Source organism: Callorhinus ursinus, unplaced genomic scaffold (assembly GCF_003265705.2).
Source record: "Callorhinus ursinus isolate GAN/ISIS: 27379988/994484 unplaced genomic scaffold, GSC_fseal_2.0 scaffold26, whole genome shotgun sequence".
Classification (NCBI taxonomy): domain Eukaryota; kingdom Metazoa; phylum Chordata; class Mammalia; order Carnivora; family Otariidae; genus Callorhinus; species Callorhinus ursinus.
In genome coordinates this window covers 16,853,485-16,925,341 of record NW_027397088.1, presented here as the reverse complement: position 1 = coordinate 16,925,341, position 71,857 = coordinate 16,853,485, and the positions used below count along the sequence as shown (strand labels likewise).

General features: G+C 43.7%; 1 protein-coding gene, 1 long non-coding RNA gene and 1 other non-coding gene across 13 annotated transcripts in view; 2 read left to right on the top strand and 1 right to left on the bottom strand.

Annotated features, from left to right (window-relative positions):
• Positions 1 to 22,754: 22,754 nt before the first annotated feature.
• Positions 22,755 to 41,840, bottom strand: LOC141370134 (uncharacterized). Of its 2 annotated transcripts, none has more exons than XR_012373899.1 (3): positions 41,544 to 41,840; positions 30,659 to 30,781; positions 22,755 to 23,111 (listed from the first exon to the last, which is right to left on the bottom strand). It is a non-coding gene; the product is annotated as an uncharacterized lncRNA (long non-coding RNA). The 2 variants fall into 2 exon arrangements; XR_012373898.1 differs by lacking the exon at positions 41,544 to 41,840 and adding an exon at positions 33,148 to 33,210.
• Positions 35,154 to 35,260, top strand: LOC112838429 (U6 spliceosomal RNA). Its single transcript, XR_003211987.1, has one exon. It is a non-coding gene; the product is annotated as a U6 spliceosomal RNA (small nuclear RNA).
• Positions 41,841 to 54,129: 12,289 nt separating the features above from the next.
• The window catches only part of ATXN1 (ataxin 1), a 397,308-nt gene continuing 379,580 nt past the window's right edge, over positions 54,130 to 71,857 (top strand). For 5 of the 10 annotated variants that reach the window (XM_073877605.1, XM_025890945.2, XM_025890941.2 and 2 more), the window contains exons 1-2: positions 54,130 to 54,862; positions 62,855 to 62,969. The gene's annotated coding sequence lies outside the window, so the exon portion shown is untranslated. Of the gene's footprint in view, positions 54,863 to 55,604; positions 56,107 to 62,022; positions 62,161 to 62,854; positions 62,970 to 63,171; positions 63,309 to 71,857 lie in introns of those variants that run through there. The other 5 variants (XM_025890938.2, XM_073877604.1, XM_073877602.1 and 2 more) reach the window with 5 other exon arrangements.

Sequence of the window (71,857 nt, the reverse complement as noted above, 5' to 3'; positions counted from 1 at the left end):
TGATTTTTGTGGTCCTGGTATTACATTTTGAGAATCCCAGGAAAGGCCTTCATGTTTTCCAAAAAGCTTGTTGTGAGAGGGACAACGATATTCTGGGGGCGGGGAGGAGGAAATCAGGGGATGTCACAAGAAAAGGAAGAGCATAGGGTCGCCTGGGTGGCTCAGTCGTTAAGCATCTGCCTTCGGCTCAGGTCATGATCCCGGGGTCCTCGGATCGAGCCCCGCATCGGGCTCCCTGCTCCGCAGGAACTCCCTCTCCCACTCCCCCTGCTTGTGTTACCTCTCTTGCCGCCTTCTCTCTCGCTGTCAAATAAGTAAATAAAATGTTAAAAAAAAAAAAAAGAAAAGAAAAAAGAGCATAGCGGGGAGGGTCTTGGGAATGCCGGAGAAAGCGATAGAGCAATAAACTCGAAAGGGGCTCCTTGCTCCTTGCTATTTCTTCTTTCTGACGAAATGAATCAATGCCTCTATTTTTTTTTTCCCACTGAATTTCAAAGCATCCCCCACGGATCAGCATTAGCAGAGGCACTAGACACATCCACATCTGAGAAGCACCTTAATTACAGTGAAGCTCGGCGCGCGGTGCAGCAATTTCATCCGCCTCCAATCAGAGTGTGTCTGAGTACAGAAAGCCAGGGAAAGACTCATCCTCGCTCGTCTGAGGATTGTAGTCAGGGCTAAAAATAGGTCCAGCACACACCAGGTCAGTTCGGCTTGGCCATTTCCGGGGGGGGGTGCAGATCGCCTCCTCTCCAACCTGCTTGGGCACCGCCCCACACCCCCCCCACCTCTTCCAAAGCAGAACAACCCGGAGAGTGTGCGCTCCCAGCACCGCTCCCTCCAGCTCCGAACTCTGGCCAGGTTACTTAACCAGCTTGCATCTTTCTTATAATTGTGTTTTTCTCAGCGTTGCTGAGTCCTCCACTGATGACCGTGCTTTTAAATAGGAAGCAAACTGCCTACTCCTAATGGATGCCCAGTTTGAGGATAAACGCATGTGTTCATCCAAAAGAGAAATGTCCGGGCTTGGAAAAGAAATGTTACCCTAGGACAGGGGCAGGCATACTTTTTCCAGAAGGGGCCAGATCGTCAATATTTCAGACTTTACAGGCCATTCTGTCTCTGTTGCAACAGCTCAGGTCTGCTGTTTTGGTGCAAATGTGGCCACAGGCAATATATGAATGGATCAGTGTGGCTGTGTTCCAATAAAACTTTATTTATAAAAACAGGCAGCCGTTGGCCGGCAGCTAGAGTTCACCAACCCCCGTCCAGGGCTATAAATTCCAAGAGAGAGGGACCAAACCCGTGATGTTCACCTCTATGTCCTACTGCTCAGCATTGTGCCTAGCACACACTTGCTGCTCACATTCTGATTATTTCTGAGTGAATGAATAAAAACTCCAGAGGGACGCGTTTTTCATTTTTTTAAACGTTGGACTTCGACACACCTATTCTGACTGTGAAATGCACACTTCTAACAGATATGACAAACGAGTTTCTGGGAATAAGACACCATATCCATCCAAGGGGTTCAGGCTCTCTGCAAATAAGTGTTATGTCCAAAAACAAAAACAAAAAACCCACAAAAAAACCAAAAAAAAACAGAAGTGACGATAATGACCCAGACTCCAACAATCCCCCGAACTGACATTCTTAAAGCTTTATCTGATTGTCCATTATGGACTCAGATGTGGCACAAATGGTCGGCATCTCCTATTGCTGGGCAACCCCAAACCCAAGGAGTGTGACACCTGAAATTTCCACCACTTTGTTCCTGGTCCCCTGCCCAGGTTCTCCGGAACAGGCAGCTCAGTCATGTGTCCCCTCTGGAGTCAGACAAGCTCATGGACCCTGTGAGCTTAAGCAAGTGACTTCCTCTCTCTATGCTTTGAGCCCCACACCTGCAGAAAGGGGACAGTGAGGTGCCTGTCTTCCATGGTTAAGGTGAAGATGATACAAGATGATGCTCAGCATGTTGCCTCATTATCAAGCCCTCAACAAAAATTAGCTTTACTGTTTCTGGACCAGCACCTCGCTCCTGTTGAAGTCATTGCTAAGGGCAGCCTTGCCGTGGTTTTGAATGGACAGTCACTGCCTAGGAAAGAAGGAGCCTGAGCGGGGGTACTTCTTGCCGTCCTCCCATCTTTATCCAACTTCCCTCCTGCTCTTCCCTTCTCCCACCTGCTGGTTCGCACATCTGCAGGAGGGGACAGTGCTCTGAACACTCTGGGAACCAGGACATCCCCTGGAAGCTGGAGGACATACTCCCAAGTGTTCGAACAAGAGAGAAGAGGCACGCTCTGACGCACACTCGGACAAGGAGCTGAGACTGGGGGAATGTGTCCTGCACTTTGCACACTCAGCTGAGCTATGAAAGACAAGAGTTCTACTCCTAGCTTACCAGGAGCAGGTTCTGAGGCCTGAAGCCCATCAGAGCTCCCTGTGCCTCGGTCTCCCCATTTGAGGACAGGAAATAATAATTTTAGGACAATCTAGGGAATCATGAAAATGCAGATTAAAACACTTTGCAAAACTAAAACGTGATTGTCTTAGGGCGGCATCACTTAATAGTCGTGTTTACCTGGATAGCAGGATAGCGATATAAACCACCATAGGTCTAAAATAGTTTTAGAGCAGCTCTGTCTGGAGGCTGAATGACCTCAAAGCACCTTCTAACTGATTCTCTAGGACTACAATACACCCTCACCCATGTCAGAATAATGCAGCAGGGGTGGGGGAGCGAAGCCCATCTGAATTACTGAAGAAATAGACTTTATTGCAACGGGTCCATCAAATCCAGCCCTTTTTAGAAATAAAAAATGGATGTAGAATAACCAAATGTTCCTATGAGATGTTTGCTTAGTAACAGATAAAAATTATTTATAGTTGCTTGTACCTGAGGAGGTGTTTACAGAGAGTTGCTGGGGACTTGAAAACTGTTTATTCTCTTAATGTAAATTTTTGTCTGCAGTCTTTGGCCCTGATCCTGGGGGTGGTGTTGTTTTACTTTCAGTTAGGTGTAAAAAAGAAGCTAGGAACTCCTTTCATTTGCTTAACAAGCCGTGTCTTCAGAGATATTGCAAATCTAAATCTAAATATTGCCTATCTAAATCACACAATTGCAAATGTATGGGATCTGCATCCCTAACAGCTTGGGCCCCCAGATTGCCATGCAAATTCACAGGAGTGCCGAGGGCTCAGCTCAGGGCCTTTCGGGGAACAAGTGCTGGTAAGCATGGAGGGACCTCTCGCTTGCCACCCCACCCTGACCCACAGTGCGTTTGATAGCCGGGCTACGTCGGAAAACTCGCAACCTCTGACCAGCTGGGAGATAAAACAAATAAAGATAAATGACCTACTAGCCTGTGTATGGATCCAGGCCCACGAGAACTTTAGTCAAGGTCCAGAACTTTCGGTGGGAGGTTGACAGCCAAGGGGCTGTGAGCAAGTTCACGTAGTTTATCGCTCCAGTTGGGGTTGCCCCTCAGTGACCTCTGTATTGACAGGACTGAGGTTTAAGCAAGGGCAAGTTCAGAGCAGAGGTGCGAGAATTCCACGGGGCAACTCCCACTGCCCCAGGGTTGTGTGCTGGGGGAGAAGCCAGGAATGGAGGGGGCTGGCCGGGGCATGCTGAAAAGAAGTTCAGCCAAGGATCAAGATAGGAGAGGTGCCTGGCCGATGACAGTAGGGACCATCCAGGCTCCACCAGTCTGTCTGTCTGTCTGTCTGTCTGTCACAATCCTGTGACCCTAGATCCAAGCCCAGAGCCCCTTGCATAGTAAGCCCTCAATAAAATGAATGAACGAATGAATAAATATTAGTTGCTTGGTTGAATGAATAGACGTTTTCAGGCCACACAAAGTTATGTGTGGGGAAGTCTGGGGCAAAGCCCATTTACAAGGGTAGCGGCAGAGACGACTCGACAGTATGCATCCTTTCTGAAATTGCTTGCCTCCAGGCCCCAGGTTCCAAATGTCCAGTATCCACCCCTCATTCAAAGGAGAGCCCGCCATGTTGGCTCTTCTGAGACGCGACCCTGTGATCTTTTTTAGGGTCTCTCCTCTTGCAAGTGGAAATTATCATTTTTTTTTAAGTTGGTGATACACCAGGGGCAGGCAGGTTTGCAGAAAGTCATCCACTTTTTAGGATCAGCCAAATATTAGCTTGCGCCCAGTAGATGGCACTTGGATAACGAAAGGCCCCCAACTCCTTGTGGAATTTGATAATGGCTTCTTAAATTCATTCAAACTTTTAAAATATGACGAATCCAGCCACAATCCATAATTGTGGTTATGGATGGTCAGTATTTGGATATAAACAACACCATCACTCTAAAGGCTCCTGATTTCAGTCTGGGATTCAGGAAGAGGAGAAATTTTCTGCGAGAATCTAAGGCAGGCAAAATTATTCTGAGTCCTGAAGAATCCTGAAAGAAATAAGGTCACAGGGCCTTCCCTGGTGCTATGATGTTTATGTTCAGTGATTTCGTTCTCTCCTATTAAATGTACCATCTGGAAGCAAGCTTACCATCTGGAAGGATGCGAAGTGGATTCCAGATGGATCTCCCTTTGATCCAATCGATATAGGCAGGAGAACGCGGAGAACACACTCTAGTCTATATTCCGAGTTGGCTGCTACATTTCAGAGCGTGGGCTAACAAACCAAGCCCCCTATGGACGCATAGGGCACAGGCTCTGCAAGAACAAAGGGTGAGCCCCGAGAAACAGAAATGGCGGCAGAGAAGGGCCAGGAGAGACCGGTCAGAGTTTGAGGACACCCAAAGTCCTTGCAACGCAACAGATCACACTGCCTCAGAGGACCGTGGCATCATTTCAGGCTTTGCTTTGTTTTAACCAAAAAGGTCACGGTCTATTTTCACTTGTCTGGCACATTTGAGAAGAGAGGAAGACAAAAAGTGAAAGATTAGCTCAACCTTCTCTCCCTGCGGCTGCACCAAGCTGCTACATGCACCGTGCTACAGAGGACAGGAGATACGGTCAAGTGCAAGGTGCCTAGTGTTTCTTCTGAGCAACCCAGCCAGCAACCCCAGAGCCGAAACTGGAGAACTGAGATGCAATCACCTGGGGGAGAAGCAGGCAGAGAAAGGCTCGGGAAATGTGAGCAGCTACTCTGTCCTGACGTGTGAATATGAATCTTTACCTCATGGGGTTGTTGGAAGGAACAAAAGCATGCAAAGCACCTAGTAAAACGCCGAGCATGAAGTAGATGCTCAATCAACTGTAGGATTGGTTTCCTTTCTTCTTCTTTTTTTTAAAGTTAAACAATGCCTTCCAGCCATGGTTTACAAAATACTTTTATAACACTCATCCATTTGAGTGTCATGAAACCTTTGTGAGAGTGGAGGAACTCTTGTCTCCATACAGTTTTGCTCACAAAGAAGAGAGTTTTAATGAATGGCCCAGAGTCACACGTCTGGTAAAGGGAGATTTTGGACTTGGAACCAGGGACGTGATCGGATTCTCGCTTCAAATGGCCTTTCCCTGTATTAAGTGCATCTTCCTCTTTAGGACTTCAATGCTTTTCCTTCCTTTTCCCGTGGATTTACTACAGTTCTGCATCTATGATCTTAGAAAGGTGGTCCAAATATGGAGACTCTGTAATATTTTTTTCAGAGGTGCCTCATTTCCGGTTGTTCTCAATGGCCATATATGACATCGACCTCTCAATGGTCATATATGGTCATATATGGCCCTTCTGATTGTTTGGAGACACAATGAGCTGTGTGTGAGTGTCTGTGTTTCTACTCTGGGCTAAAATACAGGCACTTAGCCCTGATATTATTCAGAAAGTTAGTAACCACTGCTGTAATTCTATGCTACCCATAAAATTTAGGGTACTCTACATTTGGTAAATTGCACATAAAACAAAATACTTATGGTATTTAGTGTAGATGGATGATGGTGATACATAATCCAAGTTAGGGAAAGATAAAAGGAAATACCCTAAAGAGGAAAGAAAAAAGGTATCTTTTTCATGTCTTGTGATTATCCAATGTTGGGTTATATGGTTCTAATTTGTTCCTATAATTTTACTAAAGACTTCTGGGTATTCTCCTCATAAAGCTCTATTTATGGAGAGCTTAAAACAAATTAAAAAGCAAACCCTTTTCAAGGGAGAATTTCCGATATGGTTGGTCATAGTCTAATTTTTTCCCAAAAGATGGCTTTTTCCCAGGCCTATTTAGCTATTGGAACAAACCTGGGTGCCTTAGCCACAGAAATTTATTTTGTCTCATTAAAACATTGTGGAATTTGCATAACATATTTCCATACACAGGAGATGTTCATTTATTTATTTGTGTGTTTATTTATTTATCCAATCCTATTTCTGAAAGACATAATAAAAAACAGCAGATAGCACCAGAGAGGTGCATGTTGAAATCGTCCTGTCTCGGGGTCCTTGGCGCGTGCGCCGAGGAATGAATGTGCCCAGTCTTTCTTGGCATGCGATACACCACAGGCTCTTTTCACAAAGTTGAGAGACCCAGAGATTGGTGGCTTCTGGTGGGAAAAAAAACACAGTTTGGCACCCACAGCTTTTCCTTCCCCGGAAGTAGTGGTTTAATTAATGATGTTGGAAGAGTAAGCTAAACACAGACACTGTTGCAGTAGGAATCGGCCGCATAAAGCCTCAACCTAGGGATCTGGGCCTTAAGCCAACAGGAATTTAAGAGAAAAATGGCTGCCACCTGCCCAGCTCCTTTGGGGATTGCTGTGGCCAGGCGACTTACTGTGTGACGTTGGTGCTTGCCCTTCTCTCGTGAGTGAATATTGGTTACAAGTGCTTCTTGTTCTCTTGTCACCTCACAACACATTGCAAACAATATTTGAATGAGGACACTGGAGAGTATGAATGCAGTCCCAAGAGCAGAGGTGCTGGTTCAAAGAGCTCAGTCCTTCCTCTTCTCCCCATTCACAAGGGCTAAGGAGACCAGTTTTCTTTTTCTTTTTCTTTCTTTCTTTCTTTCTTTCTTTCTTTCTTTCTTTCTTTCTTTCTTTCTTTCTTTCTTTCTTTCTTCTTTCTTTCTTTCTTTCTTTCTTTCTTCTTTTTCTTTCTTCTTTCTTCTTTTATTTCTTTAACTCCAGTGCAACTAGCATGCAGGGTTATATTGCTTTTAGGTGTGCAATATAATGATTCAACAGTTCTCACCATGACTCAGTGCTCATCTCGACAAATGGACCCTTGATCCCCTTCACCTGTTGTCCCTCTCCCCCCACCAGACTCCCCTCTGGTCGCCACCAGTTTGTTCTCTAGAGTTAAGAGTCTGTTTTTTTTGTTTGCTCGTGTGTCTTTTATTATTGCTGCTCGTTTCGTTTCTTAAATTCCACATTTGAGTGAAATCATGTAGTATTTGTCTTTCTCTGATCGACTTATTTACAACGAGGAGACTGATTTTCCTGGTGGTCCTGTAACCCACTCCTGGTACACTGGGTGGGGGGGGGTGGGCAACTGCAAATTTGGGCTCCGGGGAGGAAGGAAGAGAGGACAAACATATAAATGTCTAACTACAGTGCAAGTTAGTATTGGAAATACTATCAATAATCCCTGTCATTATCATGTTTTAATGATTCCTTTCAATTTAAAATAGATACTAATCTTGGGTAAAATATAGTAAAATATATACAAATCAAGTGAGAGAGAGGAGACACAAAACTGCCTCTAGCTACCCAATCAGTGATAGTTTCTTAGAGTACTCAAGACATTCCAAAGTCTTCTCTTCAGCTCTGCAGATCTGGACATTTCATTTTTTTCAGCATATCCAGATGCGGGAGGTCTGGTTCACATTAACCAACCTCATGAGAGACTGACGCATAAACCATAACATCAATTTAAAAGTTTTTCGTGGAAGTTATTTTATCTTATGGCTTAAAATTTAAAGTTTATCATCTAGATCACCTGCTTCTCAATGTCAGAAAGGTCCATTTGTTTTTTTACTGTTTTTGTTTTTGTTTTTGTTTCAGGAGCACTGAATCAGAACAAAAAGAGATGGCTGGATTGCCTTTAGAGGTATTTTATCTAGGCCATGGATGGACTATCCTTGCCTTACCATGGAGCATCCCTCTGTGGTCATCATGATGCTCATTACTCCCAGATCCAGTGTCTCAGTCCTTGGATAATACTGAATAAACACAATTTTTACCCTCTAACTTCTACTTTTAAAAAATCTAAGCAGGCCATATTCTATGGTACAATATAACTGATCAGCTTAGTAAAATCACACTCTAATCATGTCCCTGAAATGATAACCACGTCACTTTAAATGGTATCGATGGTTTTTCAGACCTTTTATCTTTCTTTCTTTTCTTTTTTTTTTTAAAGTTTCTATTTATTTATTTGACAAAGGGGGGGTGGCAAGGGCACAAGCAGGGAGAATGGCAGAGGGAAGGGGAGAAGCAGACTCCTTGCTGAGCAGGGAGCCCAATGCGGGACTCGATCCCAGGACCCTGAGATCATGACCTGAGCCGAAGGCAGGTGATTAACTGACTGAGCCACCCAGGCGTCCCCAGACCTTCCTTCTTAAGTGATTCCTACAGTTGACCCTATCAGTTCTCTACAGATTCTGAGTGCTGTCAAGCCCGATATTTTCAAGTTCAAGGGGACACCTTCCTTCACTTTGCTTCACCAACATCCTCCGATGATAGGTGATGAGAAAGGATAATAAGATCCATGTTCACCTGAACATATGTGGGTCAGTATTTTCTAATAAAAATTACAGAAGTTAAAAAAAACTCAGCTATAACTATAGCTCCTTATTTCAGCTTACTTGGGGAAAAGACTAACTTCAATTAGCAAAAGTCTTAATCACAGCTTTTGTTTTTTTTAAGCTCTGATTTAATGAAAAGGAGTCTGAATTAGAATGAGTTCTCTATTCTATCTCCCTCCTCCATTCACTTTGGCCAAGACCACTAACCTCTCCAGGTCTGTTTGCTCATCTGTTTTAAAAGGAGACTACGGAGCCAACATGCCTCCAGGGACCCTCCCAGTGTTTACTTTCTTTAATGTGTGTATCTGCAGCTTTCAAGAAAAGAACTGCTGTTTTCAGGCCAGTAAGAGTATCTTGTACTAAGTCGATGATCCTGCCCCAGTGAAACACAATTTTTCATCCCTGAAACTCTCAGAAGTTTAATGATGACAAAAACAACAGACATTAAACTTTAAAATCAGTTCTATGTTTTCCTTTAAGAACATAGTACATCTCTGGGGCAGCTGGGTGGCTCAGTCGGTTAAGTGTCTGACTCTTGGTTTCAGCTCAGGTCATGATCTCAGGGTCCTGGGACAGAGTCCTGCACTGGGCTCCCCACTCCGTGGGGCTTCTGCTTGTGGATTCTTTCCTCCCTCTGCTCCTACCCCTGCTCACGCTCTCTCTCTGTCCTCCCTCTAAAAATAAATTAATTAATTTTTAAAAAAAGAATATACAGCATCTCAAGTTGGGCTTGAATGAATGCCAATTGTTCAAAACCCTTTATTGACCCCATTTTATTTCCTTGGGTTTGGGAGGTGAAGGGGGATCACAAAGGGGAAGACAGTGTGGTCCCTGCCCTCAGAGCTCAGACTCAGCAGGGTACACTGCACATGCACAGGCACAGCTACTCTGTAAGTTGGTACCAGGTGGGCCAATTTATGATGAAGCCCCCTGACAAAGTACCCAAAGGATGAAGCAATTAACTCTGCCCAAAAAGGAAAAGGGAAAAGAAATCTTCCCGGAGAAAGCGACATGGAGCCAGGCTTTGGAGGACCGAGTAGAGGAAAAGAGTAGGGTTGGAGCATGGGGCAGGCTAGCCTGGAGGGTGAGCTGGGAAGGGGAAGAACTGTCCAAAGATTTCGCTGGAAATGTGAACAGGAATATGAGTGAGCTTTGAATGATACACAAAAGCATTTGGACTTCATCTGTAACCAAGAGAGTTCCGTGATCAGGTTAGGACTTTGGGGCAGGCCAAAATGTTGTGGAGGGAGGTTCTGAAGAGGGAAAATCCGAAGGCGAGACTATCATAATAGGCCAGGTGGCAAGGAATGGGGGCTTGTGCTAAGATGGTAGCAAAGAGATGGATTTGGAAGACATCGCAGAGGAAGAAGAACCCACAAGAACTTGGCGGCTAATTGAATGTGGGAGGTCCGGGAAGAGGGGCATGAAAATAAGACTCAGTTTTTTTATTAGACTGGTGGGGCCCAATGGGCAGTGGTGTCCTATATGCTTACAGACACTGATATCCTGTGCCACACAGAGAAGCAGTGCTTACAAAAGATGAGGGAACTTCCGACTGGCTGCATTTGGATGATCTTAAAAGCTCTATAAATAAAACTCACAAACAAAAGGATTCTTCGTGTCTACAGACTTTGCATGACAGTGAGATTTTAACAACATAAGAAAATCAAAATGACCTGAAGAAATGTTGAGCTTCGGGGAAAATGTGGGTTTGAGAGCTTGAAGTTATATTTTGTTTAAGGTTATGTTCGCTTGCTTTGTGTGTGTCATTTAGTGTGTGTGTGTGCTTAGTGTTTTTCTGCACGCTTCTTTGTTTGACTAAGACATTGTTATTAACTTTAAAATGGAAAAGATGCAGTAATAACACAACAGAATATGACAGATGTAGGAGAAGCAAGCACTAATATGCCCTCTTGCCCCCAGGGAAAATTACTACAGGGCAAGTATACAGGAGCATGAGTTAGAATATTTTGCATTTTTATACCCAAACAAGATGCAAAATAGATTATTTTAAAATTAATGTTGCCATTGACATGTAATAAATGATCCCGTAAGTGACTGTTCTGATTGTTCTAACGATCTTTATTATCCTGCTGAATCTCACAACAGTGAGGATTATTGTTTCTATTTAACAGGTGAGAAAACTGGAGGCATAGAGAGCTTAGATAACTTACCCATGACCATGGAGCTCGTAAACAGAAGAGCTAGAGTTTGAGCCAGGCAATCCAATCCCAGCGTTTATGACCTTCACCTCTCCGCTATGTTACCTCCAATTAAATACGACTAAATATTTTGCAATATTTGCAATTAATAAACAAATGTAGAACATTTGCTGACATGGAGAAGTATACAACATAGAATTTTGTGAGTAAATAAAGTTGTGAAACTATGTATGGCACGGCGTCATTCTCTTAAAAATTACATTACATATATTAGACATGCATACACATTATAGACGTAGAAAAAATATACATCCATAGTTAAATAGTGAGTATCTTTGTGTGGTGGAATCATTGGTGATTTTTATTTTCTACTTAATAATTTTCTGCATTTTTCAGATTTTCTAAGATACACTTAAAAATTGTATTTGAATTTCCAGTTGCCAGTCCAACCTGTAAAGAGCTTGAAAGTTGGGGTGCCTGGGTGGCTCAGTCATGAAGCATCTGCCTTCGGCTCAGGTCATGATCCCGGGGTCCTGGGATCGAGCCCCGCATCGGGCTCCCTGCCCCACGGGAAGCCTGCTTCTCCCTCTCCCACTCCCCCTGCTTGTGTTCCCTCTCTCGCTGTCTTTCTCTCTCTGTCAAATAAATAAATCTTAAAAAAAAAAAAAGTTTGAAAGTTGTCACCCCTTGGTTTCAGACCCCAAGCGTACCATTCATTGCTCAGGACTATGGAGTCTTAAAGGCTGATGAAGGCATCTCGTTCAGGGGCCTCTTGATCATTGATGATAAAGGTATCCTTAGGCAGATCACGGTAAATGACCTTCCTGAAGGCCGCTCTGTGGATGAGACTCTGCGACTGGTTCAGTCCTTCCAGTTTCCTGACAAGCATGGGGAAGTGTGCCCAGCTGGCTGGAAGCCCGGCAGTGATACCATCAAGCCTGATGTCCAGAAGAGCAAAGAATATTTCTCTAAGCAAAAGTGAGCGCCGGGTCGTTTTAGGGCTGGGCTGCAGTGGGTAGACATGAAAACAAAATCTCTCTTGTATTATTGTCATGCTTAGAACATACAACTTTAGACTCTGTGCAGATGTGGCATGGGGACAGAACAGGCCTTTTCTGCAGCGGTTGGGGAGGCCAGCCTTTCTTCCTCTGGAGAGAAGGGCCTGAGCTGTTATGGGGCAGGCCAACTGCTATGTACAGTAACAGGGCATCACTTTTTGTCTTTTGTTTCTATTAAACTGGAACCGAGAAAAAAAAAAAAAAGAAATGGAAGAAGCTAAAATTCAGTGGCTCTTCTGAGATCCACCAGAGAATTGAGGTCACAGAGCAAACTGCAGCCCCCCAAACTGGACAGACAAACAGGCAGATACCAAGTATCACAGCTTACAGGGAACAAAAGTCCACATGTGGAGGCAGTATCTGTAGGAACACTTGAAACTTGACACATTGACAAATAATTGACAAATTATTGGAGGCTCAGTGTATCCCAGTTTGGAGGTTAAGAACTTCTACCCGGCCTAATCCTAGAGGGGGTCCCCCCACCCCATTTTCCTGAGTTTTAAACTCCAGGAGCCCTACCAGGTCTGCACCCGGGAGGATGGGTGGAAAATCCCCTCAGCTTCTGGTTGGGGATTGGGGGTAGAGGAGTAAACACTTTGAAAGAAACCCAAAGCAGCCTGCCCTCAAGAGAAACTGTTTACCCAAATGTAGCCCACAGGGGTTTTACAGAACATAACCAACCCCAGGAAGGGAAATACCCAACTCCAGGCCCCTCTAACCTTTGACATGGGGGAAAGGAAATACCCAGCTCAGGCTCCCTGGAAGGCAGACCTCATAACAGGACTGCAAAACACTGTCCCTGCCCCCACACCTTGCCACCACATCAATTAGGGCTTGTTTAATAACGGGTGATTACAGCTAGAAGACCTGCAAGCCTCAGACCCTATTTGAGGAGTCTCTAGGAAAACCCAAAGACAACAGGGCAGACAAAATAAGACACCAGAGAAAGCTTAACCCTCTGACACGACAACTACAGCAAAGAGCAAACACAGCCTAATTGCTGGCCAGATGCACATAAACCCTCGTGTTAAAAGTCTAACGGCCCCCGTTTCTTTCCCCCCATAGATTATGTCCAGCTTTGAACAAAAAAATTACATGGCATAGTCTGAGGCAAAAACCAGGGTCTAAAGAGACCCAGGAAGCATCAGAATCAGACTCTGACGTGACAGAGACTTGAGAACGATCAGAATGGGAATTTTAAAATAACTGTGATTAATACGTGAAGGGCTCTCACAGGAAAAGGAGAAAATGTGAAAGAACATATGGACAATGTAAACAGAGAGATGAAAACTCGAAGAAAGAATCAAAAGTTAAGTGCTAAGGATCAAAAACACCATAACAAAAATGAAGAATGTCTTTGATGGGCTCATCAGGAAACTGGACATGGCTAAGGAAAGAATCTGTGAGCTTGAAGATATGTAAGTAAAAACTTCCAAAGCTGTAATGCAAAGAGAAAAAAAAAAATTAAAAAGACAGAATAGACTATCCAAGAACTGTGTAACAATTACAAAAGGTTTAAAATAAATGAAGAGGGAATGCCAGAAGGAGAAGAAAGAAAGTAACAGGAAAAAAAATTTTTAAGTAATAACGACTTGAGAATTTTCCAAAATTAATAATAGCCCCCAAATCACAGAAGCAGGTTGCTGAGAGAACACCAAGCAAGAGAAATACCAGAAAAATTGACACCTAATACATATCATATTCAAACTGCAGAAATCAAAAACAAAGAGGAAATCTTGAAAGAAGTCAGAGATTTTTTTTTTTAAACTTACCTATAGAGGAGCAAGGACAAAATTATGTCAGATTTCTTTTTCAAAAACCATGCAACAGGAGAGTGGGGTGAAATATTTCAAATGTTGAAGGAAAAAAATCCACCAACCTAGGATTCTCTATCCAGTGAAATGATCCTTCAAAAAGAAAGAAGTAATGACTTTCTTAGACCAATAAAAATTAAGGAAATTTGTCATAAGAAGACCTGCCATGCAAGAAATGTTATGAGACAGCCTTCTGAAAGGCTGAGAATGACCTGGGTCAGAAACTTAGATCGGCATATAGCGAGAAAGACCATCAGAGAAGGAATAGATGAAGTAAGCCAAGAGCCTATCCTCACACTGAAGATGCAGGGGCCCAGAGTCACCTACTGTGGCCACCACCACTGCCAAAGTCAGAGCTCTGTGACCACAGTTGCTAGAATTGCCTTGCCCCAATAGGCTCCCAGAAGCTTCTGGAAGCTTCATCAGAAGCAAGAAACAAACAAACAAACAAACAAACAAATGCCTTCTTCTCTCTTTAGTTAATCTCTCCCACCAGTCTTCCACAAATATCCAGAATGGTCTACTTTTTTGGCTATCAGGCACTGTCCTCACCATTCTACCATATAATAAGAATGGTAGCAACATCGTGTGTCTGCCTGGCCACATGCAACTATTTCTGTTACCATGAAGACACCCTCGCCCTCTCCCTAAAAAGAGAAAGCACAAAATCCTATCCGCTACCATAGCCACATCTGGGAGATATTAATTCTGCTTCTAGCTCAGCCACAATCCTGATCGTTATGTTCTATAACCGAGAGACTGAATTGTAAAGTTAACAACCACCAACAAAACTGACTGAACTGTAACTCGATTGATGAATACAGAAAAAAGAGAAGACTCAAAGAACGACCAACATTCTGTATATAAAATAGGAGAAAGAAAGGAGGAAAAATATTGGTTTTGTACACGTAAGTATGGTGGGTTGCACTGTGTCCCCCCAAAAGACGTGTTCAAGTCCTAGCCCCCAGTACCTACGAATGTGAGCTTACTTGGGTTATCAGGGCTTTGAACACGTAATCAAATTAAGATGGGGCGGTACTGCATGAGTATTGGTCTAGATGCACATGGAGGGAAGACGCCATGTGACATTGGAGAGATCTATGAATCGAAGAAGGCCGAGGATCACCAGCAACTACCAGTAGCCGGGAGAGATGAGGAAGGACCCTCCCCTGGAGTCTTCAAAGGGAGGATGGTCCTGCTGACACCTTGATTTCAGATTTCGGGCCCCTGAGACAGGAGCAGTTGGGACACAGTTGGGCATCTGGATCCTCTCCCCTGGTTGAGCCTCACTTGGAGCATGCTTTGTAAGAACCGAATTGTGCTTTTTTCCCCCCTAAGAATACACTATATCCTGACTCTATTCTTCAAATATGCATCTAATTCTCAGGTAAATGCTTAGCAACTGTGCTATTTAGAAATTTAGATGAAAATATTTAAATGGTTTTTAAGAGTATTTAATCCTCTCTATGCATTTATCTGAACCATGAATTGTTTTGTTGGTTCTTTTCCCCCCTCTAATTCTTACCTGTATTAGTGAGGGCCCCAGCAGGAAACAAGTGACTCCCTAACTCTGGGATAGTTTGAGGAGGTGTGTGCAGGGTGTGGGGAAAGAACAAGGGATAGATGGATAGAACCCTGGGACCCATTACAGCAGAGCCATCGCCACCTCTGGGACCAAAGGGACACATGACATTCAAATGGAAGAACATACCTTAGAACAAACGTTTGGATTCTACCGTGAGTAGAAGGCAGGGTGCCGGATGCAGGGATTAGAGTAATAATACATGCTCTCCTCCCTCCTCGTGGGACTTTCCAAGCAGGTGGAAGACAGAGACACTCAGCAAATGACGACACAAATTAGCATCACAGACAGTGGGTGAGTTCCATGCATGAAAAGAGGAAGAGGCGATGAGATACTTCAGCTGAGATGCAACCTGGTTCCCACCAGCAGGGAAGGCTTTTCTGAGAAAGTGATGTTCAAGCTGACATCTGCAGGATGCAGGGGAGTTTCCAGCTCCAGGAGTGGGCAAGGAGGGACATGTGTGAGAGGGTTGGAACAGTGCTGCGGAGGCTCTGACCTTGGAAAGGGTATGGAGCATTAGAGGCTCCAAGAGAAGCCCTGGAAAGTTGAAGCTCACGCTCACAAGCGTGAGGGGAGAGATGTGGAGCTGGAAAATGAGGAGGGACCAAATCACTCCGGGTCTCCAAGGTTGGGTTGGGGATTTGGAATCATATGAAGAGACCAAAAAAAAAAAGGGGGGGGGATTTTAATGGGGATGCCAGGATCTGTCTGCATTTCTAAAAGATTCTTAAAGACAAGGGCTGTATTTTGCTCATTTTCTAATCCTTTGTGGTAACCTTATACAGAATTGATGCTTAACATATTTATTGAACTGCATTTCAATTCTGTGAGAATGGTGTTTTGGAAATTGTGTTTAGTAGTAAAAACTAAGGGGAGGCAGTATGGAATTAAATTTGGGACAAAGCAATAGTTGCTTCTTTCCAGAAATCTATTTTCTCTGGTTACTGTATGTCAGGGTCACATAAAATGAAAAAAGATGCAATTGCTTAACACAACATAACATGAGCATGGAGAAAAAAGTTATGTCTCATGGATACCAGTTAAAACCATCAGCTATGAAATCAGACTGTTTGAATCTGAATCCCACTTCACTTGCTGTGGGTCCTTGAGCGAGTTACTTAGCCTCTCTGGGCTTCAGTTTTCTTATCTGTGGAAAGAGACCATAATAGTGCTTAGTTCATCTCTTTGTTGCGAGATTACATGAGAATACAGTAAAAGCTTGTCGAAGACTGCCGGGCACCGTTAAGTGTTCAATGAACGTCCCCTATTACTAATTGCATACAAATTTCATGGTGTGTATAAAAAGTTGCTTTCCTCAACTGTAAAATAATTTGCTCTTTAAGATGTTCCCATTCCTTGATTCTTAATGGTAGCTACTGTTTATGTGCTTGTAATAATTATGCAATGACAATAGGACTTTTACAGAAATGTTTAATGCATCGGGGTTTGGTTGGGCTTATTACACCAAGTAATAAGATCTCTCCCCTATAGTAAATTGTGTTCTGATACGTTCTGGATAATGCCCTTCGAGAAAAGCTTAATGCTAACAACACATAAGCCCCATAGCACGTCATTTTCCTTGATTTCCAGGTGATTAGAAGCATTACTAAACACGTCTGGAGTTCACATACAATCAGAGTCTTTATTTTTTTTTCCTCTTGCCCATACGTCAATTTGCAGAAAGCTGTGCATTTTAATATTTTTTTCTTCCCCATACTCCCCCCATATATGTATAAGTGAAAAATCCACACATCAGTGCATAAACACTCACACAAATTGATTATGGAGGCTCATGAAGGTTGAAAGTTATCCTTTAGCTCAGTAGACAAGATATTCATTCTCCTTCTCCCAGCTACAAAACAAGATTTCTGGTCTGTCAGTTTCATAAATCGTCCTCCAACTAGTCCCTGACAGATAAAGATCAAAGAACAGGTTAGCAATGAACTGGTTACAGATTAGAAATCAGGTGACGGCAGGCCCCACTGTTCCTTCTGTAATGTACCCCAGATGGGGACGCTCTTGTGCATGGGTGTGCATGCCCATTCTTGTTGATAGAATCATTTTTAGAAAGTAATGCTTTCCCATTTATAAAACCTGGAGAGAGGCAGCAGAATGTGTAGGCAGTAGTTCTCAACCCTGGCCCCAGACCAAAATTACCTGTGGAGCTCTTAAAAATTTGTAGATCCCATGACCTCACTCTCTTGACCAGTGGTTCTCAGCCTGGGAGGCACATGTGAATCGCCTGGGGAATTTTTGAAAAGTAGGATCGCTGCCAGGCGGCCCCACCCCAGACCAATTGCATTGGAATCTCTGGGGGTAGGGCCTAGAGAGGCATTCCTAAATCAGCTCTCCAGGTGATTTCTAATATATAGCCAGGCCTGAGAACCACTGTTCTAGATGGGTTGAATTCACTTATTCATTCAACAAACATGTAATGATGGCTACTCTAGGCAAGGCATTGCTGGCAACATAGCAGTTAAAGAAATAAATATTGCCTGCTCTCCTGGGATTAGAAATCTGAATCAAAATCTTCAGAGTTGGGGCCTAGGCAACATCAGAATTTCAGAACAAAGATTCTCAAATTTCTAGAAGCTAATTGGCCAAGATTGAGAATCAGGGAGTAGCAGAATGAGCATGGAGTCTGATAGCTGTGTTTGAATCTTGGCTCCTCTGCTTGGCTGTTTGATCTTGGATAAATTATGTAACTGTTCTAAGCCTCTGCTTCCTTATCTTTAAAATGGTGGAAGCCTTCTCTTCTAAGGCTGTTATGAGTTTTAAATAATAATTTTTGAAAATTGATAGAAACCTCAGTGCCGTAGTTGGCTCCTACTAGGCGTTCAATAAATGTTAGTTTTCTCCCTTTGTTCTTAAAGCAGTATGTGTGCTACGTACATACGATGCACAATTGAACTATGAGACACTGGCCCCAGCTTTCCAGGAGTTTATGGTGTGGTAAACAATTAGCCGCCACATCATACATAAGCTATTCCTAGGTGTGTGCTGTCGGCTTCTTTTATTGCTGCAGGGGTTCTGAATGGAGAGAAATAATCACCGAAAATCAAGAGGCAGAGATTTCCTAAAGAGGAAGAATTTGAGAGGGGACCTAGCAATGGGTAGATTTTGCCAGAAGAGGAGAGGAGGGGTATTGCAAGCTGAGGAAACAGCATAGCTAAGGAAACTTCTAGATGATACTTAAAGGCAGGTCATATTTAAAGAAGACGTTTACCTTTTCAACATTATTTCACACGCGTCCACGCATGTCATTGATCAGCAAAGTGAAGGTTACCGCTCTATCAATATCTGCGTGAATAACAGTGTATGGGTTCTATGTGTCGAAGAATCTGTATGGGGCTTATGTTTTTAATGACACATCCATTTGTTTTATATGCATATGCCTCAGTATGTTATTTAGGAAAATTTTGCCTGCATCTATTTATTTTTCCTTGCATTCTCCTTGGGGGTACCGGCGTGCCTTCTTAGAGATAACTCACTAGCCTAATAACTAACAATGAATTTTCACAACACGAAGAACAAAGAGCTGAATCAAGATGACATCATCCTTATCATAGTGAATTTTCATTCAGGCTAACATTTAAGTCTTGCTAGAGATTTGTCCAGGGGATTAGTCCCTGGCCAATTGTAAGCGGCCGAGAGTGGGTCTGTTTAGAAGTAAGCCTGTCTGGCGGCTGTTTGTTTGAGGAAGGCGAAAGAGCACCTCGGGGGAGCCGCCTCCTGCCAGGCGGATCCCCTTTACGTTCCAGCCTCCCCTGCACGGTCTGGATCTCCTCACAGGCTCTGTGGACGGCGGCTGCCTGCGTATCCCTCCTCTGCTGAGATGACTTGGAATGACCTACTTTGAAAATGGTGTGAACTCGGCAGAGCGCCAAGGAGTTGGGGTGCAAACAGGCCTGCCCGGAGGGCTTCCAGCAGCGGAGAGCAGGCTCTCTCGGGGCTCCTCCAGAAGCCTGGTGTACGGTTTTGGTTGGGGGCCGGGGGGGGGGGGGGGTTGCTCTTTTTTTTTTTTTTTTTTTTTTAATTCCCAGGGCCTGGGCTGTTGCAATTCATCTTTCTGCTCTTGGAGTGCAGGCTCCTGATTGGCCGAGCCTGGTGTTTATGTCAGAGAAAGGCAGCCAATCAGAGCAGGACTCTGCCTGTCTCCCTGCCGCAAACAGCTGAAGTAGTAATTACCGGCGCCGCGAAGGACCGCCCGAGCTCAGCTGCAGCCGGCCCTGGCCTTCCAGGGCAAAGCCAGGAGGAGCGTGAGGACTCGAGGCTGAGTCACCGATCGGGGGCCTCCTGAGGCCCGGTACCTTGGCCCCCACGTGGAGCGCTGGCTAAGCCTCCCTTCCCCCCAGGTTCATTTTTTTCTCTGAGTATCTGGCTTCTGAAACCAACATGGATGGCTCTGGGGCGTGGGAAAGGGAGAAACCAGGAGGCAGGGAACAGAAATGTTGGCGATTACCTTCCCTCCACCAGTTTTTAAGGGATGACTCTAGATAATCCCTCCCCCCCCCCCCATTTACAGCAAAAAACCAAAAAAAAAAAAAAAAAAAAAGAAGCCATCTCTGAATCTAGGGGAATTATCAGCACTTGTAAAACAGCTTAAAAATGACTTTTTCTTTTCCCAAGCAGCTGCCCTGAATTCAGAATAGGTAAATTCCAAGTGCTTAACCATCTGATAAGATTCTTCTTAAGATGAAGTATTTATTTATACACCTATGAAGAGAATGGGGTCTGGCTTATCAACTTTTCCCTTGGGATTATTAAAGCATGATAATTTGTGTTGAATCAGCTTGGGCTGTTATCAAATATGAAGGAAGAGAGAAATTCTACTTTTAACTCTTACATTTGAACTTAAAATGGGATATTCAGGATCTTTCTGAAACCCCTGTTTAATATTAAATATAGTTGACCTTTGAACAATGGGGAGGGGGCAGGGGCTGGGGCGCTGACCTCTGTGAAGTTGAAAATCCTCCTGTGACTTTTGACTCCCTAAAAGTTCACCAGAAGCCTTACCCATAACATGTACAGTGAATTAACATGTATTTCATGTGTTATATGTATTATACGTTGTATTCTTACAGTAAGGTAAGCTAGAGAAAAGAAGTCGTTATTAAGAGAATCATAAGAGGGGCACCTGGGTGGCTCAGTCAGTTAAGGGTCTGCCTTCTGCTCAGGTCATGATCCCAGGGTCCTGGGATCGAGCCCCGCACTGGGCTCCTTGCTCAGAGGGGCATCTGCTTCTCCCTCTGCTGCTCCCCCTGCTTGTGCTCTCTCTCTCTCTCTGACAAATAAATAAGTAAAATATTTAAAAAGAGAGAGAGAATCATAAGAGAATATACACTTACAATCCTGTACTATAGAAAATCCACATGTAAGTGGACCCACACAGTTCAAACCTGTGTTGTTCAAGGGTCGGCTGTACATAGAACGATTCTGACCTGCTTCTCAGAGTGCTTCTCTCCTTGTTTATTTGGAATTTTTCAAATATTTCTTCCCCCATGATTCTCCACTCCGAAGTCCTCTCAGTTACCAGGGACTCCTGTGAAACCTGCCACCTTCACTTTCAGCACAGCATTCCCATCTTTTTCAGACCTTGGTTTATGGAATACAATCCACCGAAGACTAGAGACACTTCCCTGAAAGAAAGACCTAGCAAAATGTTAAATATGGAATTATCACCCTGAAATGCTATGCATGATTCTTCACATAAATTCACAGTTGGTAGCACGTTGGTAAACGTTGGCCAAAAATGTGCCATAAGGGTTTTAAAACAGGAAAAGATGAACAAATTTTGTACCTATCTTGAAGTGTATCCTGAATCTCTTCCATGCGTTATAGATTCGGGTGTTGCAGGGACTAACACTCTCCCAAGTACTTGTTGGGCGGACAAATTGCATGAGGGGAAATGAGCAAGAGAGGGGAAGCAGTAGAATGCGATGGCTTTGACACACAACAGTTACTGGGTGTACTCACCAGATCCTCACGTTATCTTTGGCAACCTATTGTCTCCTTCTTCAATCTTAACTCCTTGGGGCCTTTTGGCTGACAGGTGTAAGAATAGAAGAAGCTAAAGCAGAGCTGACAATTTATATCAGCAGGAACACTCACACAAGCCTCACCCTGGCAGCAGGTTTTAATTTAAAACGCTGAATGTAGGTTGCTGTACCTAAGACTTGATGGTTGCCAGACAAAAAAGACCCACCTTCCTCTGATGGGGAGATAGGGATGTGCATTAGGGGTCCAAGCCCTGGGCTGAGAATGGCCTCCCGGATGCAGGAGGAGAGCCAAGGAGAGCAGAGGAGAGCCAAGTGCCGAGAAAGAGAGAAGGACCCACAAAGGGCGACAGAGCCAGGAGGCCACGTGTCTATTAGTTTCTGAGCCTGGAGAACAGTCATCATGATGGAGACAGGGCTCCATGGGCAGCTTAGCCATGTGGGATGGGCAAGCCTAATATGCTTGAGTTGACACGTCTGTATTTTTTCCCCTGAAAGAGTTGAAAGTGGCTCCCATTTTAATTTTACAGACCAAGGAAAATGTTGCAGGCTTTGTGAAGTTATCTCTCATCATTAGCTAACGTTCGTTCCTTATTAAACACCGGGATGCACGTGATGCTACGTGATGCATCACTCAAGAGCGGGGCAGCCCGAAAGGAATGGGGAGACCCAAACAAGAGACGAGAAAGTGTCTTCACGCCCTTCATTATAGTGCCACATCTTCTTCCTCCTCCCCACCCCCCCCACCCCCGCCCCGGGAAGTTTTGTAAATGTTTCCATTTAGAAGAGCTACTTAACTTTCCCTAGATCAGCCACAAGAAAAATGAATACAGAGAGGAAGGGAAGAAGGGGTACAGAAGGGGTGAAGGTTTGGATCCTTGGACAAGCCATAAGATGCTTGAGCATTTCATGTGGTGGGGCCATCCTCTGCCTGATGAAGAGACCACTTACCTACTGCTGAAAATTCCTGAGCTTCTATTGACCCCCCTGTTCCTGAGGTTTTTCAAATTTTCGAGGAGAGATCACAGAGGTCTCTGGAGAGACCATAGAGGTGATCTGGCCTATGCAGTGACTCTACTTCTTCTCTTTTCTTCCCCTACACTTCACCTATTTAAAGAACCACGTTGAATCCAGTGGTAGTAAAAGGAAATACATACTGTAAGACAGACATAGAAGAAGAAGAAGAAGAAAAAAAACACAACGTTGTCAGTAGATAGAGTAGAAATGGTAGTGTTGAGGCAAGAGCAGGACTTGGGAAGGAACATGCCATCAACTTTAGGGGGAAGGAAACACCGTGATGAGGAAGGAGAGGATTCTAATTTAATATCTGGGGTGAACATCTTTTGAAACCTTCCAAAGATAGAGGCGAACACACCTGAAGCGTGTTTGGGGACATAGCTGTGATTAGATTTTGCTTTATCATCTTCCATACAAGGAAGCTCATTAGTAGGCAGACAATAGAGTGTTGTCAGCTTTTCACTGGGGAATACAAGTATAGCATCTCCTGATATCCAGATCCCAGGAAGATGCACAAGGGAAGGTAGGAAGCTGTACCCAATGCATGGAAATAAGAAAAACGTAATGTTACGAGGTCTCATTCACAAAGAGAAGCAGGTATTGAGAGTACAAGTATCAATTAATGCTTAGTAGGGACTTCGTATTTGCTGGTGACAGAACTATGGTTGAGCAAGGAATTCTCTTGTCAGTGCGGGGAACTGGTCCTTGTGCTGGAAATGTCCATACGGCATCCTTGTGGAAAGGATGCTCATTTCATCTAGGAGATGGTAAAAAAAAATAAGCTAAAGTCGGTCACCAGGTATCAGAGCTGTGGGAAAGTGATTTTCTTCTTTAGATGCTCTGCTGAGTTCTGCCAGCACCTTGCATTAATATGAAATTAACAACACACTACTCACATGGAACTTAGCATCTAAAAAAAGCTCACATTGTGCTTTAAGCCTTTTATTACAAAATAATAGAAGTCATGGGGTTAAAGTTTGTTCCTGCAGTTTTCTCTGAAACATCTGTACAATTTTATGTGGGGGATGAATGTATATTCTATGTGGATCTTTGTCAACTGAAAATGTGGCTGAAGAGCTAGAGGTTCAATACTAAGGCTCACTCCCTCACCCCACCCCAATCCCATATATATGATTTCCTGCTTGCAAGCACTCCAGAAAAAAATTTTTTTAAATAAGAAATACCTTTTATGTTCACATCCATTGTCATTATTATTATTTGCTGTGTCTCAACAGTATGACTCATTCCAACTAAAAGCCCCCAGGAGAACAGAGGAGAAAGGCTAAAAAGCAAATTCCATTCAATAAATTACTATTGAGCTCTTACTATGTTTGGCACTAGGAGGCTAGAGTTCCTACAGAGTGAGCAGCCCAGTGAGTGGGCCACGTAAGGCGGGTATACAAATAACTATAAATCAGGGCAGAGTCGGCTAAGTGTCTTACCAAAATTGGTAAAAATGTGGAGTGGGGGGTAGATCGCCAATTGAAAAGGCTCAGTGAAGATTTCGTAGAAAAAGTGGTAAAAGGAAAAGGGTAAGTAAGCCCGAGGTCAGCTGCACCCCCCCACCCCCCCAACCCCCTGCGCTAAGATGAAGGTCAGACTGGCCTGCATCCCAACTCCATGCCCCTGTATCCGGACTCCAGACTCCAGATCCGGCCCTCCACACCGGCCTCCAGCCTCCACTCGGCCTCCTTCACTGTTCCTTTCTTCCCTCCGTTGAAACTACGCCTCTTTTCTTGATTTCCCTACAAACTGCTTACACCAAGCCTCCTTGAAATGCAGTTATTACTGAAGGTGTTGGAAAGACAGCGGCCACAGCCCAGTAATGTCTGTATACATCTTGAAACTGAACGTGAGTCATCCTTATTTTGAAAACTCCTTCATGCTCTGCCTTGTTCCCTCGTTCTCTTTTTTGCTGCTCCCCCCACCTCTTTTTTCTTTGGGGAGGGAGGCAAAAAAAAAAAAAAAATCCAAATTCCCTTCATTTGCTTCAGTGCAGTCATTCATCCTATGTTTTATTTTGCAGTCTTCTTTTAGACTAAGGGGTGGGACCTTTTTCCCAACAAAACGATCCATTTTACATAAAGATTTGTTTTTTACACGCCCCCCCCCAAGAAAAATTCTGGTTGATATAGTTTTATTTTCACCTTGCTACAATGCCCATTTTTGCAAGGCAGCCCTGGAAGATAAGGACATTCCTAGTGTCAGGAATGAGAAGACCTCGAAGAATTTTTACAGATTTTTCAAATACCTGTGTCTCATTTTACATAATAAGGAAACAGGCTCAGGCCTCCTCGGGGAGGTGTAGGTATTGAAGGCGAAAGAACTCCGCCAGTGCACTGCTTTTTCCCTGATGGTGAGGACATCATGATGAAGGTATAAAATCGGAGAACAAGGCATGAATCATAGCAGATGTAGTCAGGAATGGAGTAAGGCACCTAGAGGTGCTCCGGCTTCACTAAGACGGGCATATAGTAAAGGTAGCTTCTTTATTTCCTTCCAAGTGACCTCATAAGCTACCTGTCCCACTGCATGGGCCAATAGAAACAACCTAGACTTTTTACATCGCAATAGCTCAGTCTCTACCAGCTTGGTTTCCTTGAAGTTCAAGCACCGTCAAGTCACATTTCAACTCCCTATTAATGTGGGCTGAGTCAGACTCTGTAAGTAAACATTCAGTCATGTGGAGAATGTACAAGGTTCTAATGGCAGAAGGGAAGTGTCCTTTGGACTATGGCTAGAAGTCTTCTGGAACACAGCAGAACTGAGCCACTTCACACACTGGGGACCCCCAAAGGTGCCGCTGGTCCAGGCTGAACTTCTGAGGGTGGGCATGTTGGCACCTACCCCTAGAGCTCGTGACCTTTGGCTGAAATCTTCAACCATAAAGGCCTCTTCTTCCCAAACGAAGGCCACGGGGGCCTTCAAGACATCCAGATAATGGAAAATTCGAAGGACAAAAGGCCCGGGAGATGCTCCCCTGGGGCAGGGTGTCAAGGTTACTGCGGGTCTTTAGAAGAACTCCAGCCTTGGACTCAGTGCCCTATGTAGTTTGGAAAACGGTACCAGCTTGGAGGCGGTAGCAGACGGTGTGTTAGAGATGAATCTCGGGCACAGCTTCTGGATCATTCCAAGTCCTGCCACAGTTGGGGTGATCTGTGCAGCACCTGCCTTTTTGAACTTGATTATGTTTATTTGGAGATTATTGTAAATTCACATGTGGTTGTAAGAAACAATACAGAGATCCCATGTGCCCTTTACCCAGTTCATGCCTACCGTAACATTTTGCAAGACAACACTGGGCTGTCACAACCAGGATTTTAATATTGATACAGTCAAGGCTCAGAATATTTCCACCACCACAAAGATCCCTCATCTTGGCCTCTTATAACCACACCAGCTTCTCTCTACCTCCATCCCCTCCTTGACCCTGGCAACAACTAATTGTTTCTCCATTTCTATAATTTTGTCATTTTAGATATATACACAGAATCATACAGGGAGTAACCTTTTGGAATTGGTTCTTCTAACTCAGCATATTTCTCTGGACATTCATCCAGATAGTTGCCTCCATCAATAGTTCATTCTTACTATTGCTGAGTAGGGTTCTGTGGTATGGATAAACTGGTTTTGTTCAGTCATTCACCCATTGAAGGACATCCAGGTTGCTTACTGTTTGGGGCTATTTCAAACAAAGTTTTCATAAACGTTAGTGGACAGGTTTTTGTGTGAATCTAAGTTTTCCTTTCTCTGGGATGAATGCTCAAGAGGGCTATGTCTGGGTCCTATGGTAGTTGTATATTCATTGTTTAAAGCAACTATTAACTGTTTTCTAGATTGGTTGTACTATTTGGGGTTATCAAATGTATGAGCGATCCAATTTCTCCACACCCTCAGCAGCATTTGGTAGTGTCACTGTTTTTTATTCTGATGGAAGTATAGTGATATCTCATGGTTGTAATTTGTATTTTCCTAATGGCTAATGGTGCTGAACACATTTTTATATGCTTATCTACCATCTGTATGTGTTCTTTGGTGAAGTGTCTATTCATGCCTTTTGCCCATTTTCTAATTGGATTGTTTGTTACTGTTGAGTTCTTAGAGTTCTTTATATATTCTAGATACTAGTCCTTTGTTGGATATGTGTTTTGCAAATATTTTCTTGTAGTCTGTCTCATGTCTTTTCACTTTCCTAGTAGGGTCTTTACAAAGAAAAAATTTTAAAATTTGATGAAATCTAACATCCATTTTTTCCTTTTGTGGATCATACTTTTGGTATCAAGTCCAAGAGTTATTTGCCTAGCCCTAGATTCCAAAGATGTTCTGTTTTTTTCTTCAGGAAGTATATAGGTTTATGTTTTATTTTGCTTATATCTGTATGTCCATTTTGAATTAATTATTGTGTAAGTTCAAGGTTCAATTCTTTTTGTCTACAAGTGTCCAATTGCTCCAACACTGCTTGTTAGAAAAGCTACTGAGGGTCCTGCAGAGTCAGAATCTAAACTGTAAAGCACTCTGTGAAGTAATGACATCTAAGGACCTACAAAAGCATGGAAACATCCGGATGTTCTCTGTGTCTGACCATGTCTGCACACAGTTTTCCTTTTTCTTTCTTTTTTTAAGATTTTATTTATTTATTTATTTATTTATTTATTTGAGAGAGAGAGGAGGGGGAGGGGCAGAAAGGGACAAGCAGACTCCATGCTGAGCGCAAAGCCCAACTGGGGGTTCCATTTCATGAACCCGAGTTCATGACCTGAGATGAAATTCAAGAGTCAGACGCTCAATAGCCTGGGCTCCCCAGGTGTCCCAGCACATAGTTTTTCTTTGTATATGACAATGGCCATGCCAATGTTAATACTCAGGGTCCCAAGAAACAAAAAGAAGTCATGCATGTGATTGGAATGCAGGTTTACACAAACTGAGGGGGCCCTAGTCCTGGTATGGCCCTGGTATCCCCCAAAATCCATCTGCCCATCTGCCTTATTACCAAAGGATGGGGTAAAAAAATAAAAATAAAAAATGGAAGAGGCATCCTTTATGGTCCGGACTGACCCAGGAACTGCTCCACATTTGGATGGCCCAGACTGACTCCCTAGCCCTGATTCTCCCAACTGACTTCACACTGTTTATAAATAAAGCAATAAAGACACCTAGTGCGGGGCGCCTGGGTGGCTCAGTCGGTTAAGCGTCTGCCTTCGGCTCAGGTCAGGATCCCGTGGTCCTGGGATCGAGCCCTGCATCGGCTCCCTGCTCAGCGGGAAGCCTGCTTCTCCCTCTCCTACTCTCTCTGCTTATGTTCCCTCTCTTGCTGTGTCTCTCGCTGTCAAATAAATAAAATCTTAAAAAAAAAAGACACTTAGTGCTCTCTCCTACTTCCTTCTGTCCACTCTCTCTCTCTCTCACCCCTTCCCCACAGCGCAAACTGAAGCTATCTCCTCCAATCCCCTGTCCTGGTATGTCCCCACCTACCTCACTCTCACTTGCTACTTCATGGAGAAAACAAAAACCATCAGGGAGGACTGACTCTACACTTAGTCTTGCACACATTCTGTGCCCATATTCTTACTACCTTCCCACAGTGACGGAGGAAGTCCCTCCTTCGAAAGCCAGTAGCCACATCTGAGCTCCGTAGTTCATCACGGCCTGCACACTCAGTACCTTACTCATCAATCATTGCCTCTCCTCTAGTTCTTCCTCAACACCATCACTCCTAAAAATCTTCTCTTTGAACATAACAACCTCTTGCTTCCCTTCTCATTACCTTGCCACCTCTCCTCCCTACTTCAAAGCCAGGATTCTCGAATGGGCTTTCTATGCTGTCTATAATTCCCGACATCCCATTCCCTCTTCAACCAATTGCAGTCAGGTGCCTGTCCTCACAATGTTTAAACAATCCTTGCCAAGATCTCCAAAGGCATGTTATTGCTGAGGCTGGCAGACACCTTTCAACCTTATTTTATCTCGACATCTGTATCGTATTTGCACAAGAACATATCTTCTTTTCGAAAACAATTCCCTTCTCTTGGCCTCTTTTGCTTTCCCTTAATCTCTCTGGCTATTCACTGGTCTCTAGTAAGTCTCTCCTTTCTCGGCTAGTGCTCCCTGTTTCAGGCCCTCTGTGCTCTCCATACATGCTACGCCTGGACACGCGTCCAACCCTTGGCTCCTCCCTCTCCTGATTCCCTATGAGGAATACATCCCTGCGTCCTGCATCTCAATTCTGTGGGGGATTAGCCAGCCCTGGTCGCCACAACAATTATCACACACTGGGTGGCTTAAATACAGAAACTTATTTTCTCACAGTTCTGAAGGCAAGAAGTCCCAAATCGGACATGCTCAGTTTCTGCTGAAGACCATTTTCCAGGCTGTAGAGGGCCACCTCCATGTTGTGTGCTCACCTGGTGGAGATAGAACACAAGCTCTCTGGTGCCTCTTCTTCTGTGGACGCTAATCTCATCACAGGGGCCCCACCCATCTGACCTCATCTAAACCTAATTATCTTCCAAGGCCCCACCTCTAAATACCATCCTAGTGGGCTTTAAGGCTGCAGTGTGTGCCTTGTGGCGGCAGGGCACACAATTCAGTCTATGGCACATTGCTCTGAAAGTCGGCCTTTCCCATCTCTGCTGCCATTTTTCTTCTTACCTGGATTATTTCAGTAGTTTCTTGGCTAGCCTCTTTGCCTATGTTATCTCCTTCAAAACCATTCCCCATACTGCAGCTAGACTGATTTTTTTTTTTTCTTGAGTCAGAAATCAGGTCTCACTAGTCCCTTGCAAAAGATACTTTGGGAGTTTCTGGTAGACTTTCTGTAAAGTCTACACTCGTTAATATAGCATGGAAATCCCTCCATGTTGGGGCACAGGTTGATCTCTCAGGCCTGACCTCTCTCTCTCTCTTCCCCCTTGTACTCAGCAATACCTCCATAGAACAGCCCTTAGGGTTCTGTGAACACACCCTGCTTCTTAAATTTTCCACATTCTCAAGACTCAGCTTAGATGTCACCTCCTCTAGGAAGCCGTCCATGACCCTTAGGTTGGATTAGGTGCTTTTCCTAAATGTCATCACAGCTCCACAGTGTGTTAACCTCTAATACAGCACTTAGCCCATGTTGTCAGAGTTGTTTTTCACCTGTCTGTTCCCTCCACTCAGCCATAAGCTCCTCAAGGACAGAGCTCATCCTAACTCCTCACTCGATGCCAAGTCAATGGTGCAGTTCTTTGTGTTTATTAGGCGAAAGCAATTTGGTGCAACTTCTTTTATTGATCAGAAAACTAACAAAGAGAGCATAAGCTCTCACTCAAACAAAGCCAAGCTAGCAAGAAGCCCAGAAATCAAAGAATGTCACTATCAATGAGTCAGCTATCAAGAGTTTCCAGGGCCAGCATTGGCACTGCTAGAAAAAGTGACTGGAATCCAATTATTTCACTTCTTTGGGCCTTTGTCTGTAAAATGAAGAGCTTGCACTAAATCACCTCCTAAATCACCTCTTTCTAACACTAAAAAGTTTCATAATTTCTTATATGGAGGCCGTAAATTCCAACCCAAATGTCTGGTTGGAATTTTCCAGAAATCACAAACTTGGGACCTTTCTTGCTCTACCAGAAGAGAATTTGGGGATAACTGGGGTTTATGAAGACCCTAGGCGATCAGGGTTTCTCTTCACTGCCTATTCATTTCTTCATTCATTCAACATTTATTGAGCGCCTAATGTGTGCCAAGCACATAATGCTTTTCAGTTTAGAGATTTATGAGTGCTGATAATAAGTTACAAGGGCCCAATTCTCTGTGAAGACAATTTGATGTATAATTTTCCAAAATTCAGACAGAGACGCAGTGACTTCATAGGGGAAAACTATATAGAAGGCACTAAGAACCACTCTCTTCAAATTGCATTTAGCAACAGTTATGTAACTATTACATTGAACAAGCATGACTCGTAGGATGTAATCAATCATAAAGCAACACTTCAAATTGATTCCACAGAGTTAACACTTTCTCTGCTCTCGGGTGAAATTTAGAGCAACTTTTTATTCTCTGGTCACTTCCGGGTAATGAAAATGTCCATGGGTCAGTAATTAACATGTCTAGAGTCAGGTCACAGTAAAAACATCCATCTGGTTTTGCACTTAGGCTTCTCCGCTCCCCAGCTCAGCCTCTCACAATCCGGTTAGGAGAGCAGCCCGTGGCCTCCCTTTTCCCGATCCCTGCCCCTTTCATCTTTCTAACAGGGATTTCACACTTCTCTCGGGTTGGAGTAGCGGGAGGATTAGGAGGAAAACAGAGCAGGAAGGTTCTTACTAGTCTGGTAGTCCCGTGAAGATTTAGTGTCAGAGTTCTCTGGCCTTGACACGTATTTCAAGTTGTGTCTCCAGTTGGTTTTTCAAGACACCGCAGGGTAGGGCTTTTCTCACCTGCATTTCCCTGTCGACAGATGGATATGTCTTAATATGGCTGATCACTCAGTCTTCCCTCAGCCTGTGGGAGTCTGGCACCCGCTCCAGCCTTTTTGTTCATCTGGTCACCCATCCAGATGACCCTTTTAGAGAGGACACAAGATACCCTCATGCCTGCTTTCTCTTGGGGGTAGTCCACGTCCCCTCCAAGGGAACCACTGACACTTTCTTTGCCCGTGAAGATTTGGAAAGGCCAGGCGGGAGAATATCCAGCACACAGACCACTCGGTACAAAACAACCCTCTCCTTGCATCCCTACTTCGCATTTTTAATGTCCTTTTGGTTTATGTAAGCAGTTGAAAAGTCACATAATCAGATTTTGACAACCTTCCTTGCAAATTTTGCAAAGGAAGCTCTCATACCTCACTTTAAAATACCTCACTGATAGCAATGTCTCAGGTGCATCAGCTGAAACTTCCATTCTTTTACAGTTATGCCTGCCTTGCAACGTTAGAATGACCCATTTCTCATCATATCTCTGGTCTATATTTGCCATGTCACTGTGACAAATAGCCTTTTCCTCCCCTCATTTCATCATCTAAGAGAAAGTCAATATGAGTTTTTGTGTAACTTAGCGTACTTACTTTCATAATCTGGAAACTGGGCATCATAGTAGTTTCCTTGGGCTGCCGTGACAAAATACCACAAACGGGGGGGGGGCGGGGGAAGGGGTAAGCAATAGCAATTTATATGTCACAGTCCTGGAGGCTAACGTGTGAAATCAAAGTGTCAGCAGGGCCACATGCCTCCAAAGGCTCTGAGATAGAATCTGTTCTAAGTCTCTCTCTTAGCTTCTCGGGGTTACTGGCAATCTTTGGCCTGTGGCTAACTTACTTCAATTTCTCCCTCTGTGTTCACATGATGATCTCCCTATACGTCTGTGTGTCTCCATAGCCTTCTTATAAGGGCATCACTCATCAGATTTAGGGACCACTCTAACCCAATATGCCGTCATTGTAACCTGATTATGTCTGCAAAGACCCCATTTACAAATAAGGTCATATTTACAGGTTCTGAGTGGACATGGATTTGGCGGGGACATTGTATAATCCAGTACCAGTACTGTAATATTTTCTGTAGAAAGGTTCAATATCAGTGCATATATGATGTGGCATTTCCCCCCCAATAATGTTTTGTTTTTTTTTTTTAATGGAGGAATTGCATTAATTTTGGAAAGGCCTATAGAAATAATATCTCTGGGTTTCACTGCATAGAAATAGTCAGATTCATGGAGGAATATGACAAAGGAGGCATACAAACAGCTTAATAAGCATGGGTATGTATCGTATGGGAGAATCGACGCAAGCTAATAATAGCTACCCTTGACATGAGTGAGCGGATGCTTTTTCCACAGCTGAATTGTGAGCAGGATGATGTAGTATTTGTTGATTTTGCCATGTGACTTGTGAAAACAAAAGAGGTACAAAGAAGACAAATGACATTGTAATTCTGAGTGGTTTGACTATAACTACACATACTATCGTTATAATAGCACTAGTAGTGATGTGTTGTTCTATATAATCATCCATTTTTAAGACTCTGCAACATTTTAGAAATTTTTCCTGGGCATATTCTTCCCCCTGTACTGGATTTTCCTTTCTCCAAAAGTTGAAGCTGTTGCTTGGAACCTTGCTCAAATAATGACATTACAGCAGACATGCCCCTGAAAGCAGCTTCATGAGATCTATTAAAACTGGGTTGTTGTTGTTGTTGTTTTAACACAAACTTCAAATACAGTTTCTTCATGATTTATCAACTAAAATCTATCCTGAGAAAGTGTGGACCTTTAACAAGGTGCAATGACTAGTGAAATGCTTATATATATTCCATTTACTATCCATTTATTTTTTTCTAGTCTTGAGTAAGTTCTTCCTCGGACCTCTGATTTTGCTTGGCCAAGAGTGCCTTCTGGAAATTCACATATTTACCCATCCTGGCTAAGGTCACAACCTTGTGATGCAACTTTAGAGACTTCGAGTGACTTCATTTAACAGCAGGTATTTCTTACTCAGAATGGTTTTAGACATTTTTTATGACTACTTTTACCACTATTTTACGTGTAACTTCTTTTCCAAACATGGCGAACACCACCAGGTACCTGCCTACCTTTGCAGGTGCAAATGGGATGGGGTCAGTGGACACTTATCCATTCCTTCTGGGCAAACAATTTATGCCAAACTTTAACCTTCCTTTGGATAATTGTTTTCCTTATGCCTTACTGTGTTACTGCATCTTTATTGCAATTTGTATTGTATTTTCTTTGTAAGACATTTGGATTCTTGTGAAAGTGTTGTATATGTAAATAATGGAAACAACACCCACAGCATTTCTTACCTCCTGTGGGTGCTGCCACACTTCTTCCTGTTTTCTTTCTTTGCCTTCTTCTTCTTTTTTAAATCACCGTAAGAATAGTTCTTTGGAATTGAGATGATGCAACAGTCTTAAAGACCCAGCCCGTGCTCTATTACTAATTAATGGAGAGTACTGTTTTTTGAAAAAAAATTTTTTTTCTTTAAATATTTTATTTATTTATATGACACAGACAGAGACACAGCGAGAAAGAGAACACAAGCAGGGGGAGTGGGAGAGGGAGAAGCAGGCTTCCTGCAGAGCAGGGAGCCCGATATGGGGCTCGAGCCGAGGACCCTGGGATCATGACCTGAGCTGAAGGCAGACGCTTAACGACTGAGCCACCCAGGCACTCTGTAACTGAAGCCAACAGGATTGTTTTGAACTTCATGACATTTTGTGCTGGTTTAAAACACGGTAGCAGGTGTGATACGCATTGTATAATGTTCCACCATAAACTGAGCGTGGCAGGAGGTATAATACCCTTAAAGTAAAATGGTGATATGGTAACCAGAGACATTATTGGGCTTCTCTATGGCTTGGCCTCTTTTTATAAAGTGAGTCAGGCAGCAAAGAAGATTTTTTCTCCACTTGGGAGAAAGGGCCAGAAGTGCAAGAGATACAAAACCACTGAGCCGGTTTGTACTCAGTAGTCTTCTAGGACTTTTAGAATATCTGTTACCTAACAGGCTCCAAGGGCACTGTTGGGAATTTCAAGGTCCATATCGAAGCAGGCCCATGGAGCCCTAGAGTCAGAAACGCTAAGAGAGAGAGAAGGAACTGAAGCTTCCCTCGGTCTCTGCTGGCTGCCTCCTCTTTGTGACAGGTTGTGAGCACATCAGTACAGGCCATGGGGAGGAAGAAGTAGCCACAATCCAGTGGGGCGCAGGGGCCAGAGCCTGTCTTCAGAAGCTGGCCCATCCCCAGGGGACAACCAGGCAGGCCAGTGAGTGTCAGTCAAAGGGCATGACTAGCTCCGATTGGGCCAGGCTGTTTGGATATCGGAGTGAGTCCTCCCTGCCAGCAGAACACAGTTCTGGAAGAAGGCCAGGGGACAATACTCAAAATCAGGCACCATTCCAGGTGATTGGTCCAGTCACTGCAGGCCCCCCGCCAGAAACTGAGGAAAGAGTAGGAAATCACAGCCTGCTTCTGAAGGGAAGGGGGAGCGCAAGGGTTTGGCAGAGCATTAGGACCTGAGCAGAGGAAACAGGGGTCCAGGGCAAGGATCCAGCCGCTGCAGAGAACTAACATGCTTAGCAGAGAAACTGAGGCCGACTGAGGTCACAAGGCTTTGGCCACAGTGATAAAAGAACTTGGAGACTCCGAGTCTACACCAGGAACCAGATTTCCAGGTCTCTAGGCAACCAAAACCATTCCGTCTATTAATAGGTCTCAGGCTGATGACACTGATCAAGACTGGCTCCGACTGGTTGGGGGCAACTTGGAGCTCCTGGAACTTTCATGTGCATAAGAAGTACCTGGGATCTTGTTAAAATGCAGATTGTGATTGGATAGGTACGATTAGGGCCCATAGTCTGAGCTTCTGACAAGATCCCAAGTAATGCTGCTGGTTGAGAGTCCACACTTGCTGTTAATCCCTTCCCTACCCGCCACTGCTCTCCACCTGCCTCACCTGCCCCAGCCACATGTCCCTCCTCCCCAGCCCTCCTCATCCTCAAGGCTGACCATCTTCTTTTCCTTCTCTTTTCTTCCCCCCCCCCCCCCCCCACCCCTTTGTCCTAGTGCATTTCCTCTGTCAAGACCACCCACAGGACAAGAGCTTTGGTTTGGATAATAGAAGGGCCAAGATAAGAAAAGCCAAAAACATTGTTCCCATTGTCAGCACACAGCTAAATACTTTTATGTTTGACAGACACAATTAATCCAGATTGATGTCTTTCTCAGTTACTGTTTTCCGTAGATTGTAAAGAACATGTGACTTCTTCTTTCCCGCTCATATCCTCCAACACTGAAGAACTACCTTCTGAGGGCTCACTTCCACAGCACACACACGAAAGTTAGAACAATACAGAACAGATTATCACTGCCCCTGCGCAGAGTTGACACACAAACTCTTGAAGCAGGTCATATTTTTCAAAAGTTGTAAAAATGGGCACAAATTAAGGAGAACTATACTGTGCTTACGGAAGAAAGGAAGCGATGCAGTAAAAATTTTAACTCAAATTCGTCTATAAAAATAATGCGCATCCAATAGAAACCTCAATAGAGTTTTAGTAAAACCTAATTCTAAAATTTAAATAAGAAAGCAAATGGCCAAGAATAGCTAAGAAAATTTTGCAGATAAAGAATGTAGTGTGTGTGTTGGGCGGGGAAGAACTGGTGTGGGAGGGGAGTTTTCACTCTACAAGAGCTCAAGACTTAATCTGTAGTCAGTTACTAAGATGGTGAGCAGTTAGCTCTATTTAACGCGATCCTAAGTGATTTCGATTTTATTTGTGCTATTTTGATTTTTACACCTAATATGTACTTATTTTGTGATGAAAAATAAGCCAGAAAAACCCCAAGTGCTTTGAAAAAAGGAATATCTACTAAAAGATTTTTTATTGTTTTAAAAGATTTTATTTATCAGAGAGAGAGGGAGAGGGAAAGTGCAAGCAGGGAGAGCCGCAGGGGAGGGAGAAGAAGGCTCCCCGCTGTAGATTGTAAAGAACATGTGACCTCTTTTACGTTTGATAGAACATAAAAGCCTGATGCAGGACTCGATCCCGGGATCCTGGGATCATGACCCAAACTAAAGGCAGACATTTGACCGACTGAGCCACTCAGGCATCCCTAAAAGATTTTTTAAAAAATTAGAATGCTCTCACATATTTATTTGATATTCCTATTCCCTGACCATATATCTGTATTTAGTATACACTGAATGTGTTTCCACTTAGAGCAGTAAGGGGTCACTATTCCTGGCTTACGCTGAAAACTAATCCTATAATGTGGGGCTGGTTACTCAAGCTCTCGCAGAGTGTTTCCACCTGCGAAATGGTGGCATTATTAGCTTCCCAGCTCACCTTGGAGCATTGGCTATTGCAATTGTACAAGAGCATACCTGAAAGTGCTTAACAGAATAGCGAACACTATACAAATGCCAATTGCCATTACTGGCAAGTATTCGAAACTGAGCAGTTACAGATTTTAGAACTTTGTACTGGCTGGTGTTAGCATGATGGAGCTACGGAAGCTGTTTGTGCTCCACAGGGAAAGAAAGGGAGTGAGTTGGGAAAGCCTTGTTTATTTTTTTATTTATTTATTTTTAAAGATTTTATTTATTTATTTGACAGAGAGAGAGATATCACAAGTAGGCAGATAGGCTGGCAGGCAGAGGGGAGGGAGAAGCAGACTCCCCGATGAGCAGGGAGCCGGATGCCGAACTCGAACCCAGAACGCTGGGATCATGACCTGAGACCAAGGCAGATGCTTAACCGACTGAGCCACCCAGGTGCCCAGACAAAAACACCCTACCTAGATCATTTTGGAAAATCTACTTCCTAATGTTGCCTAGGCCAGGCTCAGCAGGATGTGTTCTGTGGTTAAGTTTTAGGATGACCCCTCCTCTGCCTCAAGCCTCCTGACCACTCCCTCACTGGCCTTTCCCCCCTCATTGCCTGGCCTTTCCTTTTGAAAAGATAGCACTGTGAAGAAGTGGGAAGAGGCTTTTCCCTTTTGAAGCAGCCGCATTATTAACAGGGAAGGAAAAGTCTCCCATGAGCTATAGCAAAATCCTGCAGATTGGTTTATGAATCAATGTAGCTTAGGCTAAAGCAACCTAATTTCCTGAAAGCCACTCCATGGCTTTAGGCTTCCATAGGGGCATAAAGCTTGTATGATATTTACTCTTAGTTAAAATTAAATGGAAAGCGGGAAAAAAAAACTTGAAGAGGAATTCTTCTGGAAGGTCATATCATTAAAGAAAAAAAAATTAAAGCCTACAAAGCAATGGGGGAAAAAGTATATATTGCATTAAAGAAGGTCTGGCAGTACACATATCAAGGTGTTAAATTATTAACTGTCTCTGAGTAATTGGGTTTCATGTGACTTTTATATCTTTTTTATTGTGAAATATAACACACATTTGGGAAAGTGCACGATATATAAAAGTTTCATTTAATAAATTCTTGTAAAGTGAACACTCACATAACTGCTATTCAGGTTAAGAAATAGAACATGGCGGGGGCACCTGGGTGGCTCAGTCGGTTAAATGCCTGACTTCGGCTCTGGTCATGATCTCTGGGTCCTGGGATGGAGACGGCATCAACCACCCCCCGCTCCCGTGGGCCCTGTGTGGGTTCTGCACTCAGTGGGGAATCTGCTTCTTCCTCTCTCTCTGACCCTCCCCCTGCTTGTGCTCTCTCTCTCTCTCCCTCTCTCTCCCTCTCATAAATAAACAAAAATCTTAAATCTTAAAAAAAAAAAAAAAAGAACATGGCCTGGAAGCCCTCTATCCATCTCTTTCCAATCTCAACCCACCCTCTCCCCAAGAGGTCACTGTTGCCTTTACATTTATAATAATCTCTTTTTTGTCTTTTCTTTAGTTTTACCGGCAAAGTCTATGTCACTAAACACTATAAAGTTATATCACTATGTCTTTTACTGTTTTTTGAACTTTAAGTAAATGGGAGCATAGAGTTTTTTGCCTCTGGCTTCTATCCCTTAACCTTAGATTTTTCAGTTTCATCCCTTTTGCTGAGGGTACTATGGTTCACCAATTTTCAATGCTGTTTGATATTCCAAGGCTGGATGTGCACACTTTATTTGTCCACTTGACTGTCGATGGACAGTTTGGCTTGTTTTCAGTTTGGGGCTATCACGAATAGAGAGTTGCTGTTCTTCTGGTGTTCACACGTACACATTGCTGTTGGGTGTCTACCCATGGGTAGAAATCTGGGTCACCAGATGCATATCTCTAACTTTCGTAGATAATGCCGAACAGTTACCCAAGAATAGCCATAGCTCCTGACATTCCCTGTAGCAGTGTATGAGCGTTCCCGTTGCCCTACCCTCAAGCTTCATGTAATTTTTTCCTTTAGCTTATCTGAATTTTCTATTTTTCCTCAGTAATACCTATCTATATATCTTTAAATAGGCGAAATGGTTTAATTAGGCAAAATACTATTCTAATAGTTCTTTAAATTATCTCTCCCAATGGTATATTATTTTTAAAAATCTTAAATTGAAGTAAATCACTCAGAGGAAAAGCACACAGATCACAACTCCATGGCTTAATGAATTGTCACAAAGTGAACACACCTCTGTATGTACCACCCAGGTCAAGGCAGAGAACTTTCTAGCACTCCCGAAGCCATCCCCCTGCTTCCTTCTGATCACCATCCCCCCTCCTCCTCATCAAAGGTAAACCATCATACTTCGTCCCAACACGGTAGATTGAGTTTTGTGTGTTTTTGAACGTTCTACAAATGGAACGATCCAGTATACATGATTTTGTGTTTCGCCTCGTTTTTATTTTCCCTCATTGTGAGGTTCATCCATGTTGTGATGTGTAACGTCCCTTGTTCGTTTTTCCCCCCTTTTCTTGCCACAAGGAAGAGATACTGACCTAAAAGAGCTGAGCTGCTCATCACTGTTTCAACTTGTGGGATACGTACTGACCAGGACCACACATGGCTTAGAACGCTTTACCACCATTCGTATTTTTGTTGTTTCCACACAAATAACAAGCTTTGGAGTTAGAAAGATTGTAGACAGAGTGAGTGGCATACCTGTGAGCTGCCGTCTGGCTTCTGCAGTAATGACTCCTCTGGGAATCGTCTTTTGGTGAGAATGGATGTTTTCTCTCCCTTCTTGTCCACCTAAAATGCAAAGCAGTATCCTGCCCCCAGGCTGCACACTTTTATGTAAAATAGAGCTACCACAGGATTTTACTGGAAAGTTGATTTGCTTCCGAGGATCCTGAGAGTCCAAGGATGAAACTGGCATGTAGCCACAGGGGGAGCCCTTGACCCAGAAGCAGGGACAACTTCAAAGCTGTGTTGGTACATAATGGAACACGGCACTTTTAGCATGAATCATAGCCTCAAAACTTTCTAGAGGAAAAAAATCCTAAAACTGTCCTCCAAAAGGAAAGGTAAAATCAATACCTTATATTTTTTTACTCTTTCAAATAAGCAACGCTAAACCCTTCCACAAAAACAATTGCTTAAATCTAGCTTTTGGGACTTTGTCCTTTCTCTTTTTTCTTTTTTTTAAGAACAAACTGTCAGCTAAGTTTGAACTCTTAAAACGGAATCTTGATATCAATCTATTTTTTTAAAGTAGCCAAACAGGCTCTCTGATGGTAGCTCTGAAATGCTGGGTGTGAACGCATAGTAAACATAATTTTTCTTCTTTTTTTTTTTCTTTAGGCCTTGAGATGTAATTATTAAAGCTTCAAATGTCCCTAGTGATATTAGCTAGAAAATAAAATTTGGATCACAGGAATAAAACCACCTGAGGTGTGCCTTCCTGACTACTCTCCTCAAAATAATTCACTGAAGAAATTCTGCCCTCCCCCACCCACAGATCTGTCGGTGGACTGTGGACATAGCGAGCAAATTTAGCAAGAATACTCAAAATGGTTAAATTGAGTCTCAAAACAAAGAATGCTGTGTTTAAACACAACGGGTAAAAAATTTTCCACCCCCCCCAAAAATAAAACATTGCTGAAATCACGTGCAAAAAGCAACACGTCAAAAATGCTGAATGGAATTGCAAAATTTAGGAGACCTTGTTGCTAAACTAGCTATTGAAGAGTTTACTGATTAACTTTCTAAAAACAACAACAACAACAACAGGAAAGGATAACATTTCTTAAATAGCTGATTGAGAATCATTTTTATTAGTGAACTACATAGGTACCCATTGGAAAAAATACCTATGAACGTATAAGTCATTTTTAATAAGAATATAGCTAATTTTGTAGAAATTTAAACTATGTGAAATCAAGATTTCATTAAATTGAGCAGTGCTAATGTGCTTTTTATCCTTTCTTTCACTAAGGAAGATAAAAATCCCCTTTCCAACCCTCATCCCCTCCCCCAACCTCCCACCCCTGTCTCCAGCTGAGGCTAGGAGAGATTCTTAGACCAGGAAGGCACTGGGTAGAAAGTTATTGTTCTCTTTTGCCAATGCTTTTTAATCCTTATCTACCAATCTTCCCTGCTATTTCATAAAAAGAGGATCCCAGCTGTGCCAAACCATGTGATAGCTATATAATCTCGACACAATCCACAGGGGTTTAGGACAGAAATTAACAAATATATTTCAGCTTGAAACCTTCCCTAGAAAGAATATCAACTAGTTTCTCAAACATTCATAGACCAGAGATCCCATCATCTTGCTTTTTAAGAACCCAAGAGTGAGGATTACCATGAGAAAGGTCTTTTAGAATTGGATTTTGCTTGTCATAGAAATGTCCACCTTCTGTGGGTGCTCAAGTAGAACAAGCATTGAACTGAGAAATAGATGTCTCAGGTTCCAGTACTGAATTTGCCACCAACTAGTTGTATAATCTTTGCCAATTTCCTGCAATTCTTTGGCCCAGATTCCTGTCTATAAAATGAAAAAATTGAACTAGATTCTGTAAGGATCCTTCCAGTTCTAATAATATGGTATTGTATAAGTTATATTTCCAGACTATGATTAAGTAATAGACCACTCTCTCCCCATTATTCTACATCCAGTTGGATTCACCAAGACTTTTTCTTTCTTGCACACGCACGGAGAGGTGGTGTTGGGATTGGAAACCTAACTCGTTGCTGGTACCCATGTCAGGTCCCTTCTCAGATGCAGAGTTAACTGAATGGGCATCTCATCTCCTTAGTTCCTTTTAGAGCAATCCGTTATCATAACTGGTCCTTTTTTGGGCACTGGAATCCCCCTGATGTTCTATGGGAACATTATAATATCAAAGTGAAAAGTAAGGCTGGGTATGGAACTCTGGGCTGCCATATATATTTGGGTCGCTCCCTGGAGGACTGAGGATCCGTAAATACCTGGATCTTATTCCTTTTAACCTTTGAGAGTTATCATCGGGATAGAGTCAACATTTAATCACTGTAACTAGAGCTCGGAGGACAATTTGAAATAGTAGGTTTACAGCATCATCCATGAGACCTGACACAGGAGAGAATTTTCCCGCACTCGGAACGACAGTGGATGCCACCATGAGGAGCTGCAAACAGGGAAGCAAATCCACTCCATCCTACTAGGAGCCCTTCCTGTTTTGTCAGCCAGCATGGTTTCCTAAATCTCAAATTGCAACAGAACTGTTCTGCAATTCCATGGCTAGCTATTTCGGGAGCCTAACACAGCAGGACAAATGTGCACAAGTCCACACAGTAAGACAGAAGAATTAAAAATGTATTTACCATCTGTTGGTAGTTTCCTTGCGGGGCTTTTTTCTTTTCCTCTACTGAAGCTGCAAATAGGGTCTTCTTACTTCCTTCCATGCTCAGAGAGCAGAGTTCTCTCTTCACATCATTGCAAACACAGGGCTTTCTCCTTCTCTTTCTTCTTCTTCTTTGTCTTCCCCTCTTTCAAAATCCCCCGGAGTGTTCTAGGATCATTTCCTTTGCATATAAAGTGGAATGAGTCTGTGAAGAGGTTATATTGTTTTGCACGTCTTTTTTTACGGCCAGGTTACTTTCAGATTCTACACTTGAGTGTTGCGCACAGTGGACTCTAGGAAGCTCCAGGGAGGAACAGGAAGAGTCAAGCACAGGCTAACTGAATGGAAGTCAAGTCCTTAAATTAAGCTTGGGAATTCACGTTGGCCCTTTACAGTCTCCTTAATCCTTACCATGATTGGTAAGGATGTGCCAGATGGGAGCCAACATTTCTAATAGGAAAGGGTCCAAGGGATGTGACCTTGGACTTCAAGTAAAAGCCATTTGCAGCCATGTGGTAGCAGAGGCAAAAATCATAAGCTGGAGTATAGCTTTGCTAGTCCAGAAAAAGTAGAGCTTTGTTAAATAGTTAGGTTGACTTGAAGCCTTTTGGTTAATGCAGGAATGCTCAATTCTCAACAAAAATCACTCACTTTCATTTCTGAGATGCACATATTATTTGCTCAAAAATGAAATCTAATAAATAGAGGTGGGTATTAAAAGTGTTGCCTTAGCCAAAGAATTGCGAAGCCGTATTATGACTCTAACTGGCCTGTTTCATTCAGGTAACGATTTGTTAAAAATTCTCAGGCTGCATAGGTGGGTAACTTCACCTTGAAATGGTGCTGGGTGACCTGGGACCCTGGGCAGGACCTTTAAACTCCAAGTCTCAGTTTAATCACCTAAGAAATGGGGATCATGATCTTTACCTCAGTGTATTCTTGTGGGATTAAAGGAGATGAGATTTACAAAACTCTTACCATGTTGCCCGGCATAGAGTAAGAGCTTGAGAAATGGTAGCTTTTATTATGATTATTAGAAACCATAGCTATGCTACCATTTATCTCAAAACTTGCTGTCATTCTCTTCAACTCTGTTTTTGAATTTTGTATTTTAAAAGTTCTTCATGAACCTGAGCCTGATTGTGAAATTTAGCTCATTCTGACTCTGCTTTATTAGTTATACCAGGTATAATTAAATCAAAGATCTAGTAAATAGTATATGCTCCATGGCTCGGATAAGATGCATTTGTTTTGGATTAGCTTCTAATGAGATCATTGTTGTGTTGGGCCTTATAAGGCTTTGTACATAGTAGGTCTGGAAAAATATTATTGATTCACTAATTCATTTAACAGTTGATGCATCTTTAATGGGTATCTATCATGTTCTAGGCACCCGGGGTTTATCAGTGAATTAGAGAAAACCCCCTGCTCTCCTGACAATAAACAAAAATAAAAAAAAAAAAAAGGAAATGACGCAGAATGTTCTAAGGTAATGCATTTATGGAATAATAGAGCAGGGCAAAATGGATCAGGAAAGTCAGAGGGTATAATTTTAAGGAGGGGAGTCACATTAGGCTTCTCGGGTAGGTTTTTTTTTTTTTTAAAGAAAAAAAAGACTGAGGAAGATGAAGAAGTGAGCCTTGGATAGTGAAGGAAAAGCATTCCAAGCAGAGGGACTAGCAAGCAGAAAGGGCCCGAGGCAAGAGAGTACCTAGCTTGTCTGAGAACCAGCAAAAATGACAGTGAGGCTGGAGCCCTGGGAGCAAGGAGAGAGTGATAGGATATGGGATCTGAAAGATTGAGGGCGTCCTGATTGTGTGGGGGCTTTGTGGGCCATGGGAGGACTTTGACTTTGACTCCAAGGGGAGTAAAGCCATTGGATGCTTCTGAGCAGAGTCGAGGCATCACCTGATGCAGACAACCATCTGCGGTGCAGGCTGCTAATGGCAGAAGCAGAGAGACAATTTAGCAGACTGGTGCAATAATCCTAATGAAGGATGGTAGTGCTTTAGCTTTGATGATGGCAACCCAAGTGAGGAGAAATGGTCAGACTCTGGATATACTTTGAAGGTAGAGCTGTTTGGATTTGGGGGGCAGATTGGATGTGGGCAATGAAAGAAAGAGAGGAGTCGAGATGCTTTTTTGACCCAAACCACTGGAAGAATGGAGTTACCATTTACTGAGGTTTGTATGCAAGACCTGTAGTATACATCCCATTGTGAGTCTGAGAATAGATACCTCACAATTCTGGGCTTGAGTGTAAATCAGAAAGACTGAGGTTTTTATAAGCACTTTTACAACACTCAAATGAACATTTAAAAAAAAAAACAAGCAGCAGTGATTTGGTTGTATTTACTTAATGCTGAACAATTAATGTGGTTTTTTTAGCCTTTTTCCTCACCCTGTTCCACACGCTGAAATACCACTTCTGAAGAGGGACGCTGCTGGTACCTTCTGGAATCTGGCAGAGGGAGCTGAGGAAGCCTGTGGAGGACTTTTGAGCTGAGGCCAAGTGGGGAGCACAAGGGGCTCCCTCAGACCTCTGCCCACCTCCCCCCCGGCCCTGTGCCTGGGGCCAAAAGCCAGCCTTCTCCAGGATGATGGGGAGGTGGTTCTGGAACTCTCTTGACAACTTTCCTATTCCATAGGACCTTTTGTTTATTGGTACTGTCGTGAGTAAAAGACCAACCATACCTCCAGAACTGATTACCTGTGTGTGTCTATAGAGGAAAGAGATCATACCGTATGAGTAAATAAAGAGAAAAAAAGAAGAACACAACAGATCTGGAATCACAGATCTCATAAAGAGGGTGTATCCGTTTCCCTGGGCTGCTGTAACAAATGACCACAAACTGGGTGGTTTGAAACAAGAGAAATTTATTCTCTCACAGTTCTGGAAGCCAGATGTCCAAACTCAAGGTGTCAGCAGGTCCGTGCTCCCCCCGGGGCTCTAGGGAAGACTCCTTCCTTGCCTCGTCTAGCTTCCAGTGGTCGCTGGCAATTCATGCCTTCGTTTGGCTTATGGCAGTGGACCTAACACCAGTCTCTGCCTCTGTCTTTGCTTGGCCTTCTTCTCAGCATCCACTCTGTGTCTCTGTGTTCCTCCTCCCCTTCTTAAGAGGACAGCAGTAGTATTGGATACAGGGACCACCCTAACCCAGGAAGACCTCATTTCAACTAATGACGTCTGCAAAGACCCTATTGGCAAATAAAGTCACACTCAACAGATACTGGGCTTAGGACTTCAGTACATCTTTTTTGGGGGGATACGATTCAACATACATCAGAGGGCAATGGGAACTCACAAGAAGAAATGACCTGTGGGGTGAGTCACTGAAGTGGAGTCATGAACAAAAGGAAAACAGTTGCATGCTGAAATGATAAGCAGAGGTCAGATGGTGTGGGGAGTAACAGGAAGTGTTCTGATAAGAGACGCTCTCACTTAGGATACTCTTTCCATCTGTGCCGATGGCCCTGATTTTTTTTTTCTCTCAGAGTTTTAAAAAAATATTGTATAAATAAAAAGAATAAGAAAATAGCACTTCTCTGACTCACACATTGGGCAGAGCACAGACTCTTGTGATCATCAGGAAAGACTTCACAGAAGTGTTGATGCTTGAGCAGGATCTCAGGGTATGAGGATAAGTCACCATGCAAAGAAGAGGTGCTGGGGGGAGAGAGGGTTTCCCATACAGACAGAAAAGCACAGTGTTATTTCAGGGATAAACTCTTTACCTCTGCAAGCAGGGTGGAAAGCCTTTAAAGGCAACGCTGATATTGTCGACTCAATCTGCATTACTCAGAAACGGTATTAAAAAATGAAGGGGGGAAATGCTTTTGGTTTTAATAAATGCACAAAGAAACACCCGATAACCTGGAAGAACACTAGGAGCATATAGAGGGAGGAGTTAATGGCTGGACACATTTGCCAAAGCACAAATATGGAAACCCCACCCTCAGCCAGATCTGGAGAAATCAAAGGGCTGAATGTGGTATAAATTCCTCTGCCCTGATTGCATAAGGAGATCTGCCAACATTTTTTCTCTGATATATTCCTTTCTGCATCAAGGACTGAACTGGGTTCTGAAAAACCCGATGGTGAACTAAGATAGGCATTTCTGAATCACCACCATGATCTAGGAAAATTAACTCCTCACTGATCTCCCCAGATAAGTACCCTAGCTTGTTGCCCCTGACATCTGCATCGGGCTCTGGCCGGGACTCTGTCATACAGCGACTCCCTTTTTTTGGCATAAGAATGTACAGGATGCCAGTAAAGTTCACACTGGGTCATCTAAGTCTCTTTAAATGCATGATGATTCATTGCTGGGGATGGGGGAGAGAGGACAGAGAGGGGGAAGGAAGTGCTGAGCGGAGAGGCGGAGCGATGTAATTATGAAATTGACTGCAGGAAAAAAAAAAGCTAGCTCTGGGAGTGATGGGGTCACATGTTCTTACTATTGGTGTTTAAGCTACAACTTTTCAACCAGGGGGAGGGGGAGGGGCTGGGAACCAGATCCCGTAAGGTGATTGGCTTTCAGAGGAGATGCATGCATCAGATGCCTGGCATATTTATTAGTATCGCAACGTGTTAATTTCTCTTTCTATCTGACAAAGAGAAAAAAGCTCTCTGATAACAGTACAGTTAGCAGAATAAAAATCTGGCTGCGGTGGTATGAGTGAACAGTTTGTCTTCTTCTACTTGATTTACTCGCACTCCGGCTGACAGGGTCTTCCATTCTGTGCATTCGTTTTGTCCTTAAAAAGAGATTGTTTGTAATTTACAGTTTAAGTCTGAGTGCTATTATTCTACTCTGTCAGAATCTGTGGCAGAAGCTTTTGTTTCGTGTCTGTGCCACAGACACCAAGCAAATCCGCATCTTCAGACGTCAGTCTTGAGAGCTCCCCCAAGTCTGCCAGCAGGGAAACTTGCAAGGGGCCTGGCAGAAAAGGGTTCTTTCTGCAAATAACAGACAGCCCTCCCTGAAATCCCCGCTCAGCCAGCTTCCTCTGTGAACTCTAGTTATTTAGGTCACAAAGCAAAGTTTGCCAATGCATTTTTCCCTAACCCTGCCTTTTTGGGGGTAAACTTGGTAAATTCCTCATAAAGTAATTTTCTTAACCACCCCCCCCCCAATTTGGGTCAGCTTCTTTCTCTTGGCCAATGTTGACTCAAGAAAAATAAAGTAAGGGAGAGAGCTTATAGCTGTGTATTTTAGTGTCATGACACTGGAAAAACAAAGAACTTCCATAACAATTTGATATTTATGTTTTTAGCCTGTTGTTGCCCCTGATCTTATTTTGAAGGCACCCTAAGCCTAAGATGTACAACCCGTTAACTGCCACTACCTTAAGTTCAAACAGTGGTGGCTTTGGGCTTTGATTTTAATTTGGAAACTGTATTTCTTTTGAGGAAACAAAATGCCAAGTTGTTAATGAAATGCTTTTAATAGATTTCCAAATGCTCCTAGCCAATAGCAAGCTAAGTTCAACTCACTCATTCTAAGCCTAAAAATGTTCGTTTTCTTTTTGTGTTACAAGAGCTATGTTCTGCGGAGGTTGGAGACCATAAATTCTGATCCTTCATAGGTCACTGCATTACATTCAACCTTGGTCACAGTTACATTGATGAAAATTTATCTAGGTCTTCTTGCAAAATAAATAATAATGGCTAAAAATCATCTCATTTCCTTTTGACACGCCCTATTGTACTGAATAAATTAGAAAGTGTTTCTTAAAAAACAGATTTCCTTTTGATGGCCTTGATTTGTTTTCGAGTTAAGAGGCGATGATGTAATTTTCATTATCAACGCTCATCTGTCACTAGAAGGTATCAACCCCAAACCATTTAGCTATAAGCAGTAAAACTAGCTTTAACTACAGTGCTGTACTTTCCAAAACAGAATGTAAGTTTTCTCTCAGCTTCCCAGGGTGGTAAAGTACCTGAGATCCTCCCAAAAAAGACCTAGTTAGAGATGAGCCTAACAAATTTGTGTTTTGCAGGCCCGTACTAGATCCACCAGTGAGATTTCGGCTCACTCTCGGGAGTCATTTTCACAGGGAGAAGGTCCATGTTATATTACATAGTGCAAGGGGGAAACCTCTGGAAGGTAGAATATAATTAAGTGATCTACTACATTCCCACAGAGAGCCATGCCAGGATCCTAAAGTCTCCAATTGTGGGTTCTTAGAACTAATTCCTGTACCTCTCCCGCCCCATTATCTCTACCAGTGCTGTCCACTGGAAATATAATACACAGACCTTCCACATGCGTAATTTAAAATTTCGTAGTAACCACATTAAGATGTAAAAGGAAACATGCAAAATTAATTTTAACAATATATTTTGTTATTTAACATATGCAGAATATTTTCATTTCAACATTTAATCAGTATAAAAGTATTGCAAGATACATATGTGTATGTATGGATGTATGCATATGTGTGTGTGTACATGTTCATGCTAAGTTTTTTAAACCCAAGGTATATTTTATGCTTACAACATACGTCCGTTTGAACTAACCACAGTTCAAGTGCTGAATAGCCACACTGGGGAGTGCAGACCTATCCTAGAGCACTTTTTTTGATTTCTAATCCTAGACAGAATCTTATTTAAAATTGCCTAATGGGGGCACCTGGGTGGCTTAGTCGTTAAGCATCTGCCTTCAGCTCAGGTCATGATCCCAGGGTCCTGGGATTGAGCCCTGCATTGGGCTCCCTGCTCCATGGGAAGCCTGCTTCTCCCTCTCCCACTCCCCCTGCTTGTGTTCCCTCTCTGGCTGTGTCTCTCTCTATCAAATAAATTAAATCTTTTTTTTAAAAATTGCCTAATGTGTAGCAAAGGAAACAGTCAACAAAACCAAAAAACAACAGACAGAATGGGAGAAGATATTTGCAAATGACATATCAGATAAAGGGCTAGTATCCAAAATCTATAAAGAACTTATCAAACTCAACACCCAAAGAACAAATAATCCAATCAAGAAATGGGCAGAAGACATGAACAGACATTTTTGCAAGGAAGACATCCAAATGGGCAACAGACACATGAAAAAGTGCTCAACATCACTCAGCATCAGGGAAATCCAAATCAAAAGCTCAATGAGATACCACCTCACACCAGTCAGAATGGCTAAAATTAACAAGTCAGGAAAAGACAGATGTTGGCGGGGATGTGGAGAAAGGGGAACCCTCCTACACTGTTGGTGGGAATGCAAGCTGGTGCAACCACTCTGGAAAACAGTATGGAGGTTCCTCAAAAAGTTGAAAATAGAGCTACCTTATGACCCAGCAATTGCACTACTGGGTATTTATCCCAAAGATACAAATGTAGTGATCTGAAAGGGCATGTGCACCCCAATGTTTATAGCAGCAATGTCCACAATAGCCAAACTATGGAAAGAGCCTAGATGTCCTTCAACAGACGAATGGATAAAGAAGATGTGGCATACACACACACACACACACTGGAATATTATGCAGCCTTCAAAAAATGAAATCTTGCCATTTGCAAGGATGTGGATGGAACTAGAGGGTATTATGCTAAGCGAAATAAGTCAATCAAAGAAAGACAATTATCATATGATCTCACTGATATGAGGAATTTGAGAAACAAGACAGAGGATCATAGGGGAAGGGAGGGAAAAATGAAACAAGATGAAACCAGAGAAGGAGACAAACCGTAAGAGACTCTTAATCTCAGGAAACAAACTGAGGGTTGCTGGAGCAGAGAGGGGTGGGAGGGATGGGGTGGCTGGGTGATGGACATTGGGGAGGGTATGTGCTATGGTGAGCGCTGTGAATTGTGTAAGACTGATGAATCACAGACCTGTACCCCTGAAACAAATAATACATTATGTTAATAAAAAAAGGAAAAAAAATAAAAAAAATAAAATTGCCTAATGTGTGTACTGTTAAACTATAAACTTTTGGTAGACTACCATAACTTTAATTTCACTCTTGACTATTGGTGATGTAATTTGCATTGCCCAAAAGCCGTCTTGCTACAGTTTGGTGGAGGATCAAAAAAGATGATTCAGGATCTTTAAAAGTCTCTGCTATGCACTGAGCCCAGTGACTTTAATTTGGGTGTGGTGAGCTGACCTCAGAGTCTATTGTGTGGGCCCCGTTTGTTTTTAGTTTATTTTACTTTTCTGGCCTCCCCAGCTTTATTTGGGAGTGCAATCTGAGGAAGATATATTTGTTTTGCCAGTACACTCTGATTGGCTCAGATTTTAAAATTACATATGTAGGGTAACACCCTCCCTCTAATAGCATGGTTAAAGGTCTGTCGGTATTTCCATTAAAAATTCAAACTTTCCAGGATTTATTACATAGCCATAACAAATGGCTCCAGGCAGAAACTTGGCAAATCCTTCTTTAACGTAGGAGGAAATCTTTTTAAAACAATTTTTAAAAGGGAAAAAATAAACAAGTGTTTACCACTTCAATTTCCTCATGTGATTCTTTTGATAGGAAAGGCATTCAGAGAAAAGGCACAGCATATCTTTACATTTTGTTTGTCTTACAAACTTGAAATATTAGTATTCGCTTGTAAGTCAAATTTTGCCAGAGAGTTCTACCATTGCCCTCCTACCTGCCAAATTTTCAAGGACTCTAGTTTTGGATTCTCATGTTCCTACGTCTGATGAATATACTGATTTGGGGAGGTGCAGGGTCAGTTGACTATGAGTCTTTACGTTTCATCATGGTAAAAATGGACAGTTTCAAAAGATACGATTTGTTTTGGTGGGAATTCCTTGCAGAGATTTCTTACTCATTTATATTTTCAGGGCCTAGTGTTGGCAAATGAATGATAAATACATAAAAAGCAGCTTGGGAATTAAGACATAGTCTCTGTTCCTAAGTCTCTTATTTAAATATTCACTTTTTAAATATTCACTATGTAGTAACTTGGGAAAATCTTTGAAACGGTAAACAACATGCTGCTGGATCTTTAACATCTATGCTTTCCCTTATTTGTGAACACCTCAGTGGATTATTATAGCAATTAAATGACAATGCTATGAATGCACAAGCTGGTTTCAAAACTTTTTTGAGGCTTGGCTCTCTAATGTCTTATCCACCTCTTGGGAGTGTTTTTTTTTTTTTTTTTTCTTCTTCTTCTTTTTTTTCTCTTAGGAGTGTTTGAAGATGCTATAGGGAAGGCTCTGAAAAGTGTGAAATGCTATATAGATATAACTGAAACGTAAATGCTCACCACTGCAAATGTTAAAGATAACCCCCTTCAATTACTGGGAAAGTAAAACATGGTGAGAAGTGCACATTCTTTCACCAACATATTTGACTCCAAATCAACCTGATTTATCTGATGTAGTGTTGGGTTGACTGACCCCAATGTTTTTAAGATAAGCAGGAGCTACTCTTAGAGTGACCTAATGCCATATTGCATTATTTTCCCCCCCAGTTTTACTGAGAAGTAATTGGCATACATCACTGTGTAAGTTTAAGGCATACAGCATGATGGTATGACTTGGATCTATTGTGAAATGGTTCTGTTTTCTTTATTTTCCACTGGAGGAAAAACTAAGGGGTCTTTTCCGAGTATGACTTTTGAAGCCCACTTTAAAAAAATGAAGTCTAGAACTCTAAATAAGTATATCTATATTCTACTTAACTTCCAATCCGTTCAATTTAGTTGTTATAACCTGCTAAGCTGTTTGCTTTTGCTTGTCTTTGTTTTGTTTTGAACTATGTAAGAAAGAGGCGACTTCCAGTAAAAACATAGACTACAATTTAAAATCCCTGATGATTTGGAGGGCTTGTATGCTTGTTTTATTAAGCACTCTTGTGCTCCCTCTGCTGCCGTCAAGAAAACTTTCACATTCAAGACCCCAGGACATTCCTCAGAGTGTCCACTTGGCAACGATGATGCAGATTTGCGCATGAAATCAGGGCTCTTGTCTGAACTACAGTACTATCTGACCAAAGCATACAGTGTAATTGTGTTTCATTAAAAAGTGCAAATTAGTTAAAGGCGGAGGGAATACCAAAGGAATAAATAGAAGAATTAAGTTCTACATCCGTGGGCAAATGCACCTAGACAGAGCCCTGTAGTATGGACAGTGTTCTTCATACTACAGCGTGCTTGGGAATCACCAGGGGTGCTGGCTAAAAGGCAGATTGTGATTCAGTAGGTCTGGGGTGGAACTCTCATTCTGAATTTCTAAAAAGCTCCCAGCTGCTGCTACCGCTACTCTGAAGATAAGGCTTTTAAGAAGCAAGATGTAATACATAACGATAGGATATCATATATACTGATAGCCCACTTTAAGCCCTCAAAAGTAGATACTATCAAAACAATGAAGTAGATATAAGGGATAAAAAATCATTTTCCATGGTGTTTGAGCAATGCAGAACACAGACTAGGAGTAAGGCTAGGCAGGCCTTACCTCTCAATTTCCTTTAATTTTAAAGTTTGACTTATGTTTGTATGAACACAGTATCAGATTTATGAATAGGACCGTAGTACTACATATTTGCCTACTGGCTTCTTGAAAGCCCAGCCCTTTCACGGAGTTTTTATCTGCATGACAGAGCCTTGTTTTTAAAGAATAAGTGTCAGTTATTTGTACATTTAATATTTCGCCATCTGAAAATAATGCAGTACTAAAGGTAACGAAACTGTATCAGGAGAATAGTTTCCGTGGCACCTTGCAGGAAGGAATAGTTACAGACTTTAATGACACTTTATGGCTTTAATCTTAATAGCTAAGAAAGTAAATGACACATTTCTTATTGTTTTTACTGTTTGGGTAATATACATATTCAGCTTCCTTAAGGGAACATTTAAATTAATTGACTTAGTCTAATCTGAATTATGTGTTTTAATTTGTTTAAGGTTGTTAAAATAACTTAAATTAACTGCCTGTGTCAGTGTAATAATTAAAATATTAGCTGTTTTTGGCTGAAAATTCTCTCAAAGTAAAAATGTCTAAAAATAGAGTGGAAGTGGATTGGGCAGTCCGCAGAAGAAAAACATGGCAACCAATATTTTCTGTTACAAAAATACGTTAGATGAAGTTAGTTTATATGAAAGCTGCCCGAAACTGAAATGAATAGCAGAAGCTCTGTTTATTCACAGGCCAGTAATAATAATGCCCATAGCACAAAGCATTCGTCTTTTCGGTGCCGAACCGACTGCTTCTGATCCTTTCGAGAGCGGAATCCACCAAGCAGGGGGAGGAGCCAGTCTCCGGTTCTGTTCTGAGATCTTAGCCTTCACCTTGATAACGCTTGTCAACAACAAAACGCCAGGAAGAGCCTTTTCAGGAAACTGATTTCAACTGTCCACTAGAGGCTGTAATGAGACCAACAATGTCACTTTAAACCGACCTGGGGTTTAAACTGTAGCAATCATTGCGTTTTAAATGAAAAAGGAAAAAAAAAGTTTTAGAACCGAGTCAGAGTGAACAGTAGTAGTTTTATTTAAATAGCCATGTATATGTGCATGGTATTTCAAAATGCGAGAAAAAAAATTATTTCCGGGGCTCTACACCTTCCTAGTTGTTAGTATGCTTATTTTTATTTCTGTAGCACGTTGGCTCTACAATACAGTTGTTTAAAAGCTGACACATTTCTCTTGGTGATTCTGTATCCTGCTTCGGTTGGTGACTAACCGTTAGGTCATACGTAAACTCAGCCAAAGCTTTCTCAAATACAGCTTACAGTCAATAGTGGTGGCTTCCAGAGAGAAACTTATGTGGAAAGATCATGTTTCTAGACACTTGGTTCTAAGCACCTGAAAGAGGTCAAATGCTGCCCCGACACCTACTGGTCTTCCAGAATTATCTGCAGCAAGGAGAACGCCGCACTGAGCTCCCTTCAGCACCGAGGTGCCTTCGCTCTTCTCCAGGAGCCACACCTGTTGGCAGGGTGCACCCGTCCACAGAAGATTCCTTCCCACCGACTAACACCTGGCGGTGGTGCACGCGGAGGGGCGGGGTGGTGGGCAGCTGAGAACCGCGCATCAGCATTGAGCGCAGAGGAAGTTCCTCAGCGTGGATTCATGAGAACTGCCATTTGATGCTCGGTTTGCTTTCTGTATCTCCTGCACTGGTTACCTCATTTCCGATTAAATTAATGATCCCGAATCAGCTGCGAAAGGAGTGCGCGGGTCTTCTTCCAAGGCTGGGACTGGGGACTTCAGTACCCAAAGCAGATTTCCAGACCTGCAGAGAGCGAAAGGGGGGGGGGCAGGGAGGGCACCCGCTTTCACGGGCAGGAAAGGTGACGGTGCACATGCAGTCGCGGGGACCCTTCAAACTTTCCTGAGTTGCACGCAGAGGCAATCCCCGCAGCCCCGTGGTCCTGGTCCGGAACGAAAGCGGTTTGAGGGTTAACGTGCACCACGATCCGAGTCAGCCCTCTTAGACGATTCTCGGCGTGCCCGGGACGAAGGGCACGTCGGGATCACGCTTGGCCCCCCTCCCCTCCCCCGGGGAGGGGGCTATTTCGCCGGCTGCGAGCTGAAGCCCGACACCCCTCGGAGAGTCCTCCAGGGCGCCCGGAGTTGCACCCCGCTGTCGCTCTGTCCCCTCCAACTAGGTGCAGGGACCCGGGGAGGCGCGCGAGGACCGACCGGTCACCGTTAAAATTACCTCATCGTTTCAGCTCCCCGCCCCTTTCCCAAACCTGGAAGAAGCGTCCCCTCCGGCCGGAGTCGCACCCCCCGCCCCCCGCTCCCGAGCCAGCCTCGGGCCACGCGCCGCCTCCCCGGGGGCCGCCGAGCCCGGGCAGCGCGCAGCCAAGGGTTAAGGGCGCCGGCCGGCCGGCCGCCGCGCCGTGCGCTCGCGGTGCTCCGAGCGGCTCGCCCCGCCGCCCGCCAGAGGGTGCCCCCCCACCCCCAAGTCGGATCCTTGAGCTGCGGCGGCGGCAGCCAACTGCTCCATATTTGGCTTCTATTACACATTTACATACTGGAGCGAGCGAGCGAGCGCGAGAGAGCGCGAGGGAGGGAGGGCGGGCGGGCGGAGGGAGGAGGGAGGGGAGGGGAGCAGGGGGGGTAGGAGGAGGAGGAGGAGGACGAGGAGGAGGAGGAGGACGAGGAGGAGGAGGAGGAGGACGGAGAGGAGGAGGAGGAGGAGGAGGAGAGAGCAGAGTGTACCGCAGACATCATTTCTACTACAGTGGCGGAGCCGTACAGGACCTGTTTCACTGCAGGGGGATCCAAAACAGCCCCGTGGAGCAGCCGCCCGAGCTACAGCAGCCGCAAGACACTGTTTCTCTCCCTCTGCCCCCCCCTTCCCCACGCAACCCCAGATCCATTTACACTTTACAGTAAGTGGCTATTTTTTTCTCCTCTGATTCTCTCTCCCCCCTCCCCCATCCCCTTCGCCCCTTATTTAGATTAAAATTTGCCCCTACCCCCGCTCTCCAGAGGGGCAAAAGCAACAACCAGCAAACAAACCCCAAACCCCAGTCGCCGGCACCGAAAACAGCTGGAAGAGGAGCGAAGGAAATCGACGCGTCGTTGTGGGGTGTGTGTGTGTGTGTGTGTGTGTGTGTGTGTGTACATACAACCTTCTCCCGCTCCAGCCTCCCGGGCCGACACCCCCGCGCGGGGCGCAGGGACTGACGGCAGGGGGCTGCCGGGCCGGTGGGCGCCCGCCAGGCGAGGGGGCGCGCCCGGGCTGGGGGTGCGGGCGCGGGCGGGGAGAGCGGCGGCGGCGCCCCGCTCCGGTGGCTGCTGGTCCGGCCGCGAGTGCGGAGAGCCGTGTCCCCCTCCCTCGAGGTGGCGTAGGGGTAGGCGGCGGCGGCGGCGGCGGCGGCGGCCGGGGGTCGCGCTGCCCTCTCCTCCCGCCGCCCGCTCCTCAGCCCTCTCCCCCTGCAGGGCGGCGGAGCGAGTGGGTCTGGAGGAGGGCTGGGCTTCCCCGCGGGTGGCCGCCCGGCCTCGGAGCCCCGGGCGGGGGTCTCCCCGCGGAGGCCAGCCTCGCCGGGTGTGCGGCTGCGGGCCGGGAGTTTGCGCGCGGCCGGGCGCCGGGCGGTGGGAGCGCGGGGGGCGCGGAGGGGTGGGCGCGGGGGGAGCCGACGTGCGGGTGCCGGGAGCGCGGCTGGAGCGGCGGTGGCGGCCCTGCTGCTGCTGCCGCCGCCGCCGCCGCCGCCACCGCCGCCCTGTTGGTGCAGCCGCTTCCTGATCATGTGCAGCCGCCGCCGCCGCCGCCGCCCGGAGCCGGGAGCCCGCGAGCGCCCCAGCCCGGGCCCGCGCCCCCGCCAGCGCCCGCGGCAGGAGCGGAGGAGCGGCGGCGGGCGCTGCCCTGCCGGCGCCGGGAGTGAGCGGCTGCGCGGCTGCTGGGAGGGTGAATGAAGCCAGGAGGAGGGGAAGGAGGAGGCGGCGGCGGCGGAGGAGGCGCTGCGGGGATTGGGATGCGCCCTGGAGCCCCGCTGCTCGTTCACTCTGGGCCGGGCCGGAGACTCCGCCACTCCCGCGGCCGCCGCCGCCGCCGCCTCCTACGTGGTTCCACCGCTGCGAGCAGGCCGGTCCCGCAGGGGGCAGGCAAGGGGCCGGCCGGGCGGAGCGAGAGGTGAGGCGGCGGCGTGAGTGTGAGTGAGTGCGTGCGTGTGTGAGTGCGTGTGTATGTGTGTGCGCGCGTGTGCGCGGGGGGGGGGCGGCGGGGGCCGTCGCGGTGGGGAGCGGCCCCACGGGGGCCACTTGGCTGACTCTGCGGCGCCCCGACCCCTCCCCAGCCCCCCGCCCTCAGGCCGCCTTCCTAAACTCCGGGGCTTGTGCTTTCATTTTATTTCAGACCACGTAGGGGGCTGACTGGAAGCGATGAAACAATTCAGGTTTTCTAGGGAGATTGAGCAAGGACCTTAGTGGGGGGGGGTGGAAGTAGGGTGGTGGTGGTGATCTTGCCAGAAAACAACAACAAAAAAATCAGTTTCCAAGGACCGTGGGGTTCGGTTCAACCCTGTGGCTGTTATGTTTTGTTTTGCTTTCTCAGTATATAATCCTGCAGATAAGAGGGTAATATAAATACTTCGGGAGATTGGGAAATTGCTGAAGAGTAGTAAGGGCAAGAAAAAAAAAAAGCCAGTCGGAAGCTGGTTATATAATGCGCGATGTGGCTAACGAGAACGGCAAGCTATTTTTATTTTGTTTACCGTATGCTGTGCAGTAGGGACTCCTCCAAACTGGTTCTGTCCCCGAAGAGATTCTTAGCTTCCCTGCGAGATCCACGGGATACAATTAGTAAAATTAGAAGACCCTATTACACCCACAGAATGAGAACTACTGTCTTAGAGTGGCATGCTCCCTGCACATCCCTTCGTGCAGGCTCGGGAATGTGTATATGCAAATAAGTTCTCCTTTGGCAATCTAGTAGTCACATCTCAATGACATTTGTGTTTTGTAATGCAGGCTGTTCTTAATATTTAAACATTGTCGGTACATATCGCACAGAGCAGTGGGTAGTTACTTGATGGTTATTTTTAGGCATAGCTGGTTACTTTTTCAACAGTGTTATTAGCTAAGCCATTTCTGTTTGGGTTTCTCAGGAGCCCTGTAGTTCCTAGAAGCCCCTGTTAGCCCACCCTGTGGTTTATTTGCAGTTGGATACTTGGGCCTTTTTTCTTTTCCTTTTCTTTCTTTTTTTTAAATTTATTTATTTGGTGGAATGAAGCCTGTGCCTGAGGAAACCACCAAAGAGAAGGTTGAGAAAATCCTGCACATGGACTCTTGGAAAGGGATTGCACCATAACAGCTAATGCTGTGGCATTTGATCTCCTCTGATTGTCCTCCAACTGTGCATGCCTCAGTCAATATTTTAGCGGCTCAGCAGACAAATGGGCTTGAGAGCCGCCTTCTGTGTACAGCAGAGGGTGAAGGGCTCCCGTGGACCTCCTGGCTGCCTCTTTCTCATCGTGTAGATCCGTGTCAATGGTGTAGGTTTTCCCTGCATTTACTCCGGGCCCTGATCACTCCTGTAATTAGATCAGGCTGCCATGGCAACAGACAGTGTGCCTCGTCCATTCAGGTGGGTTTGTCTTGTGCCTGGGCTACTCCAAGTATTTTATGCACAGGATTTGTACTGCTCCAGTCAGAGGAGAGACTCCAGTGCCTCAGTTGTGTCTTCTTTTGGTCATTTGGACAGGAGACACTGAATGAGTCTTTGCAGCAACTCAGCTTTTGTAAAGGAGACCAGCAAGCTGGTAAATGCCTTTCCCCCCGCACAGTGAAAGAGGCCTGGCAGTCCTGCTGATGTTGATTGTGAACAGATCAACAAGTATTTGGTACTTGTTAGAAACCTTTCAGAACTTACCAAAGCAATGGTTTTTTTGCAGTCTGGTGCCTTTGGCCTTGTGGATATTTAACCCCTTCACGTGGGAAAGCGCCGGTCCCTTAGAACCTATGTTGTCACTGTCGGGATTCTAAAGGGTTGACTCAGTGGAAGGGGTTTATGTAGGACGGATATCCCCCTTGTCACATTTCACAACTTTACCATTATCATAGCCGCTATAATCCACAAAAAATGGGACTGACTGGAGGGACCATTCTGGGTGGGTACATTTTTAATTTGGACTTCTTGGCCATCCTTAATCTTTACATCTGTCAGTAGTACCAAGGTTTTTCTCTCAGGTGAGAGATGATAGAGGCCTAGAGCTCGGAGACTGACAATGGGTGATGCTTTTACACAATAAGCAACTTGCACTGTATTTGGAGATATAATTTAATGAGCATTAGTAATTTAGAGCAGCACTCTCCTCTTTGTATTACGATGCCACCTCATTAAGTCCAGTAGGCAAAGAAAAATAATCCTGTTGCCAAAAAATAAAAAGGAGAGAAAAGTAAGTAGCTTTGGTTGCTGAAGCTTTTGTGTGGCGCAGGCGATCCACCTGAGGGGGAGTATTTTAATAACCCTGATATGTGAAAGAGAAAGTAATTGAGAATAATAATGTCTTGATTTGGTTGTGATCCTGCCAGTCTGTTTTTCAGTTTTTAGTTTTACAGCCCCATAGCTCAATTGGTAAATCCTTTTTTTTTTTTTTGCCCTGGGGCTAGGATTCTTTCCCCACAGGGGGTTTACGACTTTCTACTATTTAGTGAGTTTATGCGGTTGGTAACTTGATTGTGGCCTGTTCAGATCAAGTGCTTCTGTGGTTAAAACAAGCTATTTTTTTTTTTCCCTAGGACGTAAATAGATGGGAAGCAAGGATATGAAGTAAGGCATGGAAGTTTTAAGTTGTATACACACTTTGGAGGTCCTGGATTATATTTTGCAACATACAGAAAATCTCTTGCAGTAAAACGTGAACATGTATTTTTGAATGCTAAAATAAGTATGAAAAATGTACTTGATTGGGAACTGTGAAAGTCAATACTTTCCTCTCTGGATTTCATTTTAAGAGGGTTTGGTTAACAGAAATGATATGATACTTTGTCTGGAATATTATAACTGGGCTCCAGGGCCTCTGAATTGTCTTACTCTTCGAGAGAGAGATTCAAGAAAAACTCTTAGCCATCAGATTCTATGTCAAGTGCCCGTAGAAGGCCTTACATTTCATTGTCTCTGAGTCCTGGGAAAGGCCAGCCTTAAGAGATTTTTAAAACATTAGTAAATACATTCTGTGACTCCTCTATTTGTTGTCATTACAGAGTTTAAGGACTCACATTCCTTTTGTGTAATATGCTTTTATTTTTTTTTTCCATTCTGAAATGTCAAGTGGATTTTACTTTTGCACTTACCTTGAATGACAGTTTCTGATGACTAACACATTGCAACAGCGGCTCATTTTATTTCCTATTAGAAGTTAGTCGATAAACATATTTTATTAAAACCCTGAAAATTAGCGTAGGAGTGAATGTTAATTCTTTCAACTATAGCTGTGAGCAGGTAGCACATAGTTTAGATTCTGAAACACTGATATGCTTGCATATTAATATGACAGAGTGCAGGAGACAGGGTAGACATCATTTTCAGGGTGGACATAAATAATTTGATTTCCATTGCTTTTTATTTTCAGAGATCAGTAATTTGAATGGTTGGCTTCTGTGAGAGATTTAGACATGGACAAGCTTAACTGCTTCAAAGAACGGATTTAGTTCCGGTCATACTTCCAAGGTTATCAGAAGCAGGCCCTCCTTATTTTGTAAAAGCGTTGAGAATAATACATTGTAGAAATCTCAGTAGAGATAATCATTTCTGTCCCAGGGCGTTCCATAAAGGACTGCGCATTTTTAAGAATGAATTTTGTAGTCCTCAATTATGCTGTTCAAATTTTAGTTTCATTGAATTCAGTTTAATAAAATACCCATTCAACATGTCTTTAAGAGATGATATAATAATGAGCATACTGAATGCTGTTTTAGAGAATATTTTTAAATGTTGGCTGAAAGAGTTGTAATTGGATCAAGGTTTTGAAAAAAATACATATAAATGCTTAAAATTGTAGGAGTGATAAAAAGATTTAGGTAAATCATCTCTATTTGTGGAGACAGTTTTAAAAATCTTTTTCCTGTTTCATAATTTATATATTTTTGTCTTTATCAGTGTAGTAATATATTTTGTAATCCTTATCCATATGAACTTTCTGGGCTAGCGTGCTATAAATGTTTGTAGTGTGTGTTACCTTCCCAAATGTAATGAAACCCATTTAGAACTATTACAGACAAAAAAAGCGACAAGCATTATATTTTCCTTGATATGTTTGATGTTAGCAGAAACATTTCATTGATTTTTCTATAACTTTTAATGCATACCATTTGTGAAGTAATGAAAATGCAGTGGTAATTGCCATAATGTAAGCAAAAATGGTATCCTACCTGAAAATGACTTTTCAGAAAACTCATTGTAGTGTAAACAGAATTTGAGACTTAAGGGGGCTGAGGTTGCCCTGATTATGCTGTTTTGATTCAGGCTAAGAGGAACTCTTTATTCCACTTAGGGGCTCTTTAGGCATGACACCTTTTGAGGGAGTTATTTAGCAGAAGTTTTTAGTAATAATTGTCTTAGCTCCTAACCTATAAGCAATTTATCTCCTAACATGCAAAGAAAATGTATTCTTCTGTCACTGTGTATGGCAGATTGTCTTTTATTACACCCTTAGATTTGGCCTACTCTCCCCAAATTATTTACAATATCTCCTGTATTTATTTATCTATTATTTTCTCTTTACTATCCCGTTAGCGTTATTTAGACCATCTATCTTAGTAAACTTCCTCTATAAATGGAATTGTGTTATGTAGTTCTGCTGTGCTTTTAAAATATTAAGCATTCTATGTTTAGTGTATATGTTGTAGAAAACATTCTATAGGCTATTATTGGGGTTGTTTTGTTTTTTGTTTTTTTGTTTAGTATTTTGTATGTTTTTGCAGTGAATCCACTCTGCCTTGCTTTTTTGGTTCTTGTGTTTCTTCCCTCTGATGGAACAACAAGCTATGTGAACTCTGTTCATTACTGAAACTGGTGTAGCAACACAAATACTTTAGAAATAAGTAGGCATACCCATGTGAGAGTAAATTAATATTTTACAGCATTTGCATCATGTTTGACTGTTCTGTGCACTTCAGCAGAATAGGAGGAGACTGTAATTCGGACTCTATAAAACCTTATTTGCCAGGTGATATGTAAATAGGACTGTGTGCACACGTAGACATACTGGCAAACACTCAACTGTTAGCTCATAAAGCAAGTGCTGTCTGCAAATCCACGGGACCTGCACCTTGCTCAGAACTGATTATCCAGTATGTTGATGCTTCGTTTGAGAAGTTACTAGATACAAACAAGAAAACAGCTACTGTGGAAGGGCAAAGAGAATCCTCTCTTTAACTTGGCCATCATTGACATTGTAACTCCACAGGTTTCTTCATGGAGGGCTGGACTTAGCGGAGTCTTCCAAGGACTTCAAAGATGTTGTAGTTTAGAACAGCTTCCCTATGTTCTCCGTACTCAAAGATTACAGGGGAGAAACCAAGGACTAGAAAACTTAACTTCTTTTGCATATCAGTCCCCGGCATGCAGTAGATGCTTAAGTAAATACTTGGTGAATGGATTCCTTAGAAGTAAGAATGCTTTGGCTACTATTCATTACTTTGAAAAGTGTTGGAAAGCGATTGAAATTATTTTCCTTTCCAGCTGGGCTGTGCTTTTAAAAATAGTGAGTGTGTACGGATGAAAAAAATCATGACTACAGAGATATGTTGCCATGTACCCGGGGATAATTGGCTGACTTACCTGTTTACAGATTATTCACGTTGGAGATCGTATTCATAACTCCAGAATAGTTTCTTTCTGACATCCAATATAATCCTGGGCCTCCTCCTTCCTACTGTTACGTAGCGTGGGCTAAGGAAACCCAAACTAAATTTAAAAATCAGCCCAAACAAATATACAGATCAGCTCTAGTAATCAAAGATGGAAAATCTGCCCAGCAATGACTAGTTGGGGGGTTAGTTTATAACTGTGCTTCTGATTCTTTCTATTTCATGTGGGCAGTTGGGAATGACCAGTATTTAAAAGTATTATTTTAATAGGGCTGAAAACTCTGCTAGCAGATCAAGTCCTCAACTTCTTCCATTTCTGTGCATAGGTCTTTACCTCACAAAAATTACTACAAGCACCAAGCTCCCTGATGGAAAGGTATATGGAAGATTCATTCATTCTCTTGTTCATCCATTCACACATTCACTCATTCATTATACAGTGGATGATTTTTACTTAACCATGAGCAAGGCATTGTGGCAAAATGAAAATGAAGTAGACATACATTCAAAAAAGAAATAATTTAAAATCCAGTGGAAAGTCTAGTGAACATGTGCATACTTTCACAATTTTTTCTGCATTTGATACATTTTTCTACCCCATTCGACTGGTATGCCAATAACTGTGCTTTTTTTGTGTGATTGTTCCTCAAGTTGCATGTTGATAGTAATACATGCCATGTGAAAATTAGACTTTGGCTTAATTACTACTATTCAACCCATGCCCATTTCACCTGATATCCTGTGATTACCAGCATGTGTTTATCAGATGATTGGTTAGAATCATTAGGGGAAAGAATGACAGTGCCTGGCTCCAATGGGGAGGCCGAGCTCTTAATTTGATTGAAGGGACGACCTTTTTGTGTGGTGGCCTCCCTCTGAGCCCTGTTGACTCAAACCAGACCTGCCTTCTGAGCTGGCTGGTATCTGTAATTCTCATAAGACAAAATGCACAATTTGATGTCCTTAAAGTTTAGATTTCAGTGTACTTAAGATGGAATTATTTTTGGAAGCCATTTGTCCTGGTTTTCATTTTGGATTTCTTCTCCTGCACCCCCCCCCCACCCCTGCAGGAGCATCGTGCGGCAAGTCGCCAGGGTGGTCCGTTCGAGCCGCGGATTTGTGTGTCATCCTTGCAAGGCGGTCTCCTCTTCCACGGCCACTACAGGGAAGTGCATCACATATCAGGTGAGAGTTTGGCTATGTTTGTGTAGTTTCCATCCAAGGATCACATCTGACCCGGAAAATCACCCCGTACCCACGCTTTCACATGTCGTGGACCGTTCGGTGTGACTGCCTTGGCAAACTGCCTTCAGAGGGAAATTGAGAAATTGCCAAGAGCATTTTTAAAAACTTGGCTTGAAGTGTCTCTCTTTTTGGTTTAATTTAGAAGAAAGTGGTTCACGGAGAAGTCTGCATTTGACCTGGTAACGATTGGCCGTTGGTGTGTTAAGCTCGAGCCTGATTGTCTTCCGTTGTCACCTTTTCCTTAATGCGATGAGACCGTTTCGCTGCCAAACTGTGACCGTAAGTCACGGTTTTCACGTTTTAGGTTTTTGTAGAGTGATTCAAGTGTAGGGAGACAGAGGCCTGTTTGTTCAGTGGCAGCCAGTATTTGTCGAATCTTGAATTTCTTTGTGTCTGTTTGGATTTTACAACTTCCTGATTGCCTCACGTACAGTAAATTTTTCTGGCCTGGAGAGTCATGCAGACACAGGGGTGTATGCGGTGTTGATGACTCATGGTTCTGTATTGAAGAGAGGACAAGAAGATCCTGCCTACATGAAATCGGGAGACATGGAAGTTAGACAGAAGTTGGAGCAAGAGAGCTTGGGAGCCCTGGTGTATGCAACCAAAGGGGATTGTGAAATAGATCCCCTCTTGCTGTTTACCTTGGGAGTGGTCCTGCTAGGACCTGTGGAAGTGGACTCCTTCAGAGGTTCCCAAGCCTGGCTGGGCCACAGAATCACCTGGAAAGCTTAAAAAGAGAGTGGGGGTTGGGTGGAGAGAGAGAGAGAGAGAGAGAAGGATTTGGGGCTCCACCTCCTGAATCAAAATGAACCTTTAATGGTCTCTTGGAATCATACTGATGCTCCACAGGTTTGGGAACTGCTGAATCGGGTGGTCTCTGGGCAGCTCTTCCCGAGTCATGTTCTGTTTCCTTCCTTGGCGAGACACATGGTCTGCCGTTTCCACACCTCACGTATAAAATTCCCGATTTGCAACTAATTTGTTAAGAGGTGGATATTTGCTTTACCGAAATGTTCTGTTGAAAAATGATTCCCTAGCTTTCTTTAAATACAGGGCTCCCCCTCTATACCTAAGATTGAGTTTTTAAGTGAACCTGTAATTTCCATGGCATCTGAGCTAAGAGCACGGGGCTCTGGAACCAGCCTGTCTGCATTTAGCATCTGGAGCTGCCACTGGGTCCCATTAGCTTTCTGTGCCTCAGTTTCTTGATGAGTAAGGTGGAGATAAGATTAGAACTTTCTTTCTTTCCTTTCTTTTTTAAAAGATTTTATTTATTCATTCGTGACACAGAGATACAGAGAGAGAATGAGAGAATGAGCAGGGGGAGAAGCAGAGGCAGAGGGAGAGGGAGAAGCAGGCTCCCCGCTGAGCCAGGAGCCAGACGTTGGGCTCGATCCCAGGACCCTGGGATCATGACCTGAGCTGAAGGCAGACGCTTAACCCTCTGAGCCACCCAGGCGCCCCAAGATTAGAACTTTCTTCTAGGGCTGCTGTGAGAATGGAATGAAATAATACATGTATACAGAGTAGGATAGTACCAGCGTATGGTTTGTGATCTGTGAACATAAGTTATCTTTGTGATCATGTAACTTAACCACTTGACAGGATAAGTATAATGTTCTTGTTTTCTGATGGTTGCTCCTGGACCATACATGACTAGGAGCCGGTAAATACGCCTGTACCTTGATCTTTGGACTGACACTGTAGACATTTGCAGCTCTGCAAAGCAAATGAGCCTTTTATTTATTTTTCTGAATGTTGTGTGAGTCCATCTCTCTTGCTGCGATAGGGTGCATACGTGGTGTTTTCCTCTCGTTGTAAGAAGTTGGGTGCACAAATGAAGTTATGTGTGGTCCAAGTAAAAAGAAACAAAAATCGGAGTGACTGAAGTACAATGTCTCAGGAAGGGTAGCCAGAAAAGTCCTGCTTGGGGGATGGGGCCGGGGGGGGCAGTCAGGAAGTGATCCCAAACATTATATCCTTGAGAAATATGGACCTAGGTCCTTGACATTTTATGGGCAGTGGGTCAGGGAGGTGTCGTTTAAAAGGAAATAGAATAACCCTAAAAGGAAATAGAATAACCCCACAGTTACATGCAAAGGTAAGCTTCTTAAGGTCTGCAAGTGTCAGCTGACTGGAAAGGGGTAAGATGCCTTACCGCTGCTGCTTTATCTCTTAGGGGTTCACTTTTTCATAGGCTAGGCAGAAAATCCTCACGCTGAAGTTTTTGGGGCAGTCGTTTTATTGCATATGTGGTTAATACACATGCACGTTTGTTTTTTCACCTGTGGTGTTTAAAAGAGAATTTCATTGTGAAAACGCAAGCAACAAAAAATCCTATCTCTTGGCCAATAGATGCAGCTTACTGAGAAGACACCGAGGTTTTTATAGTATATTGAGCAAGTCTGAGTGTCTTATGAATACGTATTGTATTGTCAACAAAGTAGTACAGAGTCACCTTGAATTCTAAGCAGCTGACATTTTCTGTGATTGCATTTAAAGGAAGCTTATAAGCATTATCTAAACATTTTGCATAAATAATGGCCTCCTTACAGTGCTCACAGTTGATGGTTAAACGTGAGCAGGGAAATAGTATCATTCATGCTGTACTCTATTATGTCCATTAAGGTTTTTTTTTTAAATTAAAACCTAGGTTACAAGTATTTCTGGTTCCACTTATTTCGTAAATGTGATAGGGCTATAGTGAAGTTATGACCTAGTTTGCTCACAGGCACCATCTCTGTAAAGAAATGATTCATTCATTTATTCACTGTGTCTTTTTTAAACTAGTACATGGTACTGTGGGAATGAAAGTGAGTAAGAGCTCCCAGAAGGAGGTGGCATTCTTCGTGGTCAGGTAGGGGAAAGAAGAAATGCCCGGAAAGAACTAATACAAAGCAGAATGGGGCGAGTTGTCCTTACTGGGGTAAATTCTGACACTGAAGGAATTCAGAATGATGCTGAGTGGGATGGTGAGGAAAGACTTTGAGGAGGAGGGATCATCTGAGTTCAGCTCTGAAGGCTGGTTAGCATTTCTGTGGGAAGAGATGGATGGAGCCGGGGAAGACCGTGTAAGCGGCTGGAACGCAACCAGCGAGTGCCTGGGATGTAACCCACCGGGCCATTTTGGCTGGAGCACAGGTGCCAGTGGGCATCTTAGTTGTAGATGGGGTGGGAACTCATTTGCTGAGAGGTCAGGTCTGGAGATAAATTTGGAGGAGTCATTGGCATAAAAGTGGTCTTTGAAATTGGGCTTTGGGTTTGCCCAAAGTTTGCCAGGTGGGAGGGGGGAATGACTGTATTTCAAGGGCTGGCATCAGCGGGCGTGGAGTACATGGAGGGAAGGTGAGAGGCCGCGGAGGGGAGCTGGAACGTTGGCGCAGTGCAGCCTTTGTGTGCTCGGTCTGGGGAGACCGAGGGGCAGGGGAGGCTGCTGCCAGGCTGCAAGGGTGGCTGGGTGGATGAGTGGGTCTTCTCCCTGGAAGCTCAGTGCCCAACTGCAGCTCAGTGAAATCATGTTGAAACCTTTATTTCTTTAAGACCTCTAAAAAGAAAGAAAGAAAGAAAGAAAGAAACCTGAGCTAATTTTAGCTAAATCTAATATGTGTGTGTATGAAAATGAATGCCGCTTTTGAAATTCAGTGCATGCAGTATCTCTTTTCATGTCAACAAATGATCCCTCTATTTTCCTCTAAACAGTTTTATTAAGATTTTCAGTGGAGCCCTGTACATATTAACAATTCCAGCCTTTCTTTTGATCTTTTCCAGCGTCGATTTATTCATCTCATGCGATAGGCGTAAATCACATTGTGCCATCTACTTGACTCTGGAGCTGTTGTTCATTTGTGGCAATTCGTTTACTGTACTTTGATAAAGCACAAGAATATGGGTGTGTTTGGTAACTTTAAAGGCTTTCCTGGAGGCTTTATGTGGATCTTTTAAATGTGACATACGTATAACACACACACATACACACACACACACACGAGGCCCAGCTTTCTGAGCAATTTGGCTTTCCATTTATACTTTTTAGAAAATAAAGAAATACAGAATTAGTGAGCCTTGACTCTAGGATGAAAAGATTCTAAGACTCCATGGCTGAAAGTGAAGGGGAAGTCTGGAAATTATCTGGTTACGTGTCTGTGGGTGGGCAGTCTGTTTTAATATCATTAGAGAAAATTTGCAGATTATTTAAGATTTTTTATTTTTGGACCCGGGTTATTCAGATGGGTTGCTTTTATTCCCCAAACTAGCTCAGAATGAGGCGGTGACTTCCCTACCTTCCATAAAAGACAAGAAGGTTAGGACAGGAGCCAGGGGGATGGAGAAAACACCATCAGGGGCAGATCATTCTGTCTGCACGTGTTTACCGAGCATCTCCTGCATGAGAAGCATTATGCCAGCCAGGCTCTAAGGGATTTATAGAGACAGTCAGTCGTTCACACTCACTGCGTATTAACTCTAATCTTTACTGCAGTCCTTGGAGGTAGGCACTGTCATTATCCATCCGGCAGATGAGGGAAACCAAGGCACAGAGAGGAAAAGTAACCTGCCCCAGGTTGATCAGCTGTTCAGTGGGGACGTCATGCTTGGCTCCCATCCTGTACTCTTCACTGGAGCCATGCATTGTCTCTCAAGCCCTGAGACCCTGTCCGTGAGAAGCTGACAGTTGAGTCGAGAAGGCAGGGCGTGCCCAGGAGTCCTATTTAAAGAGTCACAACAGAGATGCAGCATCCTCTGGGAGGTCCAGATCAGGGAGGGGTTCGTGGATGCTGAGCCTTACCCCCTTTGGGTGCTCACCTGTCTGCTCAGTTTCAGACAGGCTGTCCTTGAGGTGTTACCTTCCTCCCCTCGCTCTTCCTCTTGCCTCCCTGAGATTCCTGTGCACCTTCGATAATTATTAATTGAAGAAAGTGATGACAGCGGCAATACGCTTATCTGTTTCTGAGGATTGGCTTCAGTTGGGCTCCAAAGGTGGTTCAGCATAAAGAGTCCCAGTGAGATAGTGAACTTTTGACTCCCCCGAGAGTTTCCCTGGGTCATTGCTCAGCTTGCAGGATTTGGCAGATACAGACTCTTCATCGCTCCAGTTTGCTAGGTGGTGGGCTGGCAGCGAATGCCAGCTCTAAGAACAAAACATGCTGGGAAAGGAGAGCACGCTTGGGTTGGGGTGGCCATTGGGAAGCCCGGGTCTGCTGTCCCTTCCCGTCCCCACCCCTCCCGGTCTCTCATTGTTCTCTCCTCCTCTGGACCAGTGGATGAATCTTTAACCGACTCACGTCAGACAGACAGAAAAAGGATAAAGATCACTTTTCTCTTAGGCTGCTTTGGGGAGACCAGTCTGTCTTTCTTACATTGAATGAAAATCAGAGGATTTAAAAAAAAAAATGCCTTGAGAGGCACCGTCTCTCGCTTTATAGACGCACAGAACACAAGAGGACTTGGGATTTACTATCTGTGCACTAGCCTAGCAGCCCCAGCCTACATCCCAGCTGTAATCATATGTGATGCATTTTTATTTACAGATTAGGAGGCTCTGAATCTGACATATGACTAACCAGGAATCTCCTCCCTACAGCAGTTGTATGTCATCTGCTTCAGAGAACTAATTGCTTGGCAATTCCCCTTTGGTAATTCCCTCTTTATTTTCTGATGAGTTACTTAACAGTGATGGGCTTGTAGAGCAGAGCGTGGAGTTTAATGTGTGCTCCAGAAACTCCACTGTAGGCCTGGGGGGATATGTTTTTCGAATCCTGTTTAGCTTTACTGAAGGAACACTGAAACCATTATATGGCCTGTTAATATTTCACTCAATCCGAGGTTAAACACTGAGCGGTGTGCGATTTTCCCCAAGAAATCAAAACCAGGCCTCTTTTTAAAATGTGCCCCTGTGCATTTGAAAATTATTAAAAAGGAATTTAATATTTATAGAATGCTTAATGCCCTTTTAAAAATATGATTTCAGATGGAATAGCTTTCCAGGACAAGGCAGAGGGAGGGTGCTGCACAGGAGAGCAGAAGGACAGCTAGTTTGGGGACCGACTTTCTGTTTCCTGACCTGCTGCAGGGTGACTGGGGATGCTCATTCTCTCTTGCTGGGCCTCAGTTTCCCCATCTACAGTGAAACAGGTAGCAGAGGACCTGATGGCCCGGGCTCCTTCTCTACCACCATGTAGTTCCATGATGAATAGATCTTATTGTAATTCTTCCTCTTGGCTCCCCTAAGACCTTTGCTCTGTCAAACATCATTTGCTATTGTTTGACTTTGTTAGGTTTTGTATTTAATTAGAATTTACATTTTTAGCTATTATTGTGTCATTATTTATAGAGTATGTCAGAAGTGGTGCCTACCATCATTTATCACCCTATCTATATTAGTTTCATACCTTAAGACTTCTTCTGTCCCTTTTTACTGTTCTTGCTACCATGCCCCAAACACCACCAGTTTGTGGAGCGGCCACGTTGTGACTGGAAAGAATCTCTCAGCTAATTGTGGAATTGATTTTTGCAAGGAGACTGCAGGAGCTCTGCTCTCCTTGCAGCTGTATCAAGGGTCATATTCTGCTTTTAATTTGCAAGGAAAAACCCTTTTGATGTCATTTGGTTTTACCTGCATGCGCAGGGAGGAATTGGGGTGATTCCTTTTCTCTTCTGACTCAATTTTTCCAATCCGTGTGTGCTGCATTACCTTATCTTATTGGTTAATTTATAAGCAGTTTGTATGCTGTCTCTTGATTCATTACCTTTTGACTGGTTTCTTTAGGCAGCTAGTACAAACAAGAGAGGTGACAAATCAGGGGGTTGCATTGTTTGTTTTGCAGGCAGAGGGGAAGGGAAGAAGCGGTTCTTAGGGTGGGTACCAGCGAGCGCTTTGAAGGCAGGGAGGTTGAGATTTGAATTCTGGCTCTGGCTCATTAGGTGTGTGACCCAGTCCACATTTCTTGAGTCTGCGATCCTCAGTGTCCTCATCTGTAAAATGGGCATGATGACAACATCTGTCGTACAGGATTGTTGGAAGGATCAAACGAGCATTTACCACATATATTGCATATGGTGTGATCTCAATACATAATCAAAAAAAAAAAAAAAGAAGGGGAAGGCATAGAATTGGAGACCTGGGGGAAAAAATGAAGGTAAAGGATAGAGCTGTGTGTTTGGAGGTACTTGGGGTAGGAGGAGTCCCTCAGGGCCCCTTGTGGCCAGGGTTTGAATCCCAGATGGGCCTTTGCAACTTGGGAAGGACTGAGCACCCTCCACTGATTCAGGGCTGATGTTCTCCACCGACTGATCTGCTCCACAGAAGAGGATATTCACTACTATGTGATTGATAAAAATACTACATTTTAAGCATCTGTTGCCTATACATCACAACAACAAAAGAAAACCAGTAAAAGCAAAAGTTCCCTTTGATCTCACCATCCCAGCCCATAAATCACATTTACCTCTATGTGTTGTCTTCTAGTTCTTGATAATTTAACACATAACTTTTTCCAGTTTTGCTTTTTTCCCATTTAGCTTAAAAATTCTCTTTTGTAACCTAGATTTTACAATCATCATTTGCAAGGGTTATGCACTGTTCTCTCAAGATGTTCTCCCTTAACTTAAGTTTTGTGTTAGACGTGGACATTTGTATTGTTTCTAGTTATTTCCTGTTATTTTTAAATTTTTTATTAAAAATTATTTTACTGTTATTTTTTTTAAAGATTTATTTATTAGAGAGAGAGCACACGGTGGGGAGGGGCAGAGGGAGAGGAAGAAAGAGAATCTCAAGCGGACTCTCCACTGAGCACAGAGCCTGACGCAGGGCTTGATCCCACGACCCTGAGATCGTGACCTGAGCCAAAAGAGTTGGATCCTTAACCGACTGAGCCTTCCAGGCCCCCCTACTTATTTACTGTTATAAAGCAGCAGTGACTATCTTTGTATACTTCAGTATTTACTTAGGTTACAATCACAACAGAAGGCTTACGTAAACTACCATGGCGGGGGAAGTGACTCTGAATTGCTTTCTAAAAGGCCTGTACTTATTTCCGTTGCTACTAATGATACACGAATGTGTCTTGCTCCAACCTGATTAATTGTGGGACCTATTCTTTTTTGGATACTATAACAGACTTCTTGGTTTTATTTTTTTATTTTTATTTTTTTTAGGATTTTATTTATTCATTTGAGAGAGAGAGAGACAGAGAGAGCCCAAGCAGGGGGAGAGGCAGAGGGAGAGGGAGAAGCAGACTCCCCGCTGAGCAGGGAGCCCAATGTGGGACTCGATTCCAGGACCCTGGGACCATGAACTGAGCCGAAGGCTGATGCTTCACCAACTGAGCCACCCAGGCGCCCCTGGACTTCTTGGTTTTAAACTTTGTATTCCTCTGATCCCTCTCAGAGCTAGCACGTTTCCATATATGTTTATTTGCTAATTTTCTTTTACACAATTAACAAGTGGAAGTCTTGATACTTTCTAATCGGTGTAGATGCGCTCTTCCTGTGCTCTCGATCTTGGTCTTTTTAAAATCCCATTCGCTGCAGCCCCTTTCCCAGGTCTGATTTTCTTTTCCTTCGGTTGTATTACTTTTTGGTGTGCGGAAGTTCAGGTTTTTGTAGGACGTCTCTCATCTCTTCTGTGATTGTAGCCAGGGCCAACCTGGAAGGGAGCTCACATTCTGCACCGGCCAGCAGCTTTGCTGGGCATAGTTCTCATGCTCCTCTGCCCACAGCTTTCCTAGGGGACTGTTCCCTCTTGAAACCCTGTGCTTGTTTACTGCCAAGGGGCCCCTTCCCTCCTCTCCTCCCACCTGCTCCTCGCTCTTTGCCCTTCACCCAGTCTG